Consider the following 70,753-nt stretch of genomic DNA (forward strand, 5'->3'; position numbering starts at 1 on the left):
AACCACAACTGTCTGTCTCAGTGATTGTTAGCACATAACACTCTGCTCCACACATTGTAAGCATTATCCCTGGGTCATCCTCAGTGGGGAGAGAAACTGCAAGAAGACAGGGGGAGAGGAGCCCTTCCTTCCCACGGCAACCTGCGAGCTTTACTCTGTAACCTTTACTGTTCAAATAAAGTAACTCCCTTCGGGCTTTTTTTCAAGGTTAGTTGTGATGACTGTTTTCTGTCGGACTGACGACTGACAATGTGACCGAGCTGCATCATCGGCAACACCCCAATGATTAGTGACACTGCACGGTTAGTGGATTAGGATTAGAGGTTTGTGGTTAGGGTTAGGATTGGGGTCACTGGTTAGGGAGTTAGAATTAGGGTTGTTGGCAGGGGGTTAGGGTATTAAAAATAGGGGTTAGGGTCAGGGTTAGATTTAGTGGTTAGGATTAGGGGTAGAGTTAGTGGTTAGGATTAGGGTTAGAGATAGTGGTTAGGATTAGGATTAGAGTTAGTGGTTAGGATTAGGGTTAGAGTTCGTGGTTAGGATTATGGTTAGAGATAGTAGTTCGGATTAGGGTTAGAGTTAGTGGTTCGGATTAGGGTTAGAGTTAGTGGTTAGGGTTCGGGTTAGGGTTAGGGTTCGAGTTAGAGATAGTGGTTAGGATTATGGTTAGCGATAGTAGTTAGGATTAGGGTTAGAGTTAGTGGTTAGGATTAGGGTTAGAGATATTGGTTAGGGTTCAGATTAGAGTTAGTGGTTAGGGTTCGGGTTGGAGATAGTGGTTAGGATTAGGGTTAGATCTAGTGGTTCGTATTAAAGTTCGTGGTTAGGGTTAGGGTTAGGGTTAGAGTTAGTGGTTAGGATTATGGTTCGAGATAGTAGTTCGGATTAGGGTTAGATATAGTGGTTAGGATTAGGGTTAGAGTTAGTGGTTAGGGTTCGGGTTAGGGTTCGAGTTAGAGATAGTGGTTAGGATTATGGTTAGCGATAGTAGTTAGGATTAGGGTTAGAGTTAGTGGTTAGGATTAGGGGTAGAGTTAGTGGTTAGGGTTCGGGTTCGAGATAGTGGTTAGGATTAGGGTTAGAAATAGTGGTTAGTTTTAAGATTGGGATCACTGGTTAGTGAATTTGGATTAGGGTTGTTGACCACAACACAAATCACTATAAAATTAAAAGAACCACTCACACTTACCTTCGGAGCACTTTCCCTCTCTCTGTCCCACCGGCGATGCTGGATCGCTCTGGTTTCCCAGGCGGTCAGAGCAGGTGCACTTCCGGGTGGACGGATCGGGCAAAAGTGCTGCTCAGTGCCACCACAAAACCGGACCGGAGGATGGTGACGGGACGCAGGAGACCTGAACACTGCCTTTCACACCGCTCCGGGGCGAAACCCAGAGCACCAAGGAGCGGAACATCCAGCCCATAATATTCTGAGGGGGATTGACAGGGTGAAATCTCTTCACTCACAGGGTGGTGAATCTTTACAATTCTCTACCCCAGAAAGCTGTGCAGGCTCCGTCGTTGAGTATATACAAGACAGAGATGGATAGATTTTTGGATGTTCAGGGAATCCAGGGATATGGGGATAGTGCAGGAAAGTGGAGTTGAGGTGGATCAGCCACGATCTTATTGAATGGTGAGCAGGCTCAAGTGGCCGAATAGTCTACTCCTGCTCCTATTTCTTTTGTTCTTGTGTTCCCCCCATCGCCTCAAATCTAATATTCCTGTGTGGGCCTGCCCCACCCATGGGACTTCACACACAATGGGTGGTCTGGTGAGAACTTACAGATACATTGCCCACCATTTTCTTTCTATTTTAAATGGTGAAAATTCTCAGGCAGCACATGTGCATCATAAACTGTCGTTGCTGTGAAGCCCCATCAGTGGCACAAACCATGGAAAATTCTCTCCATTGTCTTCAAATTAAACCTAAAATGTATCTGTACTGATGTTAATCCAGCTCCCTCACACTGTCACTCAGTAACCCCTCCCCCAGCACCCTGTGTTACTGACTGTATCTGTACTGATGTTAATCCAGCTCCCTCACACTGTCACTCAGTAACCCCTCCCCCAGCACCCTGTGTTACTGACTGTATCTGTACTGATGTTAATCCAGCTCCCTCACACTGTCACTCAGTAACCCCTCCCCCAGCACTGTGTTACTGACTGTATATGCACTGATGTTAATCCAGCTCCCTCACACTGTCACTCAGTAACCCCTCCCCCAGCACTGTGTTACTGACTGTATCTGTACTGATGTTAATCCAGCTCCCTCACACTGTCACTCAGTAACCCCTCCCCCAGCACAGTGTTACTGACTGTATCTGTACTGATGTTAATCCAGCTCCCTCACACTGTCACTCAGTAACCCCTCCCCCAGCACCCTATGTTACTGACTGTATCTGTACTGATGTTAATCCAGCTCCCTCACACTGTCACTCAGTAACCCCTCCCCCAGCACTGTGTTACTGACTGTATCTGTACTGATGTTAATCCAGCTCCCTCACACTGTCACTCAGTAACCCCTCCCCCAGCACCCTGTGTTACTGACTGTATCTGTACTGATGTTAATCCAGCTCCCTCACACTGTCACTCAGTAACCCCTCCCCCAGCACTGTGTTACTGACTGTATCTGTACTGATGTTAATCCAGCTCCCTCACACTGTCACTCAGTAACCCCTCCCCCAGCACTGTGTTACTGACTGTATCTGTACTGATGTTAATCCAGCTCCCTCACACTGTCACTCAGTAACCCCTCCCCCAGCACCCTGTGTTACTGACTGCGGTTGAGGAGCGCGCGTCATCTGAAAATCAAAGGCCAACGTCAAAACCACGCGCGGCCGGAGGGAGGAAGCGCGCGGGGATAGGGAGGCTGTGATTGGAGGATCGGCGAGTGTCAGCGCCGGGGGCGGGGCGGGGGAGAGAGAGAGCGGGAAAAGGGGAGTCTGTGATTGGCTGAATGAGTGTTATTTGCAGACAGTGAAGAGGGAGAGGGCACCTCACTAACACTGTGGGATGGTTTCTGCTTTGGGTCCAATCAACAATCTGGGCACAAATTGCACTCAAACTGGCGCTCGGTACGGGTCTTTAAACTGTTTTTGCTTTGGACAGGATTTGGGGAAGAGCGGGATATATATGTGTGTCGTTAAGTTCTGTCTCGTATCATGACACAACGGGCAGGATAATTCCAACACAGGTTCCTAAAGGGGCCGGCACAAGGAATCTCCTGCTTAAAGAGAGAGCTGAGAGTGATATTGGCCTTGGAAGAAGAGTAGTGCAGGTTGACCAGAATGATAATGGGGCAAAAAGGGTTAAATTATGAGGACAGGTCACACAGACTAGACTTGTATTCCCTCGAGTGAAGGAGATTAACGGATGGTCTAATTGAGGTGGTTAAGATGATTAAAGAAGTTGATGGGTTAAATAGAGAGAGAAACTACTTCCTCTGGTGTGGAGAGTCCAGAACAAGGGGGAATAACCTTAACATTAGAGCTCGGCCATCCATGGGTGATGTCAGGAAGCACTTCTTCACACAAAGGTTAGTGAGAATCTGGAACTCTCTCAGCAAAATGCTGTTAAGTCTGGAATCAATCGGAAATGGTAAAACTGAGATTGATAGATTTTTGTTAGAAACATAGAAAATAGGTGCAGGATTAGGCCATTCGGCCCTTCGAGCCTGCACCAGCATTCAATAAGATCATGGCTGATCATTCACCTCAGTACCCCTTTCCTGCTTTCTCTCCATACCCCTTGATCCCTTTAGCCCTAAGGGCCATATCTAACTCCCTCTTGAATATATCCAATGAACTGGCTTCAACAACTCTCTGCGGCAGGAAATTCCACAGATTAACAACTCTCTGAGTGAAGAAGTTTCTCCTCATCTCGATCCTAAATGGCCTACCCCTTATCCTAAGACTGTGTCCCCTGGTTCTGGATTTTCCCAACATCGGGAACAATCTACCCGCATCTAACCTATCCAGTCCCGTCAGAATCTTATACATTTCTATGAGATCCCCTCTCATCCTTCTAAACTCCAGTGTATAAAAGCCCAGTTGATCCAGGGTAAGGGTATTGAGGCATTTGGAACCAAACCGGTTGATGGAGTTAAGATACAGATCAGCCACGATCTAATAGAAAGGTGGAACAGGTTCGAGGGGCTGAATGGCCTGCTCCTGTTCCAATGTTCCTCTGTCGTAAACCCAACCCCCACAGTCAGAAGGAAAATTCCAACATGCACTACATTCCCCCTGGCCCACAGAAGATACATTTTAGCCTGTATTTCGATCATAATTATAATAATCTTCAACGCAAAATGTATTTAGGATTTAACTAGGACCAGAGGAAATCATGAAAGGGTTTATGATATTGCCAGATAGACAATCCCCTTCTCTGCCCCATTATTAGTATATTGTTGCCTTGGTCACCTTACAATAACTTGAGTGTTTCAGTGCAGACAGATGCAGGCTCGAGATCCCACGGCTGGGCTGATGTGTGCATTGTCCTTCTCCACAAGGCTTCTGTGCCAAGTCTTCCAGTGGTTCAGGACCTACTGTTCACTGGAATTTTATTAATGGACCTGACATCAAAGGTGTCCCGGCTGGAGGACCATCGAATGAAAATGTTAACGTGCGGAGAGAATCCATTGTTAATGGTGTGTTGGTCTTCAGATTTGAGGAGGCGATATTTAAACCCCTTGTGTAAGATCCAGTTGTTGATAATGGGGGGAGCAAAATTAGAACACGGGCGGGGGCACAAAACGGGCGGTATCGCATTGGTCACCCGTTATACGCCCGGCCCGATATTCAGTTCCGTTGACGTCAATAGCACTCAATTTTGGGCCTGTGATATAACGGGCACCAAATACAATTCCACCTGTTTTGTGTCCCCCCACCTAAGTCCAATTCCACCCCTACGGTCTATTGAACAAAGGGTCAGAGCTGCAGCCGTCACAGTTCCGTTGCTCCTCTCTGCTTTCTTGGTCTGCACAGACCCGTTGTCTTATTACGGATGGCAACTCAACCCATTATCACCCGATTCATTTTTATTTCAGAATGTTATGACCGTCTTATCTGTATCGTTCCGAAAGAGTCTTATTTGCTTCTTGAGTCCTGCCGTGTCAGATTGTACAAAGCGCTACTTTAGAGCGTCGCAGTGGATTGGACGACCCGTATTGTTCTGTTATGTTGGAAAGTTAATGGTGATCATTTCTACCTTGTACATTGCACAAACCCATCAGGATTTGATATCTCAGGATGCATGGATGGCTTTAACACCCCGCTCACTGTAATTGGTAAGGACGTGTTTATAATCAAATGTTTCTGTATATTCTGTTACACTACCTTGTAGTTTCTGCTGTAGTGATGTACTGATTAATAGCACACTGTTCGGCACGTATGACTGAATCGGGGGTAAATAAAACGGGGCAGGATATTCTCTGCCCACAATGTGTTAGCGACGTTATAAACATAAGCGGAAAGATTTTCAACTGAAGTTGGAAAATGAGTGGTAGCCTCTCAGTGAGAAGGTCGTGGATTCAAGTCCCACATCAGGGACTTGAGCCCAAAATCTAGGCTGGCACTCCAGTGCAGTACTGAGGGAGTGCTGCACTGTCGCAGGTGTCGTCTTTCGGGATGAGATTTAAACTGAGGCCCTGTTTACCTTCTCAGGTGGTCATAGAAGATCCCATGGCACGATTTCTGTGACGAGTACGGGACTTCTCCCCGGTGTCCTGGTCAATATTTACACCTCAAACCAACACCTAAAAAGAGATTATGTGGCCCTTTATCTCTTGCTGTGCACAAATCGACCACCGCGTTTCCTACAATACAACAGTGACTACACTTCAAAAGTAATTCATTGGCTGTAAAGTGATTTGGGACATCCTGAGTTTGTGAAAGGCGCGATAGAAATGCAAGTCTTTCTCTTTTTATCTATTTCTTTCATTATTTCTTTCTTTTTCTCTCCCTTTCTCTCTCTCTAAGAGCAACAATGAACCCAACACCCTTTCCCTGGACCATCCTTGTCTTGTGTTCCCAGTGGGGTCCCGCCAGCTGACCACACAAAGTTCATCCCAACATTCCGGTACTTATCCCAGAACCTCTTTGTGTGGGGCTGGCTCCTGGCTAGGCTTCCCACACTGATACATGGAAATATCAGTCGGTTTGACATCACGAATACGGTTTGGTTTCTAAGCCAAGTTTCGGAGCTGTGAAGACAAATCGCCCCAGTGCCACAAATTCAACCGGATAAATTAAACTGAACTCAATTTTACCGATTTCTACTGGGTGTTATCCTGAAGGAATATTGCTGCATGTTGGTCCAAAATGTGCATCCATCAGTATTGGAAACAATTTTGTTTCCTTTCAACAGAAGGACCACCGATATATGTCCAAGTGGAGATGGGGTGTGACTTGGTGGGGAACTTGGGGGTGGTGATGTTCCCATGCACCTGCTGCTCTTGTCCTTCTCGGTGGTGGGGGTCAGGGGTCAGGGGTCAGGGAGGTTCTGTTGTAGAAGGCTTGGTGAGTTGCTGCATGTGGGGGAGGGAGTGGGTGTTTAAGGTGGGGGAGGGAGTGGGTGTTTAAGGTGGGGGAGGGAGTGGGTGTTTAGGGTGGGGGAGGGAGTGGGTGTTTAAGGTGGGGGAGGGAGTGGGTGTTTAAGGTGGGGGAGGGAGTGGGTGTTTAAGGTGGGGGAGGGAGTGGGTGTTTAAGGTGGGGGAGGGAGTAGGTGTTTAAGGTGGGGGAGGGAGTGGGTGTTTATGGTGGGGGAGGGAGTGGGTGGGTTTTTAAGGTGGGGGAGGGAGTGGGTGTTTAAGCTGTTGAATGGGCTGCTGATCAAGCAGACTGCTTTGTCTTCTATTGTGTTCGGATATTTATATATGTGTAAGTTATATTTAAAATTCCTGTTCAAATAAAGTCACTCTTCAAACGTGCCGATTGTCATTTGAAAACATATTCTTCCTGTGACCATAAATGCTGTTGCCTCAAATTACAAGGGATAGAACTGGTGGTACTGTTGGTTACAGAGGAAACAATTATTTATTTAACCTAAGTGTATGAAATTTTGCTTTTCATTGTGTGATTGACATTTAGAACTCGCAGCAATTGAAACCTCATGTTCAGGGAGTTACAATATATTTGGGAATGTTAAAGGACCCCACTTTTGACCTATCATTGGATATCAGGACACCTTCATTGCATATTACAGTAAATGGAACATTTTCACCTGCAGGTATTTTCTCAAAACATGACCACCAATGTTGAAACAATGTAAAGGTGTGTGTGAACTTCCATGGTTGGAGATTGGGAAGCTGTGCAATACCAGGTCAACATCTTGGCAGAACCACACTGCCGGCTGGTGACCAAATGAGTCCCTTCAGCACCTGGTTATATCTGTGGAGACGACCAAAGACACCAATAGTCAACACGGCACGCTGTCTGTCATCTGCTGGCAGCCTCTCACTTTACCGGGCTGACACACCCCTTAACCCATGCTTTTCTGTTTTTGTCCGTGCACATCGGGTACAATCTACAAGGACAATCTGATCAACAAATGTAACAAGATCAGGTTAGGATAAAAGTGCACAGGGACATAGGAACAGGAAGAGGACAGACAGTCTCTCAAGCCTGTTCCATCATTCACTTTGACCATGGCTGATCTGTATCGTAACTCCATTTATCTGGTTTGGTTCCATATCCCTTCAGACCCTCACCTAACAAAAATCTGTCAAAGTCAGTTATGACATTTTCAAACAACAACCAGACTCAACAGCTTTTTGGGGAAGAGAGTTCCATATTTCCACTACCCTCTGTGTGAAGAGGTGCTTCCTGACATCACCCCTGAACAGCCTGGCTCTAATTTTAATGTTATGCGCCTTGTTCTGGAATCCCCCACCAGAGGAAATAATTTCACTCTTATCGACTGTATCAAATACTTTAATCATCTTAAACATCTCAATGATATCAGCCCTTAATCTTCTATACTCAGCGGAATACAAGCCAAGTCTATGCAACCTGTTCCCATTATTTAACCCTTTTAGCCCAAGTATCATTCTGGTCAATCTGTGCTGCACCCTCTCCAAGGCCAACATATCCTTCCTGAGATATGGGGCCCAGAACTGAGCGCAGTGCTCCAGATGTGGTCTGACCAGAGCCTTATACAACTGGACCATTACTTCACCTTTTAAGGCAAGTAACAGAAATAAATAAAGTACATTGCCCAAGAATTTCCGCTTTGAACGCAATCAGCAATCCGGGCCCAAATTGCGTCTGTTTTGAGAAGTTTTATTTCTCGAGTTCCCGCTCAAACTCATTTGCATATATTGGAACAAACCAGCGCAACAGACGGAAAGTCCAGGCCCCAAAATGGACAAAGGACGTAGAAAACTAAAGCAGCGAGAGGCCTGAGGCAAAGGGGAGAAAATGGCAGAGATGGGAAACAGGAAACATCCGGACAGAAAGGGTGAATTTAAAACACACTTTTAAACTAAAACACAAGTTGGTAAAGTACAGCGGACCAGAGAAGGGACAGAACAGGTGAAGAGGGAGGGCACAGCCTACCTCCCCCAGCACTGTGGTCTGACCAAGGATTCCCCCAACCCAAACACCAACCTGTCTCCCCCTTCCCTGGGCACCGACAGAACCCGCTCCCCACCCCTCCCCGAATATCTCTGGAGATATCTGGTCCCTGATCGATTTATACAGCTCTCTGACGGGCATTTTCCGTACTTTGCCCGTGGATCCCAAATACCAGTTTTGCTCTATTTATTTCCCCACCCAAGAACAAGGCCCAATTATTGGGAGACAGTAAATTAAAGTGCAGTTAAATGAAAGGTGTTGCACACAGTGATGAGTTGTGCGCCCAGCGTCATTCTGTCCAAAGTAAACCAACAAAGTGAGTGCGCTGGGTTGTTAGTGAACCGTTAACCTTTTTCTCTCCACTTTCCATATTTGCATCTCAGCACTTTGTGAGCAGGAAGGAGTTGCCTATAGGCAGGAAGAACAAGAAATGTACCACAAATAACAGCATTCCTCACCACCTCACACACTTCACCTTTTTTGTATTGGTTCACACCTTGAGCACAACATATTCCCAAGTGTACAGAGTCTGAGTGAGTATACAGAGAAAAACATAGAAGTTACAACATGGACACAGGCCATTTGACCAAACCGTCCATGTCAGCATTTACCCTCCACCAAAACCAGTAATTCTATTCACATTTAACCGTCCTGTTCCCATATCGCACTCGGTAACGATCGGAGGGTTGAGGGATCGAGGGGGAGGAGGGGTGTCGGTAACGATCGGAGGGTCAGGGGATCGAGGGGGAGGTGGGGTGTCGGTAACGATCGGAGGGTCAGGGGATCGAGGGGGAGGCGGGGAGTCGGTAACGATCGGAGGGTCAGGGGATCGAGGGGGAGGAGGGGTGTCGGTAACGATCGGAGGGTCGGGGGATCGAGGGGGAGGAGGGGTGTCGGTAACGATCGGAGGGCCAGTGGATCGCATGGGCAGTGTCGGTAACGATTTGGGCCAGAGGAGCAAATCGTGGGTCAGAGCAGCGGTGGGACGATTGGATGGCTGGAGAAGTGAGGGGCGGGGGGCGGTCGGGGGGAGAGGTCTGGAATGACCGGGGAGCAGAGGAGAAGCAGGGGTCTGGAGCAGCAGATCGGGGGCAGGAGGAGCGGATTGGTGGCAGGAGGGATTGTGGGGGGTAGGATTTGGAATATCCGGGAGGAGCAGGAGTGGGAGATGGGGGCGGGGGGGGGTGGAGGAGGCAGATGACATCGGAGGACGGGAGGAACATGGGGAGGGGGATCGGAGGCCTCGGGGCTTGTCCGATCGTAGGGAGGGGCTGAGGCAGGGACACTGGATCCAGGAGGTAAGTGTAAAGGTGCTTACCTCCTGGATCCAGCAGTACTCACCTTCCATTAGCTGGCGGCTTTCACCAGGCCTGAAAAACCCAACCAGCTGCAGTTACATTTAAAATGGAGGTTAAATCTGAGGCACGCCAGCCTCATTATAATATTTAAATGTAGACCCGCCTCCTGGGAGCGGATTGGCTGCCCGGCCCGGCCCCGCCTCCGTTAATACCGGAAGTGGGCGGGTTGGAGGCGGGTTCTGGTCAGGATTCAGATTTTAACACTTTAACTTCCCACCCGACCACAACCCACCCGTTTTTGGGGTTAAAATTCCCCCCATTGTCACTCGGTTGTACCCGCCCTGACCTCAGGTGACATTGGGACCATCCGCACCACCTGTGACTGAGACCGACGACCATCAGTTTGCAGCTGGCAGGAGGCAGGTAGCTGGTGTGAAATTATGGGATGGACAGGTTAGTGACCTTTGACCCACAGATTGTCAGTGGGGCGGAGTTTTTCCTGCCGTCCCTCTGTCCCGGACTGAAGATGGGAAAGAGTGTCTCAGTGAAAGTGTGGGTGAAGGTGTGAAGATGGGACATGTTGTCTGCATTGTAAAATGTCACCTGTCCCCCCTCATAGTCCAGGAACACCCCGATCTTCCGGGGATCCCCACTCGGGGTGAGGGGGGTCAGTGAGGGGTAGGTGAGGGCAACATAGACACTTCCGGGCACTAGCCACACAGTCCAGTATCCGGCCTCAGGTCTCAGGCTGATTCTCCCTTTCCTGTTGACAGACTCTCGAGCCACTCCCACACCCCACCGTGTCTTGTTCCCCACCTCCACCTCCCAGTAGTGTCTCCCTGATGTGAATCCCTCCGATCCCAAGACATAGAGACAGGGATCAAACCTCTCCGGGGTGTCAGGGAGCTTCTGCCGTTTGTCTCCGAGTCTCACACTGGTCCGGTCCTCAGACACGATGAGCCAGGGATTCGCTGTGTTCGGATCCAGAGTCAGAGAGGCTGGAGCTGGGGGAAAGTTACAATAACACAGTGAGCGGTTTAGTTTGTTGCTGTGATTTATTCAAACACTTTCCCTTTTTAAAGTGGCCATTCGGGGGATTCCCGGGAACTGCGGTGTGTTTAAAGGGCTCCAGGTTCTGTTATTGGAATCTGCTCTGACCCGGGGGTTTACACTCCTGGGGTCACTCTGACGTCTGCTGACCACTGCGATCTGACCAGGAACTCTGCGGCCCCCGGTCCCCTGCTGTTCTCAGCGGCTGCAGAGTGACCCAGGGACCTTCAGAAACACACAGGGAATCGGCACCAGAGGCTACGGCGGGGCTTCCGAACGGAAGAGGGGGAAAGGTGCAGGCACCGGAAGGGAAGAGAGAAGGGAAGGGGAAAAGGGAAAAGAAGCAAAAGTGGGGGAACTGCTGCAGAGGGGAAGAGAGAACCCAGAGGAGGAGGGAAATTATATTAAAAAAACAGCATCATTCTATCCATAAATCACAATAGTCTCCAACACACAATCCGGCAAAACTAAACTGATGGACATAAAAGGACAGGTGGAAGCGGCATTTCTACAGGAGACCCTCCTCATCGCCCTCAGAACACACCAGGTTTATGAGTGAGTGGGTGGGACAAATGCTGGCCACCTTCTCCTCAGCCAAGAGCAGAGGACAGTCACACTAATCACCAGCAACCTCCCCATTACTCTGGAGATACACATTCCTGAAGAAGGAGGCCGCTCCATCCTAATGAAATTTGATGAACAGGAGAACCCAAAGTGATGCTTCAGTTCAGTGTCCCGAATGAGGAGTCCCCACATCAGCATTCCTCACACTCGCCCCACCTATGGACAGCACAGGAACCAGGAGTGGAGACCCAAACTGTGCTCTTCACTCCAAACAGGACAAGCTCCCAGCGGACACAGGACACGAGGACCAGCAGCCGGAGCAATCCGAGATCAGTGTGGTGTCCTGGGCCCAGAGGATGTATGGTGGGCCCACACCCCAAAGAGAAGGAATTCACCTTCTACTTCAACCCACACAAGACACACTCCAGGATCGGCTACTCCTCCCTGAAGCATCCCGTCTATCCCACCTAACCTGTTGTGATAGGAGGTAAACAGGACTTGCACCAATTATCCTCCATTCAGTCCTCGGAGCCTCAAACCTTCCCTCCTACATGACTCAGAGTTCCTGCCTACCTCTAGGCGAAGCTCATCTCCTCACATATACCCTAAGGTGGAAAATGCAGGACTGAACTATTGCACACGGTCACTCTGTGCCCTAATCTCAGACAGTGAGCTCTAACCTGGAAAATCCACACCAACTGACACCCACCCTACCAAGATTAACATCCCATAATCCCAGAGCTTTCTCCCCTCCGACTGAACCTCCTACACCGAGTACTGGAGACACAGAACCAGATACTCTGAAATTCATCACAATCATGTCAATACATAAGAAAAGTAAGGTTATCCCCACATGGTCACCATACACACTCCTTAATGCTGACTATAAAATATTGGCCAAGGTCCTGACCTCCAGACTAGACACGGACATCAGTGATCATTTAATCTGGGGTCTGGGAGCCGGTTTAGGCTCCTCTCATCTGGGTTTATAAATCAGGGAAAGGAATATAAGAGTTTTACCGGGGTTAATGGTGTCTATCATTTCTCTCCACGCTGTGTACTGTAAAGGGCCGTTGAACTTTCCGATCGACAGCTTGTCATCTGCCAATGATAGTTTATAATAATCCTCACCAGTCCTGTAAATATTAAACAGTTGATGTTATAAATTGACCATAAACACTTTGCTGAGTTATTTTACTAAATTGTGCAGAGTTTCAGTAAACAGTTTGTCCTACCTCCTCTTCTGACACGTTTCCTCCTGAAATCAATAAAACACAAATCTGAGTTAACGGAGACTGACCGTCTATATCCGGACAGCAGAAATTACACCCACATTGTTACAAGATGCTGATAATTCCCAATTCTCACTGCCGGGACCACACAGAAAGAAAGAGGATATATTTGAAAACTGGACAGCAGAAATTTCACCAAAAACTATGAAAATCATCTGATAGAAAGATCATTCAGTTTGGAAAGTGATTTAGTTGTCAGGTTGTGGAGGTCGGGAGGTGCGTCGCTGAGTTGGGAGTCCGTGAGTTCGGCGAGAGGCCTATAAAGGCCGCGAGGTCGGGAGGTGCGTCGCTGAGTCGGGAGTCCGTGAGTTCGGCGAGAGGCCTATAAAGGCGGAGCTTGTGCAGCTACAGGGAGAAGGCAACAAAGAAGTGGAAAGAAATAGAAAGATGATGTCACAGCCACGGGGGTAAGTGATTGGCTGGTGATTGGTAAGTAGTATTTCTTTTTTTTCTTCGATATCAGTGAGTAACTTTTAGCACTGTTGTTGCCAATTTCAGTGTATCTCAGGGTTAAGTCATGGCACGAGAGCTCGGACACGTGTTATGCTCCTCCTGTACTATGTGGGAAATCAGGGACGCCTCTGGTGTCCCTGACGACTATGTGTGCGGGAAGTGTATCCACCTCCAGCTCCTGACGAACCGCATTGCGGAACTGGAGCTGTGGGTGAATTCACTCTGGAGCATGCATGATGCTGAGAATGACGTGAATATCACGTTGAGTGAGTTGGTCTTACCGCAGGTAAAGGGTACACAGCCAGATAGGGAATGGAAGACCAGCAGGAAGAGCAGTGCAAGGAAGGTAGTGCAGGGGTCCTCTGTGGTCATCCCCCTGCAAAACAGATACACCGCTTTGAGTACTGTTGGGGGGGATGACTCATTACGGGGGAGCAGCAGCAGCCAAGTTCATGGCACCGTGGCTGGCTCTGCTGCACAGGAGGGCAGGAAAAAGAGTGGGTAAGCGATAGTGATAGGGGATTCAATTGTAAGGGGAATAGATAGGCGTTTCTGCAGCCGCAACCGAGACTCCAGAATGGTATGTTGCCTCCCTGGTGCAAGGGTCAAGGATGTCTCGGAGCGGGTGCAGGACATTCTGAAAAGGGAGGGTGAAAAGCCAGTTGTCGTGGTGCATATAGGTACCAATGACATAGGTAAAAAATGGGATGAGGTCCTACGAGGTGAATTTAGGGAGCTAGGAGCTAAATTAAAAAGTAGGACCTCAAAAGTAGTAATCTCAGGATTGCTACCAGTGCCACGTGCTAGTCAGAGTAGGAATTGCAGGATAGCTCAGATGAATACATGGTTTGAGGAGTGGCACAGAAGTGGGGGATTCAAATTCCTGGGACATTGGAACCGGTTCTGGGGGAGGTGGGACCAGTACAAACCGGACGGTCTGTACCTGGGCAGGACCGGAACCAATATCCTAGGGGGAGTGTTTGCTAGTGCTGTTCAGGAGGAGTTCAACTAATATGGCAGGGGGATGGGAACCTATGCAGGGAGACAGAGGGAAATAACAAGGAGGCAGAAGCAAAATATAGAAAGGAGAATAGTAAAAGTGGAGGGCAGAGAAACCCAAGGCAAAAAACAAAAAGGGCCACATTACAGCAAAATTCTAAAGGGGCAAAGTGTGTTAAAAAAACAAGCCTGAAGGCTCTGTGCCTCAATGCGAGGCGTATTCAGAATAAGGTGGATGAATTAACTGCGCAGATAGCAATTAACGGATATAATGTGATTGGCATCACGGAGACATGGCTCCAGGGGGACCAAGGCTGGGAACTCAACATCCAAGGGTATTCAGCATTTAGGAAGGATAGACAGAAAGAATTGCTGGTTAAAGATGAAATCAATGCAATTGTAAGGAGGGACATTAGCCTGGATGATGTGGAATCGGTATGGGTGGAGCTGCGGAATTCCAAAGGGCAGAAAACGCTAGTGGGTGTTGTGTCTAGACCACCAAATAGTAGTAGTGAGGTTGGGGACAGCATCAAACAAGAAATAAGGGATGCGTGCAATAAAGGTACAGCAGTAATCATGGGCGACTTTAATCTACATATTGATTGGGCTAACCAAACTGGTAGCAATGCGGTGGAGGAGGATTTCCTGGAGTGTATTAGGGATGGTTTTCTAGACCAATATGTCGAGGAACCAACCAGGGAGCTGGCCATCCTAGACTGGGTATTGTGTAATGAGAAGGGACTAATAAGCAATCTTGTTGTGTGAGGCCCCTTGGGGAAAAGTGACCATAATATGGTAGAATTCCTTATTAAGATGGAGAGTGACAAAGTTAATTTGGAAACTAGGGTCCTGAACTTAAGGAAAGGTAACTTCGACGGTATGAGGCGTGAATTGGCGAGAATAGACTGGCAAATGGTACTCAAAGGGTTGATGGTGGATAAGCAATGGCAAACATTTAAAGATCATATGGATGAACTTCAGCAATTGTACATCTCTGTCTGGAGTAAAAATAAAATGGGGAAGGTGGCTCAACCATGGCTAACAAAGGAAATTAAGGATAGTGCTAAAGCCAAGGAAGAGGCATATAAATTGGCTAGAAAAAGCAACAAAACTGAGGACTGGGAGAAATTTAGAATTCAACAGAGGAGGACTAAGGGTTTAATTAAGAGGGGGGAAATAGAGTACGAGAGGAAGCTTGCAGGGAATATAAAAACTGACTGCAAAAGCTTCTCTAAATATGTGAAAAGAAAAAGATTAGTAAAGACAAATGTAGGTCCCTTGCAGTCGGATTCAGGTGAAATTATAATGGGGAATAAAGAAATGGCAGACCAATTGAACCAATACTTCGGTTCTGTCTTCACGAAGGAAGATACAAATAACCTTCCGAAGGTACTAGGGGACAGTGGGTCTAGTGAGAAGGAGGAACTGAAGGATATCCTGATTAGGCGCGAAATTGTGTTCGGGAAATTGATGGGATTGAAGGCCGACAAATCCCCAGGGCCTGATAGTCTGCATCCCAGAGTGCTCAAGGAAGTGGCCCAAGAAATAGTGGATGCATTGGTGATCATTTTCCAACAGTCTATCGACTCTGGATCAGTTCCCATGGACTGGAGGGTAGTTAATGTAACACCACTTTTTAAAAAAGGAGGGAGAGAGAAAACGGGTAATTATAGACTGGTTAGCTTAACATCAGTAGTAGGGAAAATGTTGGAATCGATCATAAAGGACGAAATAGCAGCGCATTTGGAAAGCGGTGACAGGATCGGACCAAGTCAGCATGGATTTATGAAGGGGAAATCATGCTTGACGAATCTTCTGCAATTTTTTGAGTATGTAACTAGCAGAGTGGACAAGGGAGAACCAGTGGATGTGGTGTATTTGGACTTTCAGAAGGCTTTTGACACGGTCCCGCACAAGAGATTGTTGTGCAAAATCAAAGTACATGCTATTAGGGGTAATATACTGACGTGGATAGGAACTGGGGGGTTGGCAGACAGGAAGTAAAGAGTCTGGATAAACGAGTCCTTTTCAGAATGGCAGGCAGTGACTAGTGGAGTGCCGCAGGGCTCAGTGCTGGGACCCCAGCTCTTTACAATATACATTAACGATTTGGATGAAGGAATAGAGTGTAATATCTCCAAGTTTGCAGATGACACTAAGCTGGGTGGTGGTGTGAGCTGTGAGGAGGATGCTAAGAGGCTGCAGGGTGACTTGGACAGGTTAGGTGAGTGGGCAAATGCATGGCAGATGCAGTATAATGTGGATAAATGTGAGGTTATCCATTTTGGGGGCAAAAACACGAAGGCAGAATATTATCTGAATGGCGGCAGATTAAGAAAAGGGGAGGTGCAACGAGACCTGGGTGTCATGGTTCATCAGTCACTGAAAGTGGGCACGCAGGCACAGCAGGTGGTAAAGAAGGCAAATGGTATGTTGGCCTTCATAGCTAGGGGATTTGAGTATAGGAGCATGGAGGTCTTACTGCAGTTGTACAGGGCCTTAATGAGGCCTCACCTGGAATATTGTGTTCAGTTTTGGTCTCCTAGTCTGAGGAAGGACGTTCTTGCTATTGAAGGAGTGCAGTGAAGGTTCACCAGACTGATTCCAGGGATGGCTGGGCGGTCATTTGAGGAGAGACTGGATCAACTGGGCCTTTATTCACTGGAGTTTAGAAGGATGAGAGGGGCTCTCATAGAAACATATAAGATTCTGACGGGACTGGACAGGTTAGATGCGGGAAGAATGTTTCCGATGTTGGGGAAGTCCAGAACCAGGGGACATAGTCTTAGGATAAGGGGTAGGCCATTTAGGACTGAGATGAGGAGAAACTTCTTCACTCAGAGAGTTGTTAACCTGTGGAATTCCCTGCCGCAGAGAGTTGTTGATGCCAGTTCACTGGATATATTCAAGAGGGAGTTAGATATGGCTCTTACGGTTAAGGGGATCAAGGGGTATGGAGAGAAAGCAGGAACGGGGTACTGAGGGAATGATCAGCCATGATCTTATTGAATGGCGGTGCAGGTTCGAAGGGCCGAATGGCCTACTCCTGCACCTATTTTTCTATGTTTCTAACTGAACACCAGTCTCACTCAGAGACACAGTGACTCTCACACCCACCGTACCAGACACACCCACACACTCACACAATGTAACTGGGCCAGGAATGTAATGTGATATCCACGAGAATATTAACCTCTTGGGGAATACAGAAATAATTACAGGCCAAGCATAAGATCACGGCAACTCGTTCCCGGATCCTGCAGACAGTGTGGGAGCTGGTTAGTTCAGTCACAATAACAGATCCATCTCGGAATCGACAAAACAATCGGTTTAAATCAGTTTAGAATTTTTCAGCAAATGCTGCATTTATTCCGACATGGTCGGTTATTGTGCAACTAACCCACAATATAATCCTCACCTTCAGAAATGTCAGCCCGTCTTGTTGCTCCATCTGTTTCTGCAACTTTGAAAGCTGCTCCTCAATAGAATTTAAATTCTCTTGAATTTCTCTAAGGTTTTTCTCCATTGTATCTACAATCCTCTCCTCTTCTCCCCTGAGATCTCTGATTAAACGCTGCTCTCTCTCAGTGAGAATCTGGTGCATTTTAGTGAACTCGGATGTGATGTGGGTCTGCAGACTGCTCGACTGTTCCTACCAAATGAAAGGTGAAAAATAATCATGTACCGCGATAGAGGGAACAAAACTCACCGAGATCCCAGAAAATCAGCACAGGGAGACCTTACCCTAACTTCGGAAATCTGCCGTTTCTGTTTCCGTTCCGTTTCTAGAACCACCGATTTCTTCTCTGTGAGAGATTCTAAAGAGGATTTCAGCTGATCCTGGGATTGGGAGAAAATCACAGAATGAAAGGGCCGGACTATGAAAATGTGATAAAATAATCAGGTGATAAAATCTGTTCCATTTTACCTTGTAGATTTCAACAGCTTCTTTAATCGGCATGAAGTTGTGAGATTTGTGTTCCCGCGCATCTCTACAAGTGTAACAGATCAGTTTCTTGTCAGTTTCACAAAACAGCTTCAGTTCTTCCTGATGTTCCTCACAGTGAGGTTTATTTTCCTTCTCTCTCGGATTCAGGGTTAATTTTCGAGCTTTCTCCGACAGACTGGCCAAGACCCGACTGGTCCTGAGGTTTATTTCCGGAAACTCCTCTCTACATTCCGGGCAGGAGTTTGTCTCCTTCTTTTCCCAACACCGTGTGATACAGGAGCGGCAGAAGTTGTGTCCACACTCCAGTGAAACCGGATCGGTGAAGAATTCCAGACAAATGGGACAAGTTACCTCCTCAGTCCAACTCTCGGGCTGCTGCTTGGAAACCATGTTCACACTCAGCACTTCCTGATTCAACCCACTTTCAGTTTCAATGTTGCTGAGCTCCAGCTGGATCCTGTCACTGGGTGGCGCTGCTGGACAATATTTCTCAACCAAGGATTTTTGTAGGTTTCCTGAAAAAGATTTTGTTGCAGGAAAACCACACATTTGCTTTCTGTGCAGTGAAGGGCCGTATTAAACAAACCGATTTACTCTGTGCATCAGTTTAATGTTGTATGGAGCCAGGAAACAGGCTCTAAAGGTGTAGAAATAATTGCTCTAATTTCAAATGTTTTGCAGGTGATGTGAATATGTCAGAAACTGATAATTATCCTGGATTTGTTAAACTATTTAATTGCACCATCCTCCATACATTGATGTGCTTTTTATTACAGTTTATTGATTTAATGTGAGGTTTTGAGGGATGTGCCGTCATGTTGCTCCACATGTTGGCCCAGATTTGAAGTTTGGAGCCACCTCTGGTCATATTTCAGGCCCGGGCAATCTGAAAGTGAGAGGTGGGCGGACTGGGCGGAGTCTTGCTGAATTCCCGGGGAGTGGGGTACATCGGGTGGGGGGAAGAAGGCAGCCTCCTAACTGCTGGAAACACATTCTTGTGCTCAATTCTCACTGCAGCTGGTGGTGTCCGGGCACGGCCGTGCTACAGGAGCGCTTGTACAGACCTGGAACTATCGAATCCCTAAAGCCCCTCTCTTTATCCGTGCAGATGTTGGTCTGAGCAGCCACCGTTATCCGTGCAGATGTTGGTGTGTGCTTCCTACAGCTGGTGACTGCCCCCAATAAACCCCGAATGACTGTATCCCCCTCTCTCCAATTGTGCAGGTCCCGGTGTGTGTCCCTTACAACCGGATCCACCACAATTACCTGCCAAGTACATTGTGGAACAACCCACTCTGCATGGACCGAGCGAGACCCAGTGTGAGCGGATGTTTGGGGCGGTTTTCTCCTTCGTTCTTAGCCGCAGGGCCATGGGTCTGTTCAGCTCAGGGGAGTCTCTGAATCTGATTTTAAAATACATAACCATATATAAATAAATAAATCAATGGATACTATTCTGGAAATAAAACAGAAACTAATTATTTAAAAATTAAGACTAGTCCAATTAATTTAGCTCTGATGCTTTTGTCTTGATTCTCGTACAGACTGTTTTAAAATCAGAAGTTGTGTTTGATTTGTGGTAAATATGTAAACGTGCTCCGTGACACAGTTTTGTGTGGTTCAGAAGGTGAGTGAAGAAATGATCGATATATTACTGACATTAGCTCAGGATGGGGCCAGGCTCCCACGGTCCTGGCGATCTGTTCTGGTCCTGGATACACAAACATAAACAAAACCAAGACAGGCCAGATAATGAGCAAGTGCCTGGATGATCCGTGTCTGACCGTTACAGTATAATAATCCCACATTCAAGGGGAGCTTTTCAATGAAGGGCTAACCTGAGAATAGTTCAGAAAGGTACAGCTTTCATCGTACAATAATTGGTAAACCGTTTTACATGTCTGACTGTACACAATGTGGGAAATAGCATCAAAATACAGTTTGCTGTAATTTACAAGTTTTACCTCACCTGAGCCAAGCTGACACACTTGTCTTCATGCATCACACCCATGTACCCTACAACGCTGTTATTAAACGACTCACCTCCCTGCACCTTTCCCACCTTTAAAAGCTTCCTGAGAACCTGCAGCATTAACTATGGGCCTTGGCTCATTTACCCCAACTCTTCTCACCCACTCATCAATGTTTGCAAGCTCTTGAAATATTTTGCTACATCACTGGAGTTGTTTGCAAATACCTTGTTCTATTTCTACTTTTATATAATCAAAACCTTTGTGTATTTTTTAAACATTCATTGGATGTGGGCATCACTGGCAAGGCCAGCATTTATTGCCCATCCCTCACTGCCCTTGAGAAGGTGGTGGTGAGCCGCCTTCTTGAACCGTTGCAGTCCGTGTGGTGAAGGTGCTCCCACAGTGCTGTTAGGGAGAGAGTTCCAGGATTTTGACCCAGCAACAATGAAGGAATGGTGATATATTTCCAAGTCAGGATAGTGTGTGATTTGGAGGGGAACATGGAGGTGGTGGTGTTCCCGTGTACCTGCTGCCCTTGTCCTTCTAGGTGGTAAAGGTCGCGGGTATTGGGAGGTGCTGCCGAAGGAGCCTTGGCGAGTTGCTGCAGTGCATCTTGTAGATAGTACACACTGCAGTCACGGTGTGCCGGTGGTGGAGGGAGTGAATGTTTAAGGTGGGGATAGGGTGCCGATAAAGCGGGCTGCTTTGTCCTGGATCGTGTCGAGCTTCCTGCTTGTTGTTGGAGCTACACTCATCCAGGCAAGTGGAGAGTGTTCCATCACACTCCTGACTTGTGCCTTGTAGTTGGGGAGTCAGGAGGTGAGACACTCACCACAGAACACCCAGCCTCTGACCTGCTCTTGTTGCCACACTTTATGTGGCTGGTCCAGTTAAGTTTCTGGTCAATTGTGACCCCCCAGGACATTGATGGTGGGGGATTCTGGGACGGTAATGCCGTTGAATGTCAAGGGGCGGTGGTTAGACTCTCGCTGTTGGAGATATTCATTGCCTGGCACTTGTTTGAGAGTAGACTGATGGGCGGTTTTGGCTGGATTGGATTTCTCCTGCTTTTTGTGGACAGGACATATCTGGGCAGTTTTCCACATTGTCGGGTAGATGCCAGTATTGTAGCTGTACTGGAACAGCTTGGTTAGAGGCGCGGTTAGTTCTGGAGCACAAGTCTTCAGCCCAACAGCCGGGATGTTGTCAGGGTCCATAGCCTTTACTGTATCCAGTGCGCTCAGCCGTTTCTTGATATCACGTGGAGTGAATCGAATTCACTGAAGCCTGGCTTCTGTGATGGTGAGGACCTCAGGAAGAGGCTGATATGGATCACCCACTCGGCATTTCTGGCTGAAGATGGTTGTAAACACTTCAGCCTTGTCTTTTGTACTCATGTGCTGGGCTTGGCTATCATTGAGGATGGGGATATTCATGGAGCCTCCTCCTCCCGTCAGTTGTTTAATGGTCCACCACCATTCACGACTGGATGTGGCAGGACTACAGAGCTTTGATCTGATCCGTTGATTGTGGGATCACTTAGCCCTGTCTATCACATACTATTACCACCTTTTTAACATGCATGTAGTCCTGTGTTGCAGCTTCCCAGGTTGGCACCTCATTTTTAATATGTCGGATGCTGCTCCTGGCGTGTTTTTCTACACTCCTCATTGAACCAGGATTGTTGTCCTGGCTCGATGGTAATGGTGGAGTGAGGGATATACCGGGCCATGAGGTTACAGATTGTGGTGGAATACAATTCTGCTGCTGATGGCCCCCAGCACCTCATGGATACCCAGTTTTGAGCTGTAGATCTGTTCTAAATCTATCCCATTTATCACGGTGGTGGTGCCACACAACACGATGGAGGTTGTCCTCAGTGTGAAGGTGAGATTTTGTCTCCACAAGGACTGTGCGGTGGTCACTGCTATCACTACTGTCATGGACAGATGTATCTGCGACAGGTAGATTGGTGAGGACGAGGTCAAGTAGGTTTTTCCCTCGTGTTGGTTCTCTCACCACCTGCTGCAGGCTTCAGAACACCAAGTATGTGCTACCGTTTGCTTTTATCTTGTGCTGAAACCCATCGAGGGTCATTGAATCCTGAGTTAGATTCAAGATATGAAAATTGCATTATCTGAACAGGATCAAACCCAAGCTGAGCAAGATGAAGTGCTTGAGGCCAGGTTGAAAGAGATTGATGAATTAAATATCTATTTCTCTTTCTTCTAAAATTGAATTCCACAATAGTGTTAAAGTCATCTGGGCCAGTCACTTGTTAGAAGGGTCTGTATTTTAGTTGTTCTGGAAACATTCAGAACAGCCTATGCAGAGCAATAGGAAGCAATACTTGTCTCTTCAAAATTTTCAGGAATGTCAGCTAATTACAGCAAGCCAAGTTTGTACTCCATCATAAGCAGAGGGAGATGGGGAAACAATTAAAGTGTGCCCATTCCAGAGACTTCAGATGTTAGCCTTGCATTAATGAGGTACTGTGCTAGGCTTATGTTGGCAGGGGATCCAGTAATAGTGATCTGGCGTTCCGTTGAGCCTTCTGCCGCATTAGCTATTTTAATAAGAACTAAAAAGATAGGCTTCAGAACTTGGCCAGCTCGGTCAGTAGTGGTGCTACCGAGCCACTCTTGGTGATGGACATTGAAGTCCCCCACCCAGAGTACATTCTGTGCCCTTGCTACTCTCAGTGCTTCTTCCAAGTGGTGTTGAACATGGAGGAGTACTGATTCATCAGCTGAGGGAGGGCGGTAGGTGGTGATCAGCAGGAGGTTTCCTTGCCCATGCTTGACCTGAAGCCATGAGACTTCATGGGGTCCGGAGTCAATGTTGAGGGCTCCCAGGGCCACTCCCTCCCTCCCGTATACCACTGTGCTGCCACCCCTGGTGTGTTTGCCTGCCGGTGGGACAGGACATACCCAGGGATGGTGATGGAGGAGTTTGGGACATTGGCTGAAAGGTATGATTCTGTGAGTATGACTATGTCAGGCTGTTGCTTGAGGAGTCTGTGGGACAGTTCTCCCAATTTTGTCACAAGTCCCCAGATATTGGTGAGGAGGACTTTGCAGGGTCGACTGGGCTGTGTGAGCTGTTGTCGTGTCTGTCGCTGGTGCCGAGGTCGATACCAGGTGGCCCGCTTTTATTCTTATTGTTTCTTGTAGCTGTTTTTTACAACCGAGTGGCTCGCTGGGCCATTTCAGAGGGCAGTTAAATGTCAACCACATTGCTGTGGGTCTGGAGTCACATATAGGCCAGACCGGGTAAGGACGGCAGATTTCCTTCCCTAAAGGACATTAGTGAACCAGATGGGTTTTTACGACAATCCGATAGTTTGATGGTCACCATTACTGACACTCGCTGTTTGTAAATTCCAGATTTTTATTTCATTAACTGAATTTAAATTCCACAGCTGGTGGGACTAAAACTCACATCTCTAGATCATTAGTCCAGGCCCCTGGATTACTAACCCTGTAACTGAACCACTGTGCTCCCGTATGTGCCACACTGCCCAACTTTAAATGTTTGATCACCTTTATGTCACCATTTAACATTGAAACTGCCAACGTGACCGTTTACAGTGAAATCCTGTCAGTAAACCGTGGCCTGGAATGATGTGGGATGCACGGCCTGAAAGGCTGGTGGAAGCAGATTCAATCATAACTTTCAAACCGGAATTGGATAAAGACTTGAAAAGAAAAGAATTGCATCTATTGGGAAAGAGCGGGGGAGTGGGACTAATTGGATAGCTATTTCCAAGAGCTGTCACAGACACAATGGGCCACTTTAAACACCACAGGGATTGTTGAATGTGCAAGTTGTTGTTTCCCTGTTGTTATTGAACATGTGAAGGGAGTGAGGATAAGAGGAGGTACATCGAGCCGGTCCGAATGATCCTGATGGGAGAGATGTAAATGGAGTGGGACTGACAAGAAATAGTGAGAGGGAGTGCACTGCAGGATTTGGATGAATATCGATGTATGTTGACCTTTCCTGACCTAGTCAGGTCATTGAACCTTTGTGGCACTAAATCCAGGACCTCATGGTCACACTTCAGCTGCTCACTTCTTCTGCTAACTCCACCCAGGCATTCTTCATGGTGGCAGCAGCTCTCTTATTTACACTAGTGGGAAACAGCACCTCCCTCCTGGCCCTTCCAGCACGGAGCAGAACATCAAGGGCAGCATCTGTGAAACGAGGGCAACATTTCCTCTCTGTGGGGCAGTGGAGGCACCAAACCCAGAAGCAAAAATTCAAATGGTTCTTCATATTGTGATGTTGGGGGCCCGTTGCCTGATCCAGACGTTGTCCGCTGCAGCCCATCCTCCACCGGCCCCCCACACTCCATTCTCGGCTCTGAGTTAATTTCAAGGCCATTAAACCGAGGGTCCGTCAGCGTATGTAAAAGACCCCACAGTTATTGTAAAGAGGAGCAGGTGGGATCACACGGTGTCCTGTTTTATGTTTATGTTTTATTTCTCCAAGCCAAGATGCTGTGGGCAGGTGATTCGATACTTCTCAGCATATCATGGACTAGAGCAGGGGAGGCACATTCATTTTGGGCCTGATCCGAAATCTGGGACACATTCAGCAGAAGTTACTGAAACAGAAATAGATGAAGATAAACTATATTGGTACTTACCTCGGCTCAGATTTTATTGACTGTGACTGCTGTTCCCGATATTTGTCTTGAACCATTGCATCAACATTGGAGCAAATGACTGGTCTGAGGCCTGTCCTGGATAAAACCATGAGGACCATTTGTCACTGCAGAACGTTGTGCCCCAACCACTGACCCTGGAAGTGAACTCCACAGCCTCACAGCTCTGTGTGGGAAGAAGTTTCCATTAATCACTGTTCCAAATCTCCTACATTTAATCGTGTATCTATGGCTCCTCGCCTTGAGCCCCCGAACACGGGAAACACCCTGCTTCTATCTACCCCATCCCCTTATTCATTATATGAAACGTTTCTACCCTATCGCCCTGGAATATGTGTTGAACATGAGAAGGATGAGTTGTAACAGAAAGGGGACAAAGTCAGAATGGGCCTGAGACTGAGCCACCTTCCATTCTGGTCAGGAATGCACCGTCTTGTTTGACTTCCTGTATTCCGAATCTGTGTTACAACCACAACTGTCTGTCTCACTGATTGTTAGCACATAACACTCTGCTCCACACATTGTAAGCATTATCCCTGGGTCATCCTCAGTGGGGAGAGAAACTGCAAGAAGACAGGGGGAGAGGAGCCCTTCCTTCCCACGGCAACCTGCGAGCTTTACTCTGTAACCTTTGTAGTGTATGTCGGCACCTTTAGTAATGACTCCACGAGGCAGGGTATGACACTTAAACTGTGTAGAACTGTAGTCCTTTATTTACAGCTCCTGAGTGAGGACAACAAGCTGTGAGTTCCTTTTTATACTGCGTTATCTGCAGTGTGCAGGTAACCCTCAGGTCTCCAGCAGCAGCACCCTCTGGTGTACAGGTAAGGTGTGTACAGTATAAGGGTACATTCAGTGTGGCATAACAGTGTTACAGACATCACACAGTAAACAGGCACGCATACACAACAATATTCCCGCCGAAGCATTTTTCATATCCTTATCATCATGACCAGGGGGGGTGATCAGTGGTGGGCTATGGGAGGTTGTGGTGAGGGGTGTGTGGTTGCCAGGTGTGACCCCTGTGCTTGAGGTTGGCCTCGTACATTTCCCCCATCCCCTCACACACAGACCAAGTGGGTGTCACTGTTGTGGGATCCCTCAGGTGGAGTAGTCACGGCAGCAGTGGGTGGTGTGTATACACTGTGATGTGGGTAGTTGTGGGGTGGTGGGCAGGACCTCAAGACTGGGTGGGCTCCTTGTCCACCAATTTGGATGAGGGTCAGGTCATCCTGGGGTTTGACAGGGAAGCTGGAGGGTATTGGTCTCATGCTCCTGGTGTTGGCCCTGGTGGCCAGGGGCTGTAGGGCTGGTCTGGTGCAGGTTGCCATTGGTGGTGGCTGGGCTGCCCATTGACCACTGTCCCTGTAGTGGGTCTGCTCCCACTGGCTGTGTGTGTGTCCTGAAAGGGGCATCACATTCGTTCCAAAGGTCCAGGCTACATGGTCAGGTAGCCTGCTGGACCTGGGGGTCTCCCACAGGGGGATTCCATTGGCATCAGCATTGTCCCTGTAGGACCCAATGTCCTTTGGCAGTGTCCTACTGGTATACATGACACCGTGGCTCTGATCACACATAGTCGAGCCTGCATTATACATTGTAGCATTTGCATCACTTTTGGGCGTCCTGGTTTTAACAGACATGGTTACATTAGGCATTTCACATTCTCTATCATTATTGTTAAGCATAATAAACTTGTTCTTAACCTTACTGACACCTGCATTCATCTCATTAGTCACATTAGTTAAACCAGCATCACAATTCATGGTTACATTGCATACATTTTCATATTTGCACCCTTAAATTGCATCTTTGGTTTTAAAGCCTGTGTACTCAAGTAGTTGAAACTTCCCCTTTAAATTTTATTGATTACAAGTCTCCTTTAAGGGCGCCTTCAAATCCGATTGGCCGCTCGGTGTCATGTGGTGCTCCTCCAATGCTCCTCGTGGCATGGCGGTGGCCAGTTTGATTACAAGTTTTTCTCCTCGAGGTGTTGGTTTTGCAGCCATTTCCTGGCTTTCCTGCAGGTGGGCTGTGGTGGTCTTTTCTTCCACAGGGCCACTTCGCCTGATGTGAACCGGGTTCATCCAATTCCTGCCCAGCAGCGTGGGACCGTCACCGGCTACAATCCACGGGGAGGTTGTTCAACACGCCGCCCTGGGAGACCTGGATGTCTACGCTGCCAACGACTGGGATTTTACCTTTGGTATAGGTGAGCAGCTTCGCCTGGACAGGAGACAGTTTTGGTCGAGTGGCGGGATTCATCCAAATTTTTTGAAAGGTCATTTGGCTCATCACAGACTGGCTCGCCCCTGTGTCGATTTCCATGGAAACTGGGACCCCAGCGATGTCCACTTCCATCGTCCACGGAGAACTTTCGGTGGAGCAGGTGAAGATTCCATACTCTTCTTCCAGGGTTTGAGCAACTTCATCTTCATCTGTGTCAGAGCCCGGTGATCAGCCAGCTCATCAGAGACACGGTGAGTAAAGCCTTTTCTGCACATTCTCTGAAGGTGCCCTTTCTCTTTGCAGCCTTTGCATGTATAGTCTTTGTAGTGGCACGGGTGGGCCCTGTGGTTTCCTCCACAGCGCCAGCACGGGGCCATCCGGTTTGCCGGACTCAGGGTTGCGGGACTCGGGGCAGTATTTCTGCCTTTAGAAGTATCCATGCGGTGCACTGCACTCGCCGGTTTAGAGTCCTGGGTCAGTATTCGCCTGGAGTCGCCGGCCGAAACCATGTCGGCCTGGCTCACTTGGATTACTTTCTGCAGGGTGACCGTGATGTCAGCCGAGAACAATTTGTGTAGGAGGCCTTCGTGGCCGATTCCGATGACAAATATGTCCTTAGTGCTTCATTAAGGTGGTCGCCAAAATCACACGGAGCAGCTAGTCTTCTTAAGTGTGCAGCATATTAGCAATTTCTTGGCCCTCAGGTCGCCGGTAAGTGTAGAACCGGTGCCTGGCTGTGAGGATGCTTTCTTTCGGTTTTATTTGTTCCTGTATGATTGTTACACATTGCTCATAGATCTTGGTGGTTGTCTTCTCCGGGGATAGTAAGTCCCTGACGAGACAATGAATGGTGGGCCCACAACTGCTAAGCAGCATGGCCCTGCGTTTGTTCGGTCGTGTAGCCGGTGTGTCCCATCCAGGTCGTTGGCTGTAAAGAAATGTTCCAATCTTTCCACAAAAATGTTCCAATCTTCCCCCTCTGTAAATTGCTGGAAGTTGCTGAGGTTAGACATGTTCAGCGTGTAGTTCGTGACCTCGTATTCCCGTCGCCAGTTGTAGTGTATGTAGGCGCCTTTAGTAATGACTCCACGAGTCAGGGTATGATACTTAAACTGTGTAGACCTGTAGTCCTTTATTTACAGCTCCTGAGTGAGGACAACAAGCTGTGAGTTCCTTTTTATACTGGGTTACCTGCAGTGTGCAGGTAACCCTTAGGTCTCCAGCAGCAACACCCTCTGGTGTACAGGTAAGGTGTGTACAGCATAAGGGTACATTCAGTGTGGCATAACAGTGTTACAGACATCACACAGTAAACAGGCACGCATATACAACAACCTTTACTGTTCAAATAAAGTAACTCCCTTCGGGCTTTTTTCAAGGTTACAGGTGACGACCTTTTTGTGTCGGACTGACGACTAACAATGTGACCAACCTGCATCATCGGCAACTCCCCAATGATTAGTGATACTGCACGGTTAGTGGATTAGGATTAGAGGTTCGTGGTTAGGGTTAAGATTGGGGTCACTGGTTAGTGAATTAGGATTAGGGTTGTTGGCAGGGGGTTAGGATGTTAAACATCGGGGTTAGGATTAGGGTTAGAGTTAGTGGTTTAGGATTAGGGTTAGAGATAGTGGTTAGGATTAGGGTTAGAGTTAGTGGTTTAGGATTAGGGTTAGAGATAGTGGTTAGGATTAGGGTTAGAGATAGTGGTTAGGATTAGGGTTAGAGATAGTGTTAGGATTAGGGTTAGAGTTAGTGGTTTAGGATTAGGGTTAGAGATAGTGGTTAGGATTAGGGTTAGAGTTAGTGGTTTAGGATTAGGGTTAGAGATAGTGGTTAGGATTAGGGTTAGAGATAGTGTTAGGATTAGGGTTAGAGTTAGTGGTTTAGGATTAGGGTTAGAGTTAGTGGTTCGGATTAGGGTTAGAGTTAGTGGTTAGGATTAGGTTTAGACATAGTGATTAGGATTAGAGTTAGAGTTAGTGGTTAACATTAGGGTTAGAGATAGTGGTTTGTTTTAGGATTGGGATCACAGGTTAGTGAATTCGGATTAGGGTTTGAGATAGTGGTTTGGATTATGGTTAGAGATAGTGATTAGGATTAGGGTTAGAGTTAGTGGTTAGGATTAGGGTTAGAGTTAGTGGTGAGGATTAGGGTTAGAGTTAGTGGTTAGGATTAGGTTTAGAGATAGTGGTTAGGATTAGGGTTAGAGATCGTGGTTAGGATTAGGGTTAGAGTTAGTGGTTAGAATTAGGGTTAGAGATAGTGGTTCGAATTAGGGTTAGAGATAGTGGTTTGGATTAGGGTTAGAGTTAGTGGTTAGTTTTAAGATTGGGATCACTGGTTAGTGAATTAGGATTAGGGTTGTTGACCACAACACAAATCACTATAAAATTAAAAGAACCACTCACACTTACCTTCGGAGCACTTTCCCTCTCTCTGTCCCGCCGGCGATGCTGGATCGCTCTGGTTTCCCAGGCGGTCAGAGCAGGTGCACTTCCGGGTGGACGGATCGGGCAAAAGTGCAAACTACTGCCGGTGTGACAACCGGAGGTGTTGTACACCCGGTGCAGCTCTTCCCGGCGGTGCTGCTCAGTGCCACCACAAAACCGGACCGGAGGATGGTGACGGGACGCAGGAGACCTGAACACTGCCTTTCACACCGCTCCGGGGCAAAACCCAGAGCACCAAGGAGCGGAACATCCAGCCCATAATATTCTGAGGGGGATTGACAGGGTGAAATCTCTTCACTCACAGGGTGGTGAATCTTTACAATTCTCTACCCCAGAAAGCTGTGCAGGCTCCGTCGTTGAGTATATACAAGACAGAGATGGATAGATTTTTGGATGTTCAGGGAATCCAGGGATATGGGGATAGTGCAGGAAAGTGGCGTTGAGGTGGATCAGCCACGATCTTATTGAATGGTGAGCAGGCTCAAGTGGCCGAATAGTCTACTCCTGCTCCTATTTCTTTTGTTCTTGTGTTCCCCCCATCGCCTCAAATCTAATATTCCTGTGTGGGCCTGCCCCACCCATGGGACTTCACACACAATGGGTGGTCTGGTGGGAACTTACAGATACATTGCCCACCATTTTCTTTCTATTTTAAATGGTGAAAATTCTCAGGCAGCACATGAACATCATAAACTGTCGTTGCTGTGAAGCCCCATCAGTGGCACAAACCATGGAAAATTCTCTCCATTGTCTTCAAATTAAACCTAAAATGTATCTGTACTGATGTTAATCCAGCTCCCTCACACTGTCACTCAGTAACCCCTCCCCCAGCACCCTGTGTTACTGACTGTATCTGTACTGATGTTAATCCAGCTCCCTCACACTGTCACTCAGTAACCCCTCCCCCAGCACTGTGTTACTGACTGTATCTGTACTGATGTTAATCCAGCTCCATCACACTGTCACTCAGTTACCCCTCCCCCAGCACTGTGTTACTGACTGTATCTGTACTGATGTTAATCCAGCTCCCTCACACTGTCACTCAGTAACCCCTCCCCCAGCACTTTGTGTTACTGACTGTATCTGTACTGATGTTAATCCAGCTCCCTCACACTGACACTCAGTAACCCCTCCCCCAGCACTGTGTTACTGACTGTATCTGTACTGATGTTAATCCAGCTCCCTCACACTGACACTCAGTAACCCCTCTCCCAGCACCGCGTGTTACTGACTGCGGTTGAGGAGCGCGCGTCATCTGAAAATCAAAGGCCGGAGGGAGGAAGCGCGCGGGGATAGGGAGGCTGTGATTGGAGGATCGGCGAGTGTCAGCGCCGGGGGCGGGGCAGGGGAGAGAGAGAGCGGGAAAAGGGGAGTCTGTGATTGGCTGAATGAGTGTTATTTACAGACAGTGAAGAGGGAGAGGGCACCTCACTAACACTGGGGGAGGGTTTCTGCTTTGGGTCCAATCAACAATCTGGGCACAAATTGCACTCAAACTGGCGCTCGGTACGGGTCTTTAAACTGTTTTTGCTTTGGACAGGATTTGGGGAAGAGCGGGATATATATGTGTGTCGTTAAGTTCTGTCCAGTATCATGACACAACGGGCAGGATAATTCCAACACAGGTTCCTAAAGGCCGGCACAAGGAATCTCCTGCTTAAAGAGAGAGCTGAGAGTGATATTGGCCTTGGAAGAAGAGCAGTGCAGGTTGACCAGAATGATAATGGGGCAAAAAGGGTTAAATTATGAGGACAGGTCACACAGACTAGACTTGTATTCCCTCGAGTAAAGGAGATTAACGGATGGTCTAATTGAGGTGATTAAGATGATTAAAGAAGTTGATGGGTTAAATAGAGAGAGAAACTACTTGCTCTGGTGTGGAGAGTCCAGAACAAGGGGGAATAACCTTAACATTAGAGCTCGGCCATCCATGGGTGATGTCAGGAAGCACTTCTTCACACAAAGGTTAGTGAGAATCTGGAACTCTCTCAGCAAAATGCTGTTAAGTCTGGAATCAATCGGAAATGGTAAAACTGAGATTGATAGATTTTTGTTAGAAACATAGAAAATAGGTGCAGGATTAGGCCATTCGGCCCTTCGAGCCTGCACCAGCATTCAATAAGACCATGGCTGATCATTCACCTCAGTACCCCTTTCCTGCTTTCTCTCCATACCCCTTGATCCCTTTAGCCCTAAGGGCCATATCTAACTCCCTCTTGAATATATCCAATGAACTGGCATCAACAACTCTCTGCGGCAGGAAATTCCACAGATTAACAACTCTCTGAGTGAAGAAGTTTCTCCTCATCTCAGTCCTAAATGGCCTACGCCTTATCCTAAGACTGTGTCCCCTGGTTCTGGATTTTCCCAACATCGGGAACAATCTACCCGCATCTAACCTATCCAGTCCCGTCAGAATCTTATACATTTCTATGAGATCCCCTCTCATCCTTCTAAACTCCAGTGTATAAAAGCCCAGTTGATCCAGGGTAAGGGTATTGAGGCATTTGGAACCAAACCGGTTGATGGAGTTAAGATACAGATCAGCCACGATCTAATAGAAAGGTGGAACAGGTTCGAGGGGCTGAATGGCCTGCTCCTGTTCCAATGTTCCTCTGTCGTAAACCCAACCCCCACAGTCAGAAGGAAAATTCCAACATGCACTACATTCCCCCTGGCCCACAGAAGATACATTTTAGCCTGTATTTCGATCATAATTATAATAATCTTCAACGCAAAATGTATTTAGGATTTAACTAGGACCAGAGGAAATCATGAAAGGGTTTATGATATTGCCAGATAGACAATCCCCCTCTCTGCCCCATTATTAGTATATTGTTGCCTTGGTCACCTTACAATAACTTGAGTGTTTCAGTGCAGACAGATGCAGGCTCGAGATCCCACGGCTGGGCTGATGTGTGCATTGTCCTTCTCCACAAGGCTTCTGTGCCAAGTCTTCCAGTGGTTCAGGACCTACTATTCACTGGAATTTTATTAATGGACCTGACATCAAAGGTATCCCGGCTGGAGGACCATCGAATGAAAATGTTAACGTGCGGAGAGAATCCATTGTTAATGGTGTGTTGGTCTTCAGATTTGAGGAGGCGATATTTAAACCCCTTGTGTCAGATCCAGTTGTTGATAATGGGGGGAGCAAAATTAGAACACGGGCGGGGGCACAAAACGGGCGGTATCGCATTGGTCACCCGTTATACGCCCGGCCCGATATTCAGTTCCGTTGACGTCAATAGCACTCAATTTTGGGCCTGTGATATAACGGGCACCAAATACAATTCCACCTGTTTTGTGTCCCCCCACCTAAGTCCAATTCCACCCCTACAGTCTATTGAACAAAGGGTCAGAGCTGCAGCCGTCACAGTTCCGTTGCTCCTCTCTGCTTTCTTGGTCTGCACAGACCCGTTGTCTTATTCCGGATGGCAACTCAACCCATTATCACCCGATTCATTTTTATTTCAGAATCTTATGACCGTCTTATCTGTATTGTGCCGAAAGAGTCTTATTTGCTTCTTGAGTCCTGCCGTGTCAGATTGTACAAACCGCTATTTTAGAGCGTCGCAGTGAATTGGACGACCCGTATTGTTCTGTTATGTTGGAAAGTGAATGGTGATCATTTCTACCTTGTACATTGCACAAACCCATCAGGATTTGATATCTCAGGATGCATGGATGGCTTTAACACCCCGCTCACTGTAATTGGTAAGGACGTATTTATAATAAAATGTTTCTGTATATTCTGTTACACTACCTTGTAGTTTCTGCTGTAGTGATGTACTGATTAATAGCACACTGTTCGGCACGTATGACTGAATCGGGGGTAAATAAAACGGGGCAGGATATTCTCTGCCCACAATGTGTTAGCGACGTTATAAACATAAGCGGAAAGATTTTCAACTGAAGTTGGAAAATGAGTGGTAGCCTCTCAGTGAGAAGGCTGTGGATTCAAGTCCCACATCAGGGACTTGAGCCCAAAATCTAGGCTGGCACTCCAGTGCAGTACTGAGGGAGTGCTGCACTGTCGGAGGTGTCGTCTTTCGGGATGAGATTTAAACTGAGGCCCTGTTTACCTTCTCAGGTGGTCATAGAAGATCCCATGGCACGATTTCTGTGACGAGTAGGGGACTTCTCCCCGGTGTCCTGGTCAATATTTACACCTCAAACCAACACCTAAAAAGAGATTATGTGGCCCTTTATCTCTTGCTGTGCACAAATCGACCACCGCGTTTCCTACAATACAACAGTGACTACACTTCAAAAGTAATTCATTGGCTGTAAAGTGATTTGGGACATCCTGAGTTTGTGAAAGGCGCGATAGAAATGCAAGTCTTTCTCTTTTTATCTATTTCTTTCATTATTTCTTTCTTTTTCTCTCCCTTTCTCTCTCTCTAAGAGCAACAATGAACCCAACACCCTTTCCCTGGACCATCCTTGTCTTGTGTTCCCAGTGGGGTCCCGCCAGCTGACCACACAAAGTTCATCCCAACATTCCGGTACTTATCCCAGAACCTCTTTGTGTGGGGCTGGCTCCTGGCTAGGCTTCCCACACTGATACATGGAAATATCAGTCGGTTTGACATCACGAATACGGTTTGGTTTCTAAGCCAAGTTTCGGAGCTGTGAAGACAAATCGCCCCAGCGCCACAAATTCAACCGGATAAATTAAACTGAACTCAATTTTACCGATTTCTACTGGGTGTTATCCTGAAGGAATATTGCTGCATGTTGGTCCAAAATGTGCATCCATCAGTATTGGAAACAATTTTGTTTCCTTTCAACAGAAGAAACACCGATATATGTCCAAGTGGAGATGGGGTGTGACTTGGTGGGGAACTTGGGGGTGGTGGTGTTCCCATGCACCTGCTGCTCTTGTCCTTCTCGGTGGTGGGGGTCAGGGGTCAGGGGTCAGGGGGGTTCTGTTGGAGAAGGCTTGGTGAGTTGCTGCCTGTGGGGGAGGGAGTGGGTGTTTAAGGTGGGGGAGGGAGTGGGTGTTTAAGGTGGGGGAGGGAGTGGGTGTTTAAGGTGGGGGAGGGAGTGAGTGTTTAAGGTGGGGGAGGGAGTGGGTGTTTAAGGTGGGGGAGGGAGTGGGTGTTTAAGGTGGGGGAGGGAGTGGGTGTTTAAGGTGGGGGAGGGAGTGGGTGTTTAAGGTGGGGGAGGGAGTGGGTGTTTAAGGTGGGGGAGGGAGTGGGTGTTTAAGGTGGGGGAGGGAGTGGGTGTTTAAGGTGGGGGAGGGAGTGGGTGTTTAAGGTGGGGGAGGGAGTGGGTGTTTAAGGTGGGGGAGGAAGTGAGTGTTTAAGGTGGGGGAGGGAGTGGGTGTTTTAGGTGGGGGAGGGAGTGGGTGTTTAAGGTGGGGGAGGGAGTGGGTGTTTAAGGTGGGGGAAGGAGTGGGTGTTTAAGGTGGGGGAGGGAGTGGGTGTTTAAGGTGGGGAAGGGAGTGGGTGTTTAAGCTGTTGAATGGGCTGCTGATCAAGCTGACTGCTTTGTCTTCTATTGTGTTCGGATATTTATATATGTGTAAGTTATATTTAAAATTCCTGTTCAAATAAAGTCACTCTTCAAATGCACCCATTGTCATTTGAAAACATATTCTTCCTGTGACCATAAATGCTGTTGCCTCAAATTACAAGGGATAGAACTGGTGGTACTGTTGGTTACAGAGGAAACAATTATTTATTTAACCTAAGTGTATGAAATTTTGCTTTCCATTGTGTGATTGACATTTAGAACTCGCAGCAATTGAAACCTCGTGTTCAGGGAGTTACAATATATTTGGGAATGTTAAAGGACCCCACTTTTGACCTCTCATTGGATATCAGGACACCTTCATTGCATATTACAGTAAATGGAACATTTTCACCTGTAGGTATTTTCTCAAAACATGACCACCAATGTTGAAACAATGTAAAGGTGTGTGTGAACTTCCATGGTTGGAGATTGGGAAGCTGTGCAATACCAGGTCAACATCTTGGCAGAACCACACTGCCGGCTGGTGACCAAATGAGTCCCTTCAGCACCTGGTTATATCTGTGGAGACGACCAAAGACACCAATAGTCAACACGGCACGCTGTCTGTCATCTGCTGGCAGCCTCTCACTTTACCGGGCTGACACACCCCTTAACCCATGCTTTTCTGTTTTTGTCCGTGCACATCGGGTACAATCTACAAGGACAATCTGATCAACAAATGTAACAAGATCAGGTTAGGATAAAAGTGCACAGGGACATAGGAACAGGAAGAGGACAGACAGTCTCTCAAGCCTGTTCCATCATTCACTTTGACCATGGCTGATCTGTATCGTAACTCCATTTATCTGGTTTGGTTCCATATCCCTTCAGACCCTCACCTAACAAAAATCTGTCAAAGTCAGTTATGACATTTTCAAACAACAACCAGACTCAACAGCTTTTTGGGGAAGAGAGTTCCATATTTCCACTACCCTCTGTGTGAAGAGGTGCTTCCTGACATCACCCCTGAACAGCCTGGCTCTAATTTTAATGTTATGCCCCTTGTTCTGGAATCCCCCACCAGAGGAAATAATTTCACTCTTATCGACTGTATCAAATACTTTAATCATCTTAAACATCTCAATGATATCAGCCCTTAATCTTCTATACTCAGCAGAATACAAGCCAAGTCTATGCAACCTGTTCCCATTATTTAACCCTTTTAGCCCAAGTATCATTCTGGTCAATCTGTGCTGCACTCTCTCCAAGGCCAACATATCCTTCCTGAGATGTGGGGCCCAGAACTGAGCGCAGTGCTCCAGATGTGGTCTGACCAGAGCCTTATACAACTGGACCATTACTTCACCTTTTAAGGCAAGTAACAGAAATAAATAAAGTACATTGCCCAAGAATTTACGCTTTGAACGCAATCAGCAATCCGGGCCCAAATTGCGTCTGTTTTGAGAAGTTTTATTTCTCGAGTTCCCGCTCAAACTCATTTGCATATATTGGAACAAACCAGCGCAACAGACGGAAAGTCCAGGCCCCAAAATGGACAAAGGATGTAGAAAACTAAAGCAGCGAGAGGCCTGAGGCAAAGGGGAGAAAATGGCAGAGATGGGAAACAGGAAACATCCGGACAGAAAGGGTGAATTTAAAACACACTTTTAAACTAAAACACAAGTTGGTAAAAGTACAGCGGACCAGAGAAGGGACAGAACAGGTGAAGAGGGAGGGCACAGCCTACCTCCCCCAGCACTGTGGTCTGACCAAAGATTCCCCCAACCCAAACACCAACCTGTCTTCCCCTTCCCTGGGCACCGACAGAACCCGCTCCCCACCCCTCCCCGAATATCTCTGGAGATATCTGGTCCCTGATCGATTTATACAGCTCTCTGACGGGCATTTTCCGTACTTTGCCCGTGGATCCCAAATACCAGTTTTGCTCTATTTATTTCCCCACCCAAGAACAAGGCCCAATTATTGGGAGACAGTAAATGAAAGTGCAGTTAAATGAAAGGTGTTGCACACAGTGATGAGTTGTGTGCCCAGTGTCATTCTGTCCAAAGTGAACTAACAAAGTGAGTGCGCTGGGTTGTTAGTGAACCGTTAACCTTTTTCTCTCCACTTTCCATATTTGCATCTCAGCACTTTGTGAGCAGGAAGGAGTTGCCTATAGGCAGGAAGAACAAGAAATGTACCACAAATAACAGCATTCCTCACCACCTCACACACTTCACCTTTTTTGTATTGATTCACACCTTGAGCACAACATATTCGCAAGTGTACAGAGTCTGAGTGAGTATACAGAGAAAAACATAGAAGTTACAACATGGACACAGGCCATTTGACCAAACCGTCCATGTCAGCATTTACCCTCCACCAAAACCAGTAATTCTATTCACATTTAACCGTCCTGTTCCCATATCGCACTCGGTAACGGTCGGAGGGTCGAGGGATCGAGGGGGAGGAGGGGTGTCGGTAACGATCGGAGGGTCGGGGGATCGAGGGGGAGGAGGGGTGTCGGTAACGATCGGAGGGTCGGGGGATCGAGGGGGAGGTGGGGTATCGGTAACGATCGGAGGGTCGGGGGATCGAGGGGGAGGTGGGGTGTCGGTAACGATCGGAGGGTCGAGGGGGAGGAGGGGGAGGAGGGGTGTCGGTTACGATCGGAGGGTCGAGGGGGAGGAGGGGGAGGAGGGGTGTCGGTAACGATCGGAGGGTCGGGGGATCGAGGGGGAGGTGGGGTGTCGGTAACGATCGGAGGGATGGAGGATCGAGGGGGAGGTGAGGTATCGGTAACGATCGGAGGGTCGAGGGATCGAGGGGGAGGAGGGGTATTGGTAACGATCGGAGGGTCGGGGGATCGAGGGGGAGGAGGGGTGTCGGTAACGATTGGAGGGTCGGGGGATCGAGGGGGAGGAGGGGTGTCGGTAACGATCGGAGGGTCGAGGGGAGGAGGGGGAGGAGGGGTGTCGGTAATGATCGGAGGGTCGGGGGATCGAGGGGGAGGAGGGGTGTCGGTAATGATCGGAGGGTTGGAGGATCGAGGGGGAGGAGGGGTGTCGGTAATGATCGGAGGGCAAGTGGATCGCATGGGCAGTGTCGGTAACGATTTGGGCCAGAGGAGCAAATCGTGGGTCAGAGCAGCGGTGGGACGATTGGATGGCTGGAGAAGTGAGGGGCGGGGGGGGCGATCGGGGGGAGAGGTCTGGAATGACCGGGGAGCAGAGGAGAAGCAGGGGTCTGGAGCAGCAGATCGGGGGCAGGAGGAGCGGATTGGTGGCAGGAGGGAGTGTGGGGGAGTAGGATTTGGAATATCCGGGAGGAGCAGGAGTGGGAGATGGGGGCGGGGTTGGGGGGGTGGGTGGAGGAGGCAGACGACATCGGAGGACGGGAGGAACATGGGGAGGGGGATCGGAGGCCTCGGGGCTTGTCCGATCGTGGGGAGGGGGTGAGGCAGGGACACTGGATCCAGGAGGTAAGTGTAAAGGTGCTTACCTCCTGGATCCAGCAGTACTCACCTTCCATTAGCTGGCGGCTTTCACCAGGCCTGAAAAACCCAACCAGCTGCAGTTACATTTAAAATGGAGGTTAAATCTGAGGCACGCCAGCCTCATTATAATATTTAAATGTAGACCCGCCTCCTGGGAGCGGATTGGCTGCCCGGCCCGGCCCCGCCTCCGTTAATACCGGAAGTGGGCGGGTTGGAGGCGGGTTCTGGTCAGGATTCAGATTTTAACACTTTAACTTCCCACCCGACCACAACCCACCCGTTTTTGGGTTAAAATTCCCCCCATTGTCACTCGGTTGTACCCGGCCTGACCTCAGGTGACATTGGGACCATCCGCACCACCTGTGACTGAGACCGACGACCATCAGTTTGCAGCTGGCAGGAGGCAGGGAGGTGGTGTGAAATTATGGGATGGACAGGTTAGTGACCTTTGACCCACAGATTGTTAGCGGGGCGGAGTTTTTCCCGCCGTCACTCTGTCCCGGACAGAAGATGGGAAAGAGTGTCTCAGTGAAAGTGTGGGTGAAGGTGTGGAGATGGGACATGTTGTCTGCATTGTAAAATGTCACCTGTCCCCCCTCATAGTCCAGGAACACCCCGATCTTCCGGGGATCCCCACTCGGGGTGAGGAGGGTATCAGAGGGGGAGGTGAGGGCAACATAGACACTTCCGGTCACCAGCCACACAGTCCAGTATCCGGCCTCAGGTCTCAGGCTGATTCTCCCTTTCCTGTTGACAGACTCTCGAGCCACTCCCACACCCCACTGTGTCTTGTTCCCCACCTCCACCTCCCAGTAGTGTCTCCCTGATGTGAATCCCTCCGATCCCAAGACATAGAGACCGGGATCAAATCTCTCCGGGGTGTCAGGGAGCTCCTGCCGTTTGTCTCCGTGTCTCACACTGGTCCGGTCCTCAGACACGATGAGCCGGGGATGGGCTGTGTTCGGATCCAGAGTCAGAGAGGCTGGAGCTGGGGGAAAGTTACAATAACACAGTGAGCGGTTTAGTTTGTTGCTGTGATTTATTCAAACACTTTCCCTTTTTAAAGTGGCCATTCGGGGGATTCCCGGGAACTGCGGTGTGTTTAAAGGGCTCCAGGTTCTGTTATTGGAATCTGCTCTGACCCGGGGGTTTACACTCCTGGGGTCACTCTGACCTCTGCTGACCACTGCGATCGACCAGGAACTCTGCGGCCCCCGGTCCCCTGCTGTTCTCAGCGGCTGCAGAGTGACCCAGGGACCTTCAGAAACACACAGGGGATCGGCACCAGAGGCTACGGCGGGGCTTCCGAACGGAAGAGGGGGAAAGGTACAGGCACCGGAAGGAAAGAGAGAAGGGAAGGGGAAAAGGGAAAAGAAGCAAAAGTGGGGGAACTGCTGCAGAGGGGAAGAGAGAACCCAGAGGAGGAGCGAAATTATATTAAAAAAACCAGCATCATTATATCCATAAATCACAATAGTCTCCAACACACAATCCGGCAAAACTAAACTGATGGACATAAAAGGACAGGTGGAAGCGGCATTTCTACAGGAGACCCTCCTCATCGCCCTCAGAACACACCAGGTTTATGAGTGAGTGGGTGGGACAAATGCTGGCCGCCTTCTCCTCAGCCAAGAGCAGAGGACAGTCACACTAATCACCAGCAACCTCCCCATTACTCTGGAGATACACATTCCTGGAGAAGGAGGCCGCTCCATCCTAATGAAATTTGATGAACAGGAGAACCCAAAGTGATGCTTCAGTTCAGTGTCCCGAATGAGGAGTCCCCACATCAGCATTCCTCACACTCGCCCCACCTATGGACAGCACAGGAACCAGGAGTGGAGACCCAAACTATGCTCTTCGCTCCAAACAGGACAAGCTCCCAGCGGATACAGGACCCGAGGACCAGCAGCCGGAGCAATCCGAGATCAGTGTGGTGTCCTGGGCCCAGAGGATGTATGGTGGGCCCACACCTCAAAGAGAAGGAATTCACCTTCTACTTGAACCCACACAAGACACACTCCAGGATCGGCTACTCCTCCCTGAAGCATCCCGTCTATCCTGCCTAACCTGTTGTGATAGGAGGTAAACAGGACTTGCACCAATTATCCTCCATTCAGTCCTCGGAGCCTCAAACCTTCCCTCCTACATGACTCAGAGTTCCTGCCTACCTCTGGGCGAAGCTCATCTCCTCACATATACCCGAAGGTGGAAAATGCAGGACTGAACTATTGCACACGGTCACTCTGTGCCCTAATCTCAGACGGTGAGGTCTAACCTGGAAAATCCACACCAACTGACACCCACCCTACCAAGATTAACATCCCATAATCCCGGAGCTTTCTCCCCTCCGACTGAACCTCCCACACCCTGTACTGGAGACACAGAACCAGATACTCTGAAATTCATCACAATCATGTCAATACATAAGAAAAGTAAGGTTATCCCCACATGGTCACCATACACACTCCTTAATGCTGCCTATAAAATATTGGCCAAGGTCCTGACCTCCAGACTAGACACGGACATCAGTGATCATTTAATCTGGGGTCTGGGAGCCGGTTTAGGCTCCTCTCATCTGGGTTTATAAATCAGGGAAAGGAATATAAGAGTTTTACCGGGGTTAATCTATCATTTCTCTCCACGCTGTGTACTGTAAAGGGCCGTTGAACTTTCCAATCGACAGCTTGTCATCTGCTAATGATAGTTTATAATAATCCTCACCAGTCCTGTAAATATTAAACAGTTGATGTTATAAATTGACCATAAACACTTTGCTGAGTTATTTTACTAAATTGTGCAGAGTTTCAGTAAACAGTTTGTCCTACCTCCTCTTCTGACACGTTTCCTCCTGAAATCAATAAAACACAAATCTGAGTTAATGGAGAATCACCGTCTATATCCGGACAGCAGAAATTACACCCACATTGTTACAAGATGCTGATAATTCCCAATTCTCACTGCCGGGATCACACAGATAGAAAGAGGATATATTTGAAAACTGGACAGCAGAAATTTCACCAAAAATTATTGAAATCATCTGGTAGAAAGAGGATGCAGTTGGTAAAAGTGATTTGTGTTGTCAGGTTGTGAAGGTCGGGAGGTGTGTCGCTGAGTCGGGAGTCCGTGAGTTCGGCGAGAGGCCTATAAAGGCCGCGAGGTCGGGAGGTGCGTCGCTGAGTCGGGAGTCCGTGAGTTCGGCGAGAGGCCTATAAAGGCCGGGAGGTCGGGAGGTGCGTCACTGAGTCGGGAGTCCGTGAGTTCGGCGAGAGGCCTATAAAGGCCGGGAGGTCGGGAGGTGTGTCGCTGAGTCGGGAGTCCGTGAGTTCGGCGAGAGGCCTATAAAGGCCGGGAGGTCGGGAGGTGCGTCACTGAGTCGGGAGACCGTGAGTTCGGCGAGAGGCCTATAAAGGCCGGGAGGTCGGGAGGTGTGTCGCTGAGTCGGGAGTCCGTGAGTTCGGCGAGAGGCCTATAAAGGCCGGGAGGTCGGGAGGTGCGTCACTGAGTCGGGAGTCCGTGAGTTCGGCGAGAGGCCTATAAAGGCGGAGCTTGTGCAGCTACAGGGAGAAGGCAACAAAGAAGTAGAAAGAAATAGAAAGGTGACGTCACAGCCACGGGGGTAAGTGATTGGCTGGTGATTGGTAAGTAGTTTTTCTTTTTCATCTTCTATATCAGTGAGTAACTTTTCGCACTGTTGTTGCCAATTTAAGTGTATCTAAGGGTTAAGTCATGGCAGGAGAGCTCGGACACGTGTTATGCTCCTCCTGTACTACGTGTGCAGGAAGTGTATCCACCTCCAGCTCCTGACGAACCGCATTGCGGAACTGGAGCTGCGGGTGAATTCACTCTGGAGCATGCATGATGCTGAGAATGACGTGAATAGCACGTTTAGTGAGTTGGTCTTACCGCAGGTAAAGGGTACACCAACTGGAATGGAAGACCAACAGGAAGAGCAGTGCAAGGGAGGTAGTGCAGGGGTCCCCTGCGGTCATCCCCCTGCAAAACAGATACACCGCTTTGAGTACTGTTGTTGAGGGGGATGACTCATCAGGGGGGAGCAGCAGCAGCCAAGTTCATGGCACCGTGGCTGGCTCTGCTGCACAGGAGGGCAGGAAAAAGAGTGGGAGAGCTATAGTGATAGGGGATTCAATTGTAAGGGGAATAGATAGGCGTTTCTGCAGCCGCAACCAAGACTCCAGGATAGTCTGTTGCCTCCCTGGTGCAAGGGTCAAGGATGTCTCAGAGCGGGTGCAGGACATTCTGAAAAGGGAGGGTGAACAGCCAGTTGTCGTGGTGCATATAGGTACCAATGACATTGGTAAAAAATGGGATGAGGTCCTACGAGGTGAATTTAGGGAGCTAGGAGCTAAATTAAAAAGTAGGACCTCAAAAGTAGTCATCTCAGGATTGCTACCAGTGCCACGTGCTAATCAAAGTAGGAATCGCAGGATAGCTCAGATGAATACGTGGCTTGAGGAGTGGTGCAGAAGTGGGGGATTCAAATTCCTGGGACATTGGAACCGGTTCTGGGGGAGGTGGGACCAGTACAAACCGGATGGTCTGTACCTGGGCAGGACCGGAACTAATATCCTAGGGGGAGTGTTTGCTAGTGCTGTTCGGGAGGAGTTCAACTAATATGGCAGGGGGATGGGAACCTATGCAGGGAGACAGAGGGAAATAACAAGGAGGCAGAAGCAAAATATAGAAAGGAGAATAGTAAAAGTGGAGGGCAGAGAAACCCAAGGCAAAAAACAAAAAGGGCCACATTACAGCAAAATTCTAAAGGGGCAAAGTTTGTTAAAAAAACAAGCCTGAACACTCTGTGCCTCAATGCGAGGAGTATTCGGAATAAGGTGGATGAATTAACTGCGCAGATAGCAATTAATGGATACGATGTGATTGCCATCACGGAGACATGGCTCCAGGGGGACCAAGGCTGGGAACTCAACATCCAAGGGTATTCAGCATTTAGGAAGGATAGACAGAAAGAATTGCTGGTTAAAGATGAAATCAATGCAATTGTAAGGAAGGACATTAGCCTGGATGATGTGGAATCGGTATGGGTGGAGCTGCGGAATTCCAAAGGGCAGAAAACGCTCGTGGGTGTTGTGTATAGACCACCAAATGGTAGTAGTGAGGTTGGGGACAGCATAAAACAAGAAATAAGGGATGTGTGCAATAAAGGTACAGCAGTTATCATGGGCAACTTTAATCTACATATTGATTGGGCTAACCAAACTGGTAGCAATGCAGTGGAGGAGGATTTCCTGGAGTGTATTAGGGATGGTTTTCTAGACCAATCTGTCGAGGAACCAACCAGGGAGCTGTCCATCCTAGACTGGGTATTGTGTAATGAGAAGGGACTAATGAGCAATCTTGTTGTGCGAGGCCCCTTGGGGAAGAGTGACCATAATATGGTAGAATTCCTTATTAAGATGGAGAGTGACAAAGTTAATTCGGAAACTAGGGTCCTGAACTTAAGGAAGGTAACTTCGACGGTATGAGGCGTGAATTGGCGAGAATAGACTGGTAAATGGTACTCAAAGGGTTGACGGTGGATAAGCAATGGCAAACATTTAAAGATCATATGGATGAACTTCAGCAAATGTACATCCCTGCCTGGAGTAAAAATAAAACGGGGAAGGTGGCTCAACCATGGCTAACAAAGGAAATTAAGGATTGTGCTAAAGCCAAGGAAGAGGCATATAAATTGGGTAGAAAAAGCAACAAAGCTGAGGACTGGGAGAAATTTAGAATTCAACAAAGGAGGAATAAGGGTTTAATTAAGAGGGGGAAAATAGAGTACGAGAGGAAGCTTACAGGGAATATAAAAACTGACTGCAAAAGCTTCTATAAATATGTGAAAAGAAAAAGATTAGTAAAGACAAATGTAGGTTCCTTGCAGTCGGATTCGGGTGAAATTATAATGGGGAACAAAGAAATGGCAGACCAATTGAACCCATACTTCGGTTCTGTCTTCACAAAGGAAGATACAAATAACCTTCCGAAGGTACTAGGGGACAGTGGGTCTAGTGAGAAGGAGGAACTGAAGGATATCCTTATTAGGCGGGAAATTGTGTTTGGAAAATTAATGGGATTGAAGGCCGACAAATCCCCGGGGCCTGATAGTCTGCATCCCAGAGTGCTCAAGGAAGTGGCCCAAGAAATAGTGGATGCATTGGTGATCATTTTCCAACAGTCTATCGACTCTGGATCAGTTCCCATGGACTGGAGGGTAGTTAATGTAACACCACTTTTTAAAAAAGGAGGGAGAGAGAAAACGGGTAATTATAGACTGGTTAGCTTTACATCAGCAGTGGGGAAAATGTTGGAATCGATCATGAAGGACGAAATAGCAGCGTATTTGGAAAGCGGTGACAGGATCGGACCAAGTCAGCATGGATTTATGAAGGGGAAATCATGCTTGACGAATCTTCTGCAATTTTTTTAATATGTAACTAGCAGAGTGGACAAGGGAGAACCAGTGGGTGTGGTGTATTTGGACTTTCAGAAGGCTTTTGACACGGTCCTGCACAAGAGATTGTTGTGCAAAATAAAAGTACATGCAATTAGGGATAATATACTGACGTGGATAGGGAACTGGGGGGTTGGCAGACAGGAAGTAAAGTGTCGGGATAAACGGGTCCTTTTGAGAATGGCAGGCAGTGACTAGTGGAGTGCCGCAGGGCTCAGTGCTGGGAACCCAGCACTTTACAATATACATTAACGATTTGGATGCAGGAATAGAGTGTAATATCTCCAAGTTTGCAGATGACACTAAGCTGGGTGGTGGTGTGAGCTGTGAGGAGGACGCTAAGAGGCTGCAGGGTGACTTGGACAGGTTTGGTGAGTGGGCAAATGCATGGCAGATGCAGTATAATGTGGATAAATGTGAGGTTATCCATTTTGGGGGCAAAAACACGAAGGCAGAATATTATCTGAATGGCGGCAGATTAGGAAAAGGGGAGGTGCAACGAGACCTGGGTGTCATGGTTCATCAGTCACTGAAAGTGGGCACGCAGGTACAGCAGGTGGTAAAGAAGGCAAATGTTATGTTGGCCTTCATAGCTAGGGGATTTGAATATAGAAGCAGGGAGGTCTTACTGCAGTTGTACAGGGCCTTAATGAGGCCTCACCTGGAATATTGTGTTCAGTTTTGGTCTCCTAGTCTGAGGAAGGTCGTTCTTGCTATTGAAGGAGTGCAGCGAAGGTTCACCAGACTGATTCCAGGGATGGCTGCGCTGTCATATGAGGAGAGACTGGATCAACTGGGCCTTTATTCACTGGAGTTTCGAAGGATGAGAGGGGATCTCATAGAAACATATAAGATTCTGACGGGACTGGACAGGTTAGATGCGGGAAGAATGTTTCCGATGTTGGGGAAGTCCAGAACCAGGGGACATAGTCTTAGGATAAGGGGGAGGCCATTTAGGACTGAGATGAGGAGAAACATCTTCACTCAGAGTTGCTAACCTGTGGAATTCCCTGCCGCAGAGAGTTGTTGATGCCAGTTCACTGGATATATTCAAGAGGGAGTTAGATATGGCTCTTACGGTTAAGGGGATCAAGGGGTATGGAGAGAAAGCATAAGGGGTACTGAGGGAATGATCAGCCATGATCTTATTGAATGGCGGTGCAGGCTCGAAGGGCCGAATGGCCTACTCCTGCACCTATTTTTCAATGTTTCTAACTGAACACCAGTCTCACTCAGAGACACAGTGACTCTCACACCCATCGTATCAGACACACCCACACACTCACGCAATGTAACTGGACCAGGAATGTAATGTGAACTCCAGGAGAATATTAACCTCTTGGAGAATACAGAAATAATTACAGGCCAAGTATAAGATCAGGGCAACTCGTTCCCAGATCCTGCAGACAGTGTGGGGGCTTAGTTCAGTCACAATAGCAGATCCACCCCGGAATAGATAAAACAATCGGTTTAAATCAGTTTAGAATTTTTTAGCAAATGCTGCATTTATTCCAACATTGTCGGTTATTTTGCAACTAACCCACAATATAATCCTCACCTTCAGAAATGTCAGCCCGTCTTGTTGCTCCATCTGTTTCTGCAACTTTGAAAGCTGCTCCTCAATAGAATTTAAATTTTCTTGAATTTCTCGAAGGTTTTTCTCCATTGTATCTACAATCCTCTCCTCTTCTCCCCTGAGATCTCTGATTAAACGCTGCTCTCTCTCAGTGAGAATCTGGTGCATTTTAGTGAACTCGGATGTGATGTGGGTCTGCAGACTGCTCGACTGTTCCTACCAAATGAAAGATGAAAAATAATCATGTACCGCGATAGAGGGAACAAAACTAACCGAGATCCCAGAAAATCAGCACAGGGAGACCTTACCCTAACTTCGGAAATCTGCCGTTTCTGTTTCCGTTCCGTTTCTAGAACCACCGATTTCTTCTCTGTCAGAGATTCTAAAGAGGATTTCAGCTGATCCTGGGATCGGGAGAAAATCACAGAATGAAAGGGCTGGACCAGGAAAATGTGATAAAATAATCAGGTGATAAAATCCATTTTACCTTGTAGATTTCAACAGCTTCTTTAATCGGCATGAAGTTGTGAGATCTGTGTTCCCGCGAAACTATACAAGTGTAACAGATCAGTTTCTTGTCAGTTTCACAAAACAGCTTCAGTTCTTCCTGATGTTCCTCACAGTGAGGTTTATTTTCCTTCTCTCTCGGATTCAGGGTTAATTTTCGAGCTTTCTCCGACAGACTAGCTAAGGCCCGATTAACCTTGAGATTTATTTCTGGAAACTCCTCTCTACATTCCGGGCAGGAGTTTGTCTCCTTCTTTTCCCAACACCGTGTGATACAGGAGCGGCAGAAGTTGTGTCCACAGTCCAGTGAAATCGGATCGTTGAAGAATTCAAGACAAATGGGACAAGTTACCTCCTCAGTCCAACTCTCGGGCTGCTGCTTGGAAACCATGTTCACACTCAGCACTTCCTGATTCAACCCACTTTCAGTCTCAATGTTGCTGAGCTCCAGCTGGATCCTGTCACTGGGTGGCGCTGCTGGACAATATTTCTCAACCAAGGATTTTTGTTGGTTTGCTGAAAAAGATTTTGTTGCGGGAAAACCACACATTTGCTTTCTGTGCAGTGAAGGGCCGTATTAAACAAACCGATTTACTCTGTGCATCAGTTTAATGTTGTATGGAGCCAGGAAACAAGCTCTAAAGGTGTAGAAATAATTGCTCTAATCTCAAATGTTTTGCAGGTGATGTGAATATGTCAGAAACTGATAATTATCCTGGATTTGTTAAACTATTTAATTGCACCATCCTCCATACATTGATGTGCTTTTTATTACAGTTTATTGATTTAATGTGAGGTTTTGGGGGATGTGCCGTTATGTTGCTCCACATGTTGGCCCAGATTTGAAGTTTGGAGCCACCTCTGGTCATATTTCAGGCCCGGGCAATCTGAAAGTGAGAGGTGGGCGGACTGGGCGGAGTCTTGCTGAATTCCCGGGGAGGAGGGTACATCGGGTGGGGGGAAGAAGGCAGCCTCCTAACTGCTGGAAACACATTCTTGTGCTCAATTCTCACTGCAGCTGGTGGTGTCCGGGCACGGCCGTGCTACAGGAGCGCTTGTACAGACCTGGAACTATCGAATCCCTAAAGCCCCTCTCTTTATCCGTGCAGATGTTGATCTGAGCAGCCACCGTTATCCGTGCAGATGTTGGTGTGTGCTTCCTACAGCTGGTGACTGCCCCCATTAAACCCCGAATGACTGTATCCCCCTCTCTCCAATTGTGCAGGTCCCGGTGTGTGTCCCTTACAACCGGATCCACCACAATTATCTGCCAAGTGCATTGTGGAACAACCCACTCTGCAGGGACCGAGCGAGACCCAGTGTGAGCGGATGTTTGGGGCGGTTTTCTCCTTCGTTCTTAGCCGCAGGGCCATGGGTCTGTTCAGCTCAGGGGAGTCTCTGAATCTGATTTGAAATGTACAACAGTCCCAGAACAAACTCTCTCCCCCTCCCCACACCAGCTTCCCCCCCACCCCTCCCCCAACACCGGCTCATTCACCCGCTCCCCAACACAAGATCTCCCCCCCGGCCTCCCCACTCCCCCAACTCCTGCTCCCCACTCCCCCAACTCCAGCTCACCCCCCGTCAACTCCAGCTCCCCTCCCAACTAACACAGGCCAATATATCCTTGCTGAGGTACGGTGCACAACTATTTTAAAAGCAACTTTCAATCAAGTGCCCTCCTTTTTTTTTTGAGGGCACCAAAAATCATAAATTAACAATTAAAGATTAAAGGGAACCTTTGTCGAATCAAATCAAATTAAAATTCTGTTCCCTGTTGAAATGCTGCACTCCAGTCCCTCCGGCGCCCACCTCTTGCAGAAGGCCGTGAGCGTACCGGTGGACACCGCGTGCTCCATCTCCAGGGACACCCTGGCTCGAATGTAACCACGGAAGAGAGGCCGGCAGTCGGGCTGAGCGACCCCCTCGACTGCCAGCTGCCTGGACCGGTTAATGACCACCTTGGCCAGGCCCAGGAGGTACGGTGCACAAGACTGAACGCAGCACTCCAGGTGGGGTCTGATCAAGGCTCTGTACTGAAGCACAACTTCTAACCTTTGTATTCCAGCACCCTGAGATAAAGGACTACATTCCACTGATCTTTGTGATTGCTTTTTGTTGCTGTCTACTCGCTTTAAATGATGTGTACTTGGCCTCCCCAATCTCTTGCTCCTCTACAGTCCCGAGTTTCTCACCATTTAGAGACCCCTCGATTTAACTTTCTTGGGCCCAAAGTGGATAACCTCACACTTACCCACATTGAATTCCAGTTGCCGTTGTTTTCCACAGCTCAGTGGGAAGGACCATTGAGAAAGCAACCACTGACACCAGGCTGCACACTGACCCTCACCCCGAACATTCAACAATATTTTTAACACAACAATAACAGTGAACATTTAACAAAAAACTATTTTTAACAAGATCTACCAATATACAGCCCATGGACAGGGTGCCCCCTCCCGAGTAACGGGACCAATACGTCGTGCAGCAGGGGACCTCAGGGCCTGCTGCTGTGGTGTGGAGGGAGGGGGGGGTCGGGAGGGGGGGGGGTGATGTTGGCAGAAGCTCCTCAGTGGCTGGAGAAGATGTTTCGGGAGAAACGTCAGAAGGAAGTTCTTCGTCCTGACTCGCATCTGTGCTGGTGGTTGTTGGGACGGCACCTTGGGGTGCAGTGCCATCTCCCGACACCATCACATACCACAAGGCATGGACGGTGTCAGTCGTTCGGCCCATTGCCACCACTATCCGCTCCATGCTCTCCGTTATTCGTGCAGACATTGTGGCAATGTTTCCGGTCAACCCACCAATCGCCTGGAGGAGCTCTCGACCGATGTTGATGCTCGCCCTTGACAGTGCGACCATGTCCCCGTTAGGATCTGCCCGTCGCAGCGCGTGCCTACCTCGCCGACTCAACCTCCGTGGGGTCAGCGTGGGCACTGTACACCTTGGAGTGGCCTGCTGCAAGCCGCTTGGCCCCACTACTTCATCCGTCGATGAAGACATGGCCGCAGCTACAACAGATGACAATTGGTCATCTTCCTCCTCCTCCTCAGTAGTCTCCTTTGCACTCGCGGTGATGGCCCGCAGTGATGACCCACGGTCATGACCCGTGGTGATGACCCATGGTGATGACCCGTGGTGATGACCCGCGGTGATTACCCGTGGTGATGACCCGTGGTGATGACCCGTGGTGATGACCCGCGGTGATTACCCGTGGTGATGACCCGCGGTGATGACCCGTGGTGATGACCCGTGGTGATGACCCGCGGTGTTTTCCCGTGGTGATGACCCGTGGTGATGACCCGTGGTGATGACCCACGGTGTTTTCCCGTGGTGATGACCCGTGGTGATGACCCGTGGTGATGATCTGTGGTGATGACCCGCGGTGATGACCCGCGGTGATGACCCGCGGTGATGACCCGTGGTGATGATCTGTGGTGATGACCCGTGGTGATGACCCGTGGTGATGACCCGTGGTGATGACCCGTGGTGATGATCTGTGGTGATGACCCGCGGTGATGACCCGCGGTGATGACCCGCGGTGATGACCCGCGGTGATGACCCGTGGTGATGACCCGCGGTCATGACCCGCGGTGATGACCCGCGGTGATGACCCGCGGTGATGACCCGTGGTGATGCACAGGCGTTCATGGAGGGGCCTCCCTTTGTGCCCCGGGAGTCTGGGGACCGACAAAACATAATTGAGGTTATTCGAACAGAAGGGTAGACATGAGAATGCTTGCTCTGTGCTGACATATGTAGGTGGAGCAACACTACTGCAATAAATGTGAACGAGAGACGTTACATATGATTACATCATAGGGTTGTACATCTATGGAATTCTCTGCCCCTGTGGAGGCTGGATCATTGAATATAGTTAAGGTGGAGATAGACACATTTTTCAGCGATAAGGGAGTAAAGGGTTATGGGGAGCGGGCAGGGAAATGGAGCTGAGTCCATGATCAGATCAGCCATGATCTTATTGAATGGTGGAGCAGGCTCGAGGGGCCAAATGGCCGACTCCTGCTCCTATTTCTTCTGTTCTTATGTTGTGAACCTGAGAGTAGTGCAGAAGCTGCATGCAGAACATGCCATCATTCATATATTATAATGAAATGCCGTTACATGACTTTGAATTACCACTGGTTTACCGCTGCTTCACACATTACTCACGTGGTACAACAGGATCTGCACCACCACGGGTGGCAGAGCGACTGTGGCTGCCCACTCGTGCTGCAGCACGTTCCTCCAAGTCCGTCAGGGTGTTTATTTCTGCAGGGCCTCCTCCGGTGTGCCTCTGCTCCAATCGATTTTTTTAAATCTTCCTCTGCAAATGTGACAAGAGCATGGCATAAACTAATTGACTTGGTCCTATTACAGAAAGACAAAAGATTCTAACATTATATGCTAATACGGTTTGTATTTACAATGGATACATGGTTATAACATCTACGTTTAGAGAAAATATTTAATAACATCGTGTTTAGTAACTAATGCTTGACACCAAACACCTCACGTACCATCTCCAGGAAGGGCCCATCCACGGGCCGTGCCATTCGGCACCTGAGGGGAGGTAGGTGGTTTATTTCACTCGCTGGAGGTCCCCCGGGGGGTGGGGGGAAATCAGGACCGCTGGTGAGCTCGGCAATGACAGGAGTGTAATGGGAGGGGGCACCGTGTCCATGGGCTGTGCTCGGAGACCTCCGTGTGACCGGAGCTAATGTCCCAAAGTGTCCCAGGGCAGACAGTGAGCCAGGGCAGCTCTCCCCCAGTCCAGGCTGGGTCACTGTGTAAGTGACAGCAGCCGGAGAGACTGACACAGTCTGGGTAAAGGTGACCAGACCCCTCAGTGCTCAGTCGTGGCCCATCCACCAACGTAACTCAAAAGGAGACGGTGCCAAAATTAGACTGAAAGGGCGCACGTTCTGACCCCAGTCCAAATCTTAGCAGGGAATCTACACAAGAAAACCCAGCTTCATTACAATCCGGCAGATTTACATATTCAGTGGATCATTACAATTTAAAATCTATTTAATACTTACTCTTGTGGATACAACCGGGCTGTTCCACCTCTTGTGGCACTGGTGCAATTCCCACCTATCGTGGGACACCGAGGACACCACATCGACCATCTTGCCCCATATCTTCTCATACGTCCGGGGTGGAGGTGTCCCACACCCACCCCGGGTTAATTGGCCCCACCACGTCTCCACTTCATTCACCAAAGCATCGTTTGCCTCATCAGAGAAGGGTTTAGCCCTCCTTCTCCCTGCAACTTCCTGCACTCTCTCCCCAGTCTTCGTGCCACATCTCCATCTCAATTTTTGCTATTTTTCTCACGATAACTCTCTTTAACTTTACACGTCACAAATCCTTCAACCTCCTTCCTTCACACAAGCTCCTCTCCACCACAGACACTCTCTCTCCCTCCCTTTGTCTTCTGAGCATGTGCAGATGACCCCTGACCCCCCGAATCCTCTTTGCAAAACAAATCGCTTGCTCAGAACAGCTGTTGCTATGGACACCAGCCTTACACGACTGAATACATCGCTAAGACCCATTCCACATCGCTAAGGCTATCGCCCAAAATAAAAAGCCGAAAGTAGCGCTAAAAAAAATGAAAAATAAAAAATCACTCAGGCCGGAAACATTGTCCATTTTTTGGGCGATAAAGATCTTCGTGGAAAGTCTAGCCCATAGAAAGAGAGAAATTTACAGCGGAGAAGGAGGCCATTTCGGCCCATCGTGTCCCTGCCGGCCGACAAAGAGTCACACGGCCCTCGGTCAGCAGCCCTGAAGGTTAAATATAAACCGATGAACAATGAACAATGGCGGAAAGGTAAAGAGCACCCAGCCCAACCAGTCCGCCCCACACAACTGTGACACCCCTTACACTGAAACATTCTACACTCCACCCCAACTGGAGCAGTGCGATCTCCTGGGAGAGGCAAAAAACAGATAAAAACCCAACCCACTGGGGAAACAAATCTGAGAAAATTCCTCTCTGACCCATCCAGGCGATCGAAACTAGTCCAGGAGATCACCTTGGCCGTATTCGATTCCCTGAAGTACTTACCATCGTATCTGTACCAGCCAACAAGAGGTTATCCAGTCCAATCCCACTTTCCAGTTCTAGGTCTGTAACCCTGCAGGTTACAGCACTTCAAGTGTTCATCCAAGCACTTTTTAAATGGAATCCAGCCGATTTTCCCCAGCCGGCCCCTCCCCCCATCCACTTGGAGTGCAGAGGTCACTTGGAGTGCAGAGGTCCAGGGTCAGATTAAGGGCCTGATGGGCCTGGGGCAAACTGATCCAAATGGGCCGATAGTTATGTTTGTTCATGTTCATTACATTACGTTTATGATTCTGATTCTGAGTATGGAAACATGGGCCAGTATATTCAACAATGAAAGCAGATATTCTGCATCAAGTAGGTATATATTCTGGTTCTGGTAACATTGCAATACTAGATTCCTGTACATATATGTAAATTTCTCTCAATAAGATGTGAAATAAAACAGGCGAGTACATATTGTGTTGTGTATATGGGTCCATCAGTGTATATAGGTCCTTCTGTATACCGGTATAAACAAGTGAATCTAACCTGTATAAACAGTATATACCCTGCAGATACTTTACAAGATAACATTGCGAGACTTCCTGTCCGTGAATGTTCTTTGTTGGGCCTGGGGCTGCAGCCCCATCCGCCCCGTGGTTAATGCGCCCCTGCGGGGGTCACTTGGATGTCCCGAGTGCAGTGCTGGCTGAGTTCAGTAACTCTGGGCTCAGCTTCAGTTGAAGTTGGGACTGACTAGTGTATGTGACAACCCTCTGAAGCGGTCACTGCGCCCCTGGACTTGGGAACTCTCTCCCTAAACCACTTGCTACCTGTGTGTGTCCGGGGCCACTGGGAAAGAGCAGTAATGAGGCCTTTCCAATTCCGGCACATCCCGAGAATGATTCAAAAATAGAAAGATTGATTCCCTTCAAAAAACTCCTGTTAAAGACCACTGCTGTCTTCTCGTGTCTCGCCCCCGGTGCGTTGCGACTCCTGCTCGGTGCTCTCCCTCCCCCTTTGGGCCCAATCCAAGGTGAGAGAGAGGTGCTGTATAAAAACCTGACGGCTGTTTCCCAGCTCCTGTTCCTGCTGCGTTCTGCCTCTCCCGGATTCTGCTGTTCTCTGGGTGGCTCTCGCAGTGACACCTGCTGGCAGGAACCCGCACTACATCAGCACCACCAACACAAGCCCTCGCCCGCCTCACAGAACCACAGCACAGAAGGAGGCCATTCCCACCATCGTGTCCACGCCGGCCGACCAACAGCTACCCAGCCTAACCCCACCTTCCAGCTCGAGGTCCGTAGCCCTGCAGGTTACGGCACTTTAAGAGCACATCCAAGTAGCTTTTAAATGTGGTGAGGGTTTCTGCCTCTACCACCCTTTCAGGCAGTGAGTTCCAGACCCTCACCACCCTCTGGGTGAAGAAATGGTTCCTCATCTCCCCTCTAATCCTTCTACCAACTACATTCAATCTATGTCCCCTGGTTATTGACCCCTCTGCTGAGGGAAATAGGTCTTTCCCATCCACTCTATCTCGGGCCCCTCAGAATTTTATACAATTAAATCTCCCCTCGGCCTCCTCTGTTGCGAGGAAAGTAACCCCAGCCTCTCCAATCTTTCCTCATAGTTAAAGTTTTCCAGTCCAATTAGTCCCACTCCCCCACTGCTCCTCCCCCCCAGCCCCGCAATTTTTGTCCTTTTCACGTATTTATCCAATCCCCTTTGAAAGTTGAATCTGCTTCATCCAACCTTTCAGCCGGTGCATTCCAGATTTAAACATATAATAAAAATAAACTCTCCCATCTCCCCTCTGGATGTTTTGCCCATTGCCTTAAATCGGTGACCTCTGGTTACTGACCCTCCTGCCACAGGAAACAGTGTCTCCCTATTTACTCGATCAAACCCTCGATTAAAATAGAGGCTGGGAACATGAGAACAGGAGGGGGCCATTCAGCCCCTCAAGCCTGTTCCACCATTCAGTTAAATTATGGCTCATCTGTATCTTAGCTCCATTTACCCGCCTTGGTTCCACATCCCTGTTTGCCGAACAAAAATATATCAATCCCAGTTTAGAAACTTGCAATTGAGCCCCAGCCTCAACAGTTTTTTGGGGGAGAGAGTTCCAGATTCCCACTGCCCTTTGTGTGAAGAAGTGCTTCCTGACATCACCCCTGAACAAACCTCGCTCTCATTTGCAGGTGATGCCCCTTGTTCTGGACTCCCCGCCCACTCGGGGAAATAGTTTATCTCGATCTGCACTATCAAATCTTTTAATGATCTTAAACCCCTCAGTTAGATCCCCCCTCAATCTTCTATACTTGAGGGAATACAAGCCTAGTCTGTGCAACCTGCCCTCGTAATTTAACCCTTTGAGCTCCCGGTAACATTCTGGTGAATCCGGGCGGCACCCCCTCCAAGGCCAATATATCCTTCCTGAGGCGCGGAGCCCAGAACTGAACGCAGTTACTCCAGGTGGGGTCTGACCAGAGCTTTATATAACTGCAGCAGAACCTCCAGCCCTTGGGATTCCAGCCCTCGTTCCTTCCTTCCTTCTCGAAGCGGCTAACTGCTTTTCTGTCTCTTGCTCGTGGACCTGAGCAGTTGGAAGGAGAAGATGGAGCGTGACGCGGCAAACACTCACCACGAGGACCTGACCGACGAGGAGGACGAAGGTGATGCTGTCCTGGTGGAGCATCAGACGGATTCTGCCGTGGAGATGTGCGCACCGGTGGACCAACTGTACAAGGATGGCATCCTCACCGTGGGTTGTGTGGGTGAGTTGGCACAACCGGAGCATTGGGCTTTTAACGTGGTCGATGCAGTGGGTGGTAACCGCTGGAAACCAGCAGCTCCCTCCCTTGTCTTTAAGGAGCCCATGTTTTCCTTGCCGAGAAAACAGGGCCATCCATGCAGTGCACTTGGTTACCACCAGATGGCAGTGCTGCAGAAACCCCATCGCTCAACTTGTTTAAAGTTTAAAATAATGTTAAACTGTTCCTGCTTCCTGGCACGTCTCCATCCTCGTCCCTCCTCTTTTCTCCACACACAGGCATGTTTCTAACGGGGGTCACTAGGTGGCAGTCAGGAGCAGCAAGCCGGGCTCGTTCCTTTCGGTCTCCCACCCAGGGGCACTGAGGCTAAATGTCGCTCCCCTACTGACACTCTGCCTGAGGCTAACTAACTCAGCACAGACCGGGGATTGAAGCTGGGTCATCGTGGTGTGTGTGTGTGTGTGTGTGTGTGTGTGTGTGTACCACCTCAGGCTGGGCACTGACTTACTGAGCCACTGCGGTAAAAGAAAAGAAAGACTTGCATTTATATAGCGCCTTTGACAACCTCAGGACGTCCCAAAGTGCGTCACAGTCAAAGAAAGTACTTTTAGAGTGTAGTCACTGTTGTAATGTGGGAAACACGGCACAGCAAGCTCCCACAGACAGCACTGTGATAGTGACCAGATAATCTGTTTTTGTGATGTTGATTGAGGGATAAATATTGGCCTGGACACCGGGGATAACTCCCCTGCTCTTCTAAAGTAGTGACATGGGATCTTTTACACCCACTGGAGAGAGCAGACGGGGCCTCGGTTTAACGTCTCATCCAAAAGACACCACCTCCGACAGTGCAGCACTCCCTCAGCACTGCATGGAAGTGTCAGCCTAGATTTTGTGCTCAAGTCTCTGCAGTGAGACTTGAACCCACGACCTTTAGTTATGTTAAACCTGTATCGAACCTTGGTTGGACCACACTTAGAGTACTGTGCACTGGTCACCACATTATACAAAGGATATAGAGGCACTGGAGAGGGTGCAGAGAAGATTTACAAGGATGATACCAGAAATGCGAGGGTATACATATCAGGAAAGGATGAACAGGCTGGGTCTCTTTTCTGATGAAAAAAAGTTGGCTGAGGGGTGACCTAATAGAGGTCTTTAAAATTAGGAAAGGTTTTGATAGAGTGGATCCAGAGAATGTTTCACTTGTGGGGTAGAACATAACTAGGGGCCATCGATATAAGATAGGCACCAAGAAATCCAATCGGGAATTCCGCAGAAAATTCTTTACCCAGAGAGTGGTGAGAATGTGGAACTCACTACCACAGGGAGTGGTTGAAGCGAATAGTATCGATACATTTAAGGGGAGTCTGGAACAACATATGCGGGAGAAGGGAATAGAGGGTTATGCTGATAGAGTTAGATGAGGAAAGACGGAGGAGGCTCGAGTGGAGCATAAACACCGGCATGGACTGGTTGGGCCGAATGGCCTGTTTCTGTGCCGTGTATCCGATATAATCCTATGACCTTCGGACTCTGAGACCAGAGTGCGACCCACTGAGCCACGGCTGACCACTAAATGGGCAGACCATTCACCTCCCACCTCACTGAGTCACTTGTCCTGTTTCTGAAGATTGCCGTTTTGCCTCCCTCTCGCTCTAGATTCTGGCCGGGATTTACCCCATCGCACAGATCCAGGAGCCTTACACCTCCGTCGGTTACCTGGCCGCGAGGATCCCCGTGCAGAAGCTGCTGAAGCTCAAGCCCCCTGACGTGGAGGAGGACAGGCCCGGGGAGCAGGCCGAGACCAGGTTCACGGCCTGGGACATCTGTGAAGGTAACTGGACGGTGAGATCAGCAGTCGGGGAATTGTGGGCTGGGACAAAGGGGAGAAGAGGCTGTTTACTAGTTATTGTTAAATAATCTGTGAGGTGAAAAGCTTTTTTGGGCCTTGCGTCTTGTATTAATACTGAGCTCCAGGCTGGACCTGGGCTGAGAATTGATGCCTTTCTGACGTACACCGTCTGTCCTTTGTCACCTTACAGCCTGGGCGGAGAAGAGGGGCTACAAGACGACTAAAGCTGCCCGGAATGAGGTGTACCGGATGGCCAACAGCATCCTTCCATTGACTGACTGTGGACGGGGGCCTTTGACAGGATATCGCACACGTACCTGATGGACGTGCTCTCCAAAATGGGGTTTGGGGAGGGTATCCGCAATTTCATCCAACTGCTCTACAGAGACATCAGTAATGCAGTTCTAATCAACGGGTGGGAAACTGAAAGCTTTCCGATCAGATCTGGAGTCAGGCAAGGCTGTCCTCTCTCGTCTGTCTTGTTTGTGTGTTGTATCGGGCCCTTTGCCGAGTCCATCAGGAAGGATGCGGGCATTAGAGGGGTGACGATCCCAGGCAGCGGAGGTGCTCAGGTCAAGACCTCCCTGTACATGGATGACGTGGCCGTCTTTTGCTCGGATCCGCAGTCGGTCCGCAGATTGCTCACAATCTGCAACCAGTTTGAACTGGCCTCGGGAGCAAAGGTCAATCGCAGCAAAAGCGAGGCCATGTTCTTTGGCAACTGGGCCGACCGATCCTTTATTCCCTTCACCGTGAAGCCAGATTACCTGAAGGTGTTGGGAATATGGTTCGGAGCGGACGCAAAATGGACCATGTCCGCAGAGACACGATGTACAAATCTCTGGACAGTGGTGGAAAGGATGTTCTGAATGTGGCCCTCATCCTGATGGCCACCTTTGTGTGCGGCTGCATCAAGCTGTGCACCGACCCCCAGTACGCAAACACCAAGTGTCACTACGTGCTGAGGTTCTACCTGTCCCCGGTGTTGCGAAGGATGGGCCTGACCACGCTGCCGCGAAATGGCCCCACCAGCTGGACCTGTCCTTCGTGGAAAAGTTTTTCACAAAAAACCCCTTTGACCACAAGGCCATAAAACAGTGGTCAGCACGTAAGGTCCTGGACACCCTACGAAAGAAGGAGAGGGTGGACCCTGTCGGGTGGTTCCCCGAGCAGACTGTCGAACTCGTTTGGCAGAACGTCTCATCGCCAGAGCTTTCACACAAGCACCAAGACGTAGCTTGGTTGGCGGTGAGGAGGGCCCTACCCGTCAGAGCCTTCATGCACAGCCGGGGTTTCAGAGACACGGCACGGTGCCCCCGAGTCGGCTGTGAGGCGGACGAGACTGTCATCCATCTCCTTCGGGATTGCCCCTTCGCAAGGCAGGTCTGGAAGGAGATGCAGTGGTTGCTGTCGAGGTTCATCCCGAGCAGCTCCGTAACACAGGACTCTGTGCTCTACGGGCTGTTCCCAGGGACACACACCGAGACAGACATCATCTGCTGCTGGAGGGCCATCAACTCGGTCAAAGATGCACTTTGGTCTTGCCGAAACTTGCTGGTCTTCCAGAGCAAGGAGATGTCCACGTCTGCGTGTTGCAGACTGGCGCAATCCAAGATCCAGGAGTACGTGCTGAGGGACGCACTTAAAATTGGTGCATTTGCCGCAAAGGCAGGGTGGGGAAGGGCCACAGTTTAAAGCCCTTACGCCACGATAAACCCGGGGGCTGGTATCAGTATAAAACTCCCTCGGGCTGTACTTGTAAACTTCTATATACATAGAGCACCATGATCTGCAAACACCTATGTAGTGCCATGTATAATGCAAGTTCTGTTGCGTAATGCATGTTGGAAAGAAATGTAACTGTACCCTCACTGTGTACCGTATAGTGACACATGTAATGTAACTTGTTGAATGTACCACAATGTATCCTGGATTGTATGAATCGTACCTTGCAATGTAAAGTAATGTATTGAACGGAACTGCGGTCAGCATCCAAATGTAATGTCTGGAATTGCTGATCGTATCCAAATGTACTGAACTACTTTCCAATGTATTGTGCCAATTTTTATATGAATAAAGTATATTTTGAAATTAAAAAAAAAATGAGGGCCGTGCCGCCACATGGAATCTGAGAGAGCAGACCCTGGCATCCTTCATCAATGCTTCGGCTGCCTGGACCGCTCTGGAGGAGCCCTGCAGTACTCACCAGAGCAGGTCTCAAGATTCACCGCGGCTTCTGCATGCTCCACATCCTCGCCATCATGAGGGCACAGCCCTTACCACCAGACATATGGTGAGCAGCTGAGGAGGAGGAGGAGGAAGAGGTGTTGAAGGTAGTAGAAGAGGAGGAAGTTGAAGGGGAGGAGGAGGAAGGGAGGAGGCAACCCAGCCAGCCCCTTCCTGCCCCAGGATGTCCGTGATCGAATCATCCGACTGTGATACCAGTGAACGCAACCCCAATTCCCCATTCAACAATAGTCCCACACCTTACCTCCCCTCTGTTACTGACCATCACAGTGTCCTCCACCACAATCTCTATCAGGTCACCTCTCAGTCTTTTAACTTTTCCAGAGAAAAGAGCTCCAGCCTGTTTAATCTTTCCTGATGGGTATAACCGCTCAGATCTGGATAAATCGTTTTTGCTATTTTTCCAGGGCCTCTGTATCCTTTGTGTAATATGGAGACCAGAACTGTGTCATTGCACAGCAAGTGTGGTCTAACCAAGCTTCTGTACAAGTGTAACATAACTTCACTTTTCAATTCTATTCCTCGAGAAATGAACCCTGGTCTTTGCATTTTCTGGCCTTGTTAACTTGTGTTGCTACTTTTAATGATTTGTGAATCTGTAGCCCTAGATCCCTTTGCTCCTCAAATTCATTTAGATTTTTATTTCCCCAGGAGTATGTGGCCTCCTTATTCCTCCTACCATTTGTCTCTCCTCTCCCCCTCCTACCCCGGCCCTACAGAGGTCCTTGCTGATCGTTCAGTTCCCAGTTCCTCTGCAGGGTGTGTACCCGAAATGTTCACCTGTCTATTATATAATCTATTGATTATATCTGCATACACCTCTGCACCATTGTTCTGCACGAGCCCCGGCCTGCGAGCACCATCGGAGCAGGCCGAGGAGGGAAGGAGCAGTGTGGCTGCCTAGCCCAGCAGTCTGCACGAGCCCCCGGCCTGTGAGCACCATCGGAGCAGGCCGGGGAGGGAAGGAGCAGTATGGTGGCATACCACTCCAGGGAGCAGCAGGTGCTGGAGCAGGAGAGCAACGGCAGTGAAAAGGGTCCAGGTCAGTGATTGGAGCGTGGGCAGGTACTGCAGGAGCGGTGAGGTCAGGGTGAAGGAGCGGTGAGGTCAGGATGAGGTCAGGGTGAAGGAGCAGTGAGGTCAGGGTGAGGTCAGGGTGAGGGAGCGGTGAGGTCGGGGTGAAGGAGCGGTGAGGTCAGGGTGAGGTCAGGGTGAAGGAGCGGTGAGGTCAGGGTGAGGGAGTGGCGAGGTCAGGGTGAAGGAGCGGTGAGGTCAGGGTGAAGGAGCGGTGAGGTCAGGGTGAGGTCAGGGTGAAGGAGCAGTGAGGTCAGGGTGAAGGAGCAGTGAGGTCAGGGTGAGGTCAGGGTGATGGAACGGCGAGGTCAGGGTGAAGGAGCGGCGAGGTCAGGATGAAGGAGCGGTGAGGTCAGGGTGAGGTCAGGGTGAAGGAGCAGTGAGGTCGGGGTGAGGTCAGGGTGAAGGGGCGGTGAGGTCAGGGTGAAGGGGCGGTGAGGTCAGGGTGAGGTCGGGGGTGAAGGAGCGGTGAGGTCAAGGTGAGGTCAGGGTGAAGGGGCGGTGAGGTCAGGGTGAAGGAGCGGTGAGGTCAAGGTGAGGTCAGGGTGAAGGGGCGGTGAGGTCAGCGTGAAGGGGCGGTGAGGTCAGGGTGAGGTCGGGGGTGAAGGAGCGGTGAGGTCAGGGTGAAGGGGCGGTGAGGTCAGGGTGAGGTCGGGGGTGAAGGAGCGGTGAGGTCAAGGTGAAGTCAGGGTGAAGGGGCGGTGAGGTCAGGGTGAAGGGGCGGTGAGGTCAGGGTGAAGGAGCGGTGAGGTCAGGGTGAAGGGGCGGTGAGGTCAGGGTGAAGGAGCGGTGAGGTCAGGGTGAGGTCAGGGTGAAGGAGCGGTGAGGTCAGGGTGAGGTCAGGGTGAAGGAGCGGTGAGGTCAGGGTGAAGGAGTGGTGAGGTCAGGGTGAGGGAGCGGTGAGGTCAGGGTGAGGAGTCGGTGAGGTCAGGGTGAGGTCAGGGTGAAGGAGCGGTGAGGTCAGGGTGAAGGAGCGGTGAGGTCAGGGTGAGGTCAGGGTGAAGGAGCGGTGAGGTCAGGGTGAGGTCGGGGTGAGGTCAGGGTGAGGTCGGGGTGAGGTCAGGGTGAGGGAGCGGTGAGGTCAGGGTGAAGGAGCATGTAGAGATTGTAGAGGGATATGATCGAGGCCCAGGAGAGGTGTGAGTTCGGGGCCCAGAAGAGTCGAGGGCCCAGGGGCAGCACGGACCAGCCCACACTGCGATATGTGTGTGCACTAGGTCCCTGCAGCAGAGCTGGTCTCCAGTCGACTTGGTTAACCCTTGCTACTGGACCAAGACCTAGCTCTGTCAAGCCCGTGTGGTGGCTGGTGTGCAACGGCCAACCCACGTTAAAAAAATCCACGCACAGGCATCTTCCACCCGTCAAGATTTAGTTCGGACCTGGAATTTTAGGTCCTTCATTGAAACACCTGTGACCTTTCTGACATGGAAGCAAGTCATCCTCGATTCGAGGGACTGCCTATGATGATGATGGTTATTGCAGAATTCTTGCATTTTTTTAAATACAGAAAATCTCTTTTTTTTTGCATTTCCTGCTTCTATTTCGAACTATTGGTGAGTGAATCCCCCGGAGATTTCAGCTCAAGTTCCTATCGCTCCCAGGAGACCAGACTGGACCAGGGTGAAATTGGTCTTTGGACGGAAGGACAAAACAGGCGATTGTGAGTCGGTAGTTTTACACCTGCCAATTTTCTGGAAATTTTGCGTTAGTGCCTGAGACCAATTTCACTCCAGAATTCCTGCATTGAGGTTTTAAAAAGTTATTCTAGGTTTCGATAGGGTAGATGCAGAGAAGATGTTTCCACTTGTGGGGGAGTTGAAAACTGAGGGCCATAAATATAAGGTAATCACCAATAAATCCAAAAGGGAATTCAGGATAAATCACTTTACTCGGAGAGTGGTGAGAATGTGGAACTCGCTACCACAGTGAGTAGTTGAGGCGAATAGCACAGATGCACTTAAGGAGAAGCTGGATAATTACATGCGGGAGAAAGGGACAGAAGGATATATTGATCGGGTGAGCTGAAGTAAGGTGAGAGGAGGTTTGTGTGGAGCATAAACACCGACATAGACCTGTTGGGCCCAATGGCCCGTCTCTGTGCTGTAAAATCTACGTAATTCTCTGTAGAATATATTTGAAAAACAGACAGTAGATATTACACCCAAACTATTTAAAGCAGCTAATAGAAAAAGGATGTAGTTGAAAATGGGAATTGTGTCAGATACTAGAAACCACCATCAGCCCCACTCAGGCACAGTGCCTCTCAAACCCACCGTGCCACACACTCACAACATGGAACTGGAACTGGAATGCAGTGGGACTTTCAGGAGAATATTAAAGTTGGGCACCACAGAAATAATTACAAGCTGAGTGTCAAGATCAGGGCAACTCATTCCTGGGGCCATTCATTCATCCTGGGCCAGCCCAACCTGTGAGAGGACACCGCCGCAGGTCAGGAGGATAAAAGAGCAGCGCGGGCCCTGGAACATCGGCGGGGTCCAGGTACAGCGGGAAGGTCGGGGCGGAGGAGCGGCGAGAGATCGTGGCGGAGGAGCGGCGAGAGATCGTGGCGGAGGAGCGGCGAGAGATCGTGGCGGAGGAGCGGCGAGAGATCGTGGCGGAGGAGCGGAGAGATCGTGGCGGAGGAGTGACGAGAGATTGTGGCGGAGGAGCGGAGAGATCGTGGCGGAGGAGCGGCGAGAGATCGGGACGGAGGAGCGGCGAGAGATCAGGACGGAGGAGCGGCGAGAGATCGTGGCGGAGGAGCGGAGAGATCGGGGCGGAGGAGCGGCGAGAGATCGGGACGGAGGAGCGGCGAGAGATCAGGACGGAGGAGCGGCGAGAGATCGTGGCGGAGGAGCGGCGAGAGATCGTGGCGGAGGAGCGGAGAGAGATCGTGGCGGAGGAGCGACGAGAGATCGTGGCGGAGGAGCGGCGAGAGATCGTGGCGGAGGAGCGGCGAGAGATCGTGGCGGAGGAGCAACGAGAGATCAGGACGGAGGAGCGGCGAGAGATCGTGGCGGAGGAGCGGCGAGAGATCGTGGCGGAGGAGCGGAGAGAGATCGTGGCGGAGGAGCGGAGAGAGATCGTGGCGGAGGAGCGGCGAGAGATCGTGGCGGAGGAGCGGCGAGAGATCGGGATGGAGGAGCGGCGAGAGATCGTGGCGGAGGAGCGGAGAGAGATCGTGGCGGAGGAGCGGCGAGAGATCGTGGCGGAGGAGCGGAGAGAGATCGTGGCGGAGGAGCGGCGAGAGATCGTGGCGGAGGAGCGGCGAGAGATCGTGGCGGAGGAGCGGCGAGAGATCGTGGCGGAGGAGCAGCAAATGAGGGTACGGGGCCCAGAAGAGCCGAGGGCCCAGGGGCAGCACGGGCCAGCCCACACTGCGATATGTGTGTGTACTGGGTCCGTGCAGCAGAGCAGGTCTCCAGCCGTCCTGGTTAACCCTTGCCACTGGATAAAGGCCGAGCTCTGTCGAGCCCGTGTGGTGGCTGGTGTGCAACGGTCACCACACGTTTAAACAATCCAGGCACAGGCATCTTCCACCCTTCAATTGAAGCTCAGGACTAGAATATCAGACCCTCCATTGAAACATCTGTGAACCCCTGTGGAAGCAAGTCCTCCTGGTTCCAGGGACCGCCGATGGTGATGATGAAGACCATTCCCGGGGAGGTTGCGGGTATTCCCGAGATTCTGTAGATATAGTGGGAGGCCGATTAGTTCGGTGACATTCGCAGATCCGCCCCGGAATCAACAAAACAATCTGTGACCCTCCTGTGAAGCGCCTGGGGACCTTTTACTGCATTAAAGGCGCTATATAAACACAAGTTGTTATTGTTGTTGTCCCCCTCCCCGCCAATCACAGCACACCCATCTCCCCACCAATCACAGCACACCCCCCTTCTCGCCAATCACAGCAACCCCCGGGCCCACCAATCACAGCACACCCCCCTTCTCACCAATCACAGCAACCCCCGGGCCCACCAATCACAGCACACCCCCCTTCTCGCCAATCACAGCAACCCCCGGGCCCACCAATCACAGCACACCCACATGCCCGCCAATCACAGCACGCCTCCCTCTGCCTGCCAATCACAGCACACACCCCACGCCCGCCAATCACAGCACAGCTCCCTCCCCGCCAATCACATCACAGAACCCTCCCCGCCATTCACAACGCACCCCTCTCCCCGCCAATCACAGCACACCCCTTCCCCGCCAATCACAGCACACACCCCCTCACCGCCAATCACAGCACACCCACCTCCCCGCCAATCACAGCACACACCCCCTCACCGCCAATCACAGTACACCCCCCCGTGTCCACCAATCACAGCACACACCCCTCCCCGCCAATCACAGCACCCCCCGCACCCACCAATCACAGCACACCCCTCCCCACCAATCACAGCACCCCCCGCACCCGCCAATCACAGCACACACCCCTCCCCACCAATCACAGCACAGCCCGCGCCCGCTCACAGGGGGACGATTGCCGCCCGTTAAACATTCAATATTTAAACCCAACCGCCAAGTTCCGAGCGCGAGCCTCTTTCAACCGAAATCATGGCCGCAAACCCCGCCTCCCGGCGGCGCTGATTGGCCAGTGGCGGCCGGGTGTGGGGACAACTGGGGAAGCGGATTGGCCGGAGCGCCTGTCACTCAGAGTGAGGGAGGCGGGTTTCCGGGGCGGGCCCGGGCCTCAGTGGGACTCGGAGCTCGGGCAGTGTGTTTGGGCCGGGCGCCAGTGACGCGGCGCTGGGCCTTGTGTCGGTGAGTTGGAGCCGGTGGGAGCGGCTGACGGCGGGCCCTGGGTTTATACTCCGGGGGGAGCGAGGGCGTCATGGCAACGGGTTTGGTGAGTGAGCGGGACAGGGGCTTCTTCCCCGGGAACCTGCTGAGGGGCGGGTGAGGGGAGAGTGGGGGGGTGATGGAGGGGAGGGGAGGGGAGTGTGAGGGGGTGATAGGGGAGGGGAGAGTGAGGGGGTGATGGGAGAGTGAGGGGGTGATGGGAGAGTGAGGGGAGAGTGATGGGGGAGGGGAGAGCGATGGGGGGGGAGGGTGAGGGGGTGATGGGAGAGTGATGGGGGAGGGGAGAGCGATGGGGGAGGGGAGAGCGATGGGGGAGGGGAGAGCGATGGGGGGGGAGGGTGAGGGAGTGAGGGGGTGGTAGGGGGTGATGGGAGTGGAGGGGTGACGTGGGGGAGGAGGGGAGGGTGAGGGGTGGGGAGAGTGAAGGGGTGATGGGGGAGAGAAGGGTTGAGGGGAGAGTGAGGGGGGGAGGGGAGAGCTAGGGGGTGATGGGGGGGGGGAGTGGAGAGTGAGGGGGTGATGGGGGGGGAGGGGAGAGGTGATGGGGGGAGGGGAGAGTGAGGGGGTGACGGGGAGGAGGGGCGAGTGAGGGGGTGATGGGGAGAGTGAGGGGGTGACGGGGAGGAGGTTACGGGGTGGAGGGGAGATTGAGGAGGGTGCGGGGGGTGACTGGGCGGGTGCGGGGGGTGACTGGGCGGGTGCGGGGGGTGACGGGGAGGGTGCGGGGGGTGACGGGGAGGGTGCGGGGGGTGATGGGGGGGGTGAGTGGTTGGAGGGGGGGGAGGTGACGGGGTGGAGGGGAGAGTGAGGAGGGTGACTGGGGAGGGGAGGGTAAGGAGGATGAGGGGGTGATGAGGAGAGGTCACCATGTCGCCGGTGTCAGCACCTAGAATCAGAGACACACAGCACAGGAGGAGGCCATTTGGCCCATTGTCCCTGTGCTGACTTTGAAAGAGCTGTCCCACTCGTCTCACTCCCCAGAGACCTGGGAATGTCTTCCAGTAAACTATTATCCAATTCCCTTTTGAAAGTTACTGTTGAATCTGCTTCCACCGCCCTTTCAGGCTGGGCACTCCAGATCTCCATAACTCGCTGCGTAAAAATGTTTTCTGTCACTTATCCCCATGATTTTTTTTTGCCAGTTACGAATTACCTTCAGAACGCACTGAGTTTGAATCCCAGGAGAAAATGAACACGATCCTACATTCTCTGAAGCAGAAGATAACTTATTTTCATGATTTTAAGTTTAAGCAGTCAGAGAGCATCTCCGAAATGACGGTGAATTCTCAGTGGGCTGATGTGGGCTATGCCTGTACGGGTAGTGTGTTATGCACCCCATGTCCAGCAACAGAACTCTATCCCTGTGCATTTTAGCAGCGTGGTTTGGTGTTTATTAAGCATTGTAATGAATGTTCTTGTGACCTGCGATAGTCTTGTTTCCTTCTTTAACAAACTTTTTGTCTTCACAGGAACAGTCGAATCAATCGCAGAACCTCATCGACTCTCAATTTTCTACATTGTGCAATATTTTGGATGGAAAGGAACGGAACTTGGTTGAAGAACTGAATGAGGAAAAGGATGATATTTTATTCAGAAAGGACACACATCTCTCAGAAATCCAAGACAATTCACAATAAGCTTTCCTTGTTGTAGATAAATGACCTGAACTTGGGGATAGAAAGTACAATTTTGAAGTTTGCAGATGATGCAAAACTTGGCAACGTAGTGAGTAGTGAGCAGGATAGGAGCAGACTTCAGGAGGACATAGACAGACTGGTGAAATGGCAGATACAATTTAATGTGGATGAGTGTGCAGTGATGCACTTTGGGGGGAACAACATGGAGAGCCAGTATCATCTAAATCGTGCTATTTTGATGGTTGTGCAAAAATGAAAGGAACTGGGGTGCAGGTTCACAAATCTTTGAAGGTGGCAGGGCAAGTTGATAAGAGTTAAGAAAGCTTGTGGGATACTTGGCTTTGTAAATGGGTGCATTGAATTCAAAAACAAGGAAGTCATGCTGAACCTTTACAAATCACTGGTTAGGCCTCAGCTGGAGTATTGTGTAGAATTCTGGGAACCATACTTCAGGAAGGATGTCGTGGAGAGGGTAAGAAGGGGCTTTACTGGGATCATAGTAGGAATGAGGAACTTCAGTTATGTGGCGAGATTGTAGCAGCTGGGATTGTTCTCCTTGGAGCAGACAAGGTCAAGGGGACACCTAATAGAGGCATTGAAAATTCTAAGGGGTTTTGAATAAGCAAACGGGAGAAACTGTTTCTTCTGGCAAGAGGATCGGTAGCCAGAGGTCATAGATTTAAAATAATTGGGAGAACTGAACTAGAGGGGAAATGTGGAGATATTTTTTCACAAAGGGTTGTTAAGATTTGGAACCTGAAAGGGTGATGGAAGCAGATTCGATGGGGACTTTCAAAAGGCAATTGGACATGTACTTGAAGAGAACTAATTTTCAGGGTTATGGGGAAAAGGCTTGGGTGTGGGAATAAATTGGACAGCTCTTTCACAGGATGAACAGCTATAATCTCCTTGGTGTCGTTGAAATCCAGGCCCACATCACATCCTTGCTGTCTACTCTGTTCTGTCTTAATACTTTTTGTTTTTAATTAATTCACAGGGTTGTGGAAATCTGGAACACTCTCCCTCAAAAGACTGAATGTGAGGATCAAACCATTCAACATTTTCAAGACTGAGATGGGTAGATTTTTGTTGGTTAAGGGCATCAAGGGATATGGAGCAAAAGTGGGTAAATGCAGTTGAGGTACAGATCAGCCATGATCGAACTGAATGGTGGAACAGGCTCCTCCTGTCCCTGTGCACCATCCTCTGCAGTCAGCCATGTTTATAATATTCCCACAACACTGTAGTTCCCGGCATTCACGTCTATACAGCTTACTGTAGATGTTCCCATCTTTTGGCCCCGAGTTTACCCTTGTTAATGTTACCTGGTTCTTGTATATCACCCACCTGCTGTCTAGATTCCACTCAGTAATCAATGTCATGTGTGACCACCTTTCCTCCTGGCCTTCTCCCTCCTATCCAATGTAAATGCTTCTTGCAGTTACTAAAACGTTCCTGACCAGTTCCATTGTTTTTATTTGGTCATCTCTTTTTTTGTCACAAGATAAACACCATTTACTTCTCAAAGTCCCAGTATTATTTTTGCTGCAGATTGACAGGCAATTATTCATATCTGCGATTTTCTTTGCAAACACCTTTTGCACCAAAAACAGGAAGTATAAGAAAGGAAATTGCCTTGATTTTCCAGACCATCCTTGCATGGGAAGGTTCAGAGCCCTTACAGCAGTGGTGCACATATCCAACCCGGCAAGTCATTCTATCCGGCCTGCTGGATGGGACAGCAGTAGAACGTGAGGCGGAGCTTGAGCTGCACATTCGTCTATCCACTTTCACTCCTCATAGAAACATAGAAAATAGGTACATTCGGCCCTTCTAGCCTGCACCGCCATTCAATGAGTTCATGGCTGAACATGCAACTTCAGTACCCCTTTCCTGCTTTCTCGCCATACCCCTTGATCCCCCTAGTAGTAAGGACTTCATCTAACTCCTTTTTGAATATATTTAGTGAATTGGCCTCAACAACTTTCTGTGGTAGAGAATTCCACAGGTTCACCACTGAGTGAAGAAGTTTCTCCTCATCTCGGTCCTAAATGGCTTACCCCTTATCCTTAGACTATGACCCCTGGTTCTGGACTTCCCCAACATTGGGAACATTCTTCCTGCATCTAACCTGTCTAAACCTGTCAGAATTTTAAACGTTTCTATGAGGTCCCCTCTCATTCTTCTGAACTCCAGTGAATACAAGCCCAGTTGATCCAGTCTTTCTTGATAGGTCAGTCCTGCCATCCCGGGAATCAGTCTGGTGAACCTTCGCTGCACTCCCTCAATAGCAAGAATGTCCTTCCTCAAGTTAAGAGACCAAAACTGTACACAATACTCCAGGTGTGGCCTCACCAAGGCCCTGTACAATTGTAGCAACACCTCCCTGTACTCAAATCCCCTCGCTATGAAGGCCAACATGCCATTTGCTTTCTTAACCGCCTGCTGTACCTGCATGCCAACCTTCAATGACTGATGTACCATGACACCCAGGTCTCGTTGCACCTCCCCTTTTCCTAATCTGTCACCATTCAGATAATAGTCTGTCTCTCTGTTTTTACCACCAAAGTGGATAATCTCACATTTATCCACATTATACTTCAGCACACTACCCCCAATCACATGTGTTTTAACTTTGCACATTAATCTCTTGTGTGGGACCTTGTCGAAAGCCTTCTGAAAGTCCAAATATACCACATCAACTGGTTCTCCCTTGTCCACTCTACTGGAAACATCCTCAAAATTCCAGAAGATTTGTCAAGCATGATTTCCCTTTCACAAATCCATGCTGACTTGGACCTATCATGTCACCTCTTTCCAAATGCGCTGCTATGACATCCTTAATAATTGATTCCATCATTTTACCTACTACTGAGGTCAGGCTGACCGGTCTATAATTCCCTGTTTTCTCTCTCCCTCATTTTTTAAAAAGTGGGGTTACATTGGCTACCCTCCACTCGGTAGGAACTGATCCTGAGTCAATGGAATGTTGGAAAATGACTGTCAATGCATCTGCTATTTCCAAGGCCACCTCCTTAAGTACTCTGGGATGCAGTCCATCAGGCCCTGGGGATTTATCAGCCTTCAATCCCATCAATTTCCCCAACACAATTTCCCGACTAATAAGGATTTCCCTCAGTTCCTCCTCCTTACTAGACCCTCTGACCCCTTTTATATCCAGAAGGTTGTTTGTGCCCTCGTTAGTGAATACCGAACCAAAGTACTTGTTCAATTGGTCCGCCATTTCTTTGTTCCCCGTTATGACTTCCCCTGATTCTGACTGCAG

At 49.4% G+C, this 70,753-nt stretch overlaps 3 protein-coding genes across 3 annotated transcripts; 1 reads left to right on the forward strand and 2 right to left on the reverse strand.

The window, feature by feature from the left end:
- Window positions 1-9,038: 9,038 nt before the first annotated feature.
- On the reverse strand, window positions 9,039-18,755 carry LOC139230386 (zinc-binding protein A33-like). Its single transcript, XM_070862215.1, has 6 exons — window positions 18,158-18,755; window positions 17,974-18,069; window positions 17,648-17,881; window positions 12,721-12,743; window positions 12,506-12,621; window positions 9,039-10,875 (listed from the first exon to the last, which is right to left on the reverse strand). Exons 1-6 carry the CDS (start codon window positions 18,725-18,727, stop codon window positions 10,310-10,312), a joined length of 1,605 nt encoding a protein of 534 aa, XP_070718316.1. The 5' UTR covers window positions 18,728-18,755; the 3' UTR covers window positions 9,039-10,309.
- An 18,059-nt stretch (window positions 18,756-36,814) lies between these two features.
- On the reverse strand, window positions 36,815-48,321 carry LOC139229783 (zinc-binding protein A33-like). Its single transcript, XM_070861367.1, has 6 exons — window positions 46,997-48,321; window positions 46,818-46,913; window positions 46,492-46,725; window positions 41,287-41,309; window positions 41,084-41,187; window positions 36,815-39,458 (listed from the first exon to the last, which is right to left on the reverse strand). The coding sequence occupies exons 1-6, from the start codon at window positions 47,564-47,566 to the stop codon at window positions 38,881-38,883; spliced, it is 1,605 nt and encodes a 534-aa protein (XP_070717468.1). The 5' UTR covers window positions 47,567-48,321; the 3' UTR covers window positions 36,815-38,880.
- A 7,353-nt stretch (window positions 48,322-55,674) lies between these two features.
- On the forward strand, window positions 55,675-58,021 carry LOC139230135 (guanine nucleotide-binding protein-like 1). Its single transcript, XM_070861977.1, has 3 exons — window positions 55,675-55,848; window positions 57,508-57,682; window positions 57,891-58,021. The coding sequence occupies exons 1-3, from the start codon at window positions 55,750-55,752 to the stop codon at window positions 58,019-58,021; spliced, it is 405 nt and encodes a 134-aa protein (XP_070718078.1). The 5' UTR covers window positions 55,675-55,749.
- The last annotated feature ends 12,732 nt before the right edge of the window (window positions 58,022-70,753 follow it).

The sequence above is a fragment of the Pristiophorus japonicus genome, chromosome 19, assembly GCF_044704955.1.
Source record: "Pristiophorus japonicus isolate sPriJap1 chromosome 19, sPriJap1.hap1, whole genome shotgun sequence".
Lineage (NCBI taxonomy): Eukaryota > Metazoa > Chordata > Chondrichthyes > Pristiophoridae > Pristiophorus > Pristiophorus japonicus.

Bases quoted from the DNA above. Each gene is read 5' to 3' on its own strand.
- LOC139230386 (XM_070862215.1), bottom strand. From the start codon at position 18,727: ATGTGTGGTTTTCCTGCAACAAAATCTTTTTCAGGAAACCTACAAAAA. The intron at 17,882-17,973 runs GTAAGGTCTCCC...TTCATTTGGTAG, and splicing joins GGCAGATTTCCGAAGTTAGG to GAACAGTCGAGCAGTCTGCA. The intron at 10,876-12,505 runs GTAAAACTCTTA...ACTTTCCCCCAG, and splicing joins GATAGACACCATTAACCCCG to CTCCAGCCTCTCTGACTCTG.
- LOC139229783 (XM_070861367.1), bottom strand. From the start codon at position 47,566: ATGTGTGGTTTTCCCGCAACAAAATCTTTTTCAGCAAACCAACAAAAA. The intron at 46,726-46,817 runs GTAAGGTCTCCC...TTCATTTGGTAG, and splicing joins GGCAGATTTCCGAAGTTAGG to GAACAGTCGAGCAGTCTGCA. The intron at 41,188-41,286 runs GTAGGACAAACT...TAATATTTACAG, and splicing joins GAAACGTGTCAGAAGAGGAG to GACTGGTGAGGATTATTATA.
- LOC139230135 (XM_070861977.1), top strand. From the start codon at position 55,750: ATGCTGTCCTGGTGGAGCATCAGACGGATTCTGCCGTGGAGATGTGCG. The intron at 55,849-57,507 runs GTGAGTTGGCAC...CTCTCGCTCTAG, and splicing joins CCTCACCGTGGGTTGTGTGG to ATTCTGGCCGGGATTTACCC. The intron at 57,683-57,890 runs GTAACTGGACGG...GTCACCTTACAG, and splicing joins GGCCTGGGACATCTGTGAAG to CCTGGGCGGAGAAGAGGGGC.